General features: G+C 37.2%; 5 protein-coding genes and 1 non-coding gene across 8 annotated transcripts in view; 1 reads left to right on the top strand and 5 right to left on the bottom strand.

Moving 5' to 3' along the window:
* Positions 1-2783, bottom strand: part of LOC145598276 (uncharacterized) — a 20484-nt gene extending 17701 nt beyond the window's left edge. For both annotated transcript variants that reach the window (XM_081654605.1, XM_081654606.1), the window contains exons 1-4: positions 2161-2783; positions 1343-1767; positions 817-1016; positions 92-256 (exon numbers count right to left, since the gene is read on the bottom strand). In XM_081654605.1, coding sequence (XP_081510731.1) covers positions 92-256; positions 817-1016; positions 1343-1767; positions 2161-2566 — 1196 coding nt within the window. In that variant the 5' untranslated portion in view covers positions 2567-2783. The remainder of the gene's footprint in view (positions 1-91; positions 257-816; positions 1017-1342; positions 1768-2160) is intronic.
* Positions 2784-12472: 9689 nt separating this feature from the next.
* On the bottom strand, positions 12473-18416 carry LOC145597810 (NADH--cytochrome b5 reductase 1-like). Its single transcript, XM_081654057.1, has 9 exons — positions 18047-18416; positions 17814-17955; positions 17176-17266; positions 16977-17054; positions 16742-16822; positions 16535-16624; positions 14203-14268; positions 13028-13114; positions 12473-12894 (listed from the first exon to the last, which is right to left on the bottom strand). Exons 1-9 carry the CDS (start codon positions 18153-18155, stop codon positions 12802-12804), a joined length of 837 nt encoding a protein of 278 aa, XP_081510183.1. The 5' UTR covers positions 18156-18416; the 3' UTR covers positions 12473-12801.
* A 3147-nt stretch (positions 18417-21563) lies between these two features.
* Positions 21564-24473, bottom strand: LOC145599208 (putative lysophospholipase BODYGUARD 4). Its single transcript, XM_081655614.1, has 4 exons — positions 23973-24473; positions 22821-23158; positions 22206-22405; positions 21564-22078 (listed from the first exon to the last, which is right to left on the bottom strand). Exons 1-4 carry the CDS (start codon positions 24370-24372, stop codon positions 21760-21762), a joined length of 1257 nt encoding a protein of 418 aa, XP_081511740.1. The 5' UTR covers positions 24373-24473; the 3' UTR covers positions 21564-21759.
* Positions 24474-26214: 1741 nt separating this feature from the next.
* Positions 26215-32667, bottom strand: LOC145598016 (zinc finger protein VAR3, chloroplastic-like). Its single transcript, XM_081654303.1, has 5 exons — positions 32065-32667; positions 31852-31975; positions 28396-28667; positions 27912-28010; positions 26215-27794 (listed from the first exon to the last, which is right to left on the bottom strand). The coding sequence occupies exons 1-5, from the start codon at positions 32490-32492 to the stop codon at positions 26576-26578; spliced, it is 2142 nt and encodes a 713-aa protein (XP_081510429.1). The 5' UTR covers positions 32493-32667; the 3' UTR covers positions 26215-26575.
* Positions 32668-51642: 18975 nt separating this feature from the next.
* LOC145599862 (small nucleolar RNA R71) lies at positions 51643-51748 on the top strand. Its single transcript, XR_014104117.1, has one exon. It is a non-coding gene; the product is annotated as a small nucleolar RNA R71 (small nucleolar RNA).
* Positions 51749-55171: 3423 nt separating this feature from the next.
* On the bottom strand, positions 55172-63372 carry LOC145597872 (uncharacterized). 2 transcript variants are annotated; one of them, XM_081654130.1, is made up of 4 exons: positions 63235-63372; positions 61073-62342; positions 59771-60457; positions 55172-55867 (listed from the first exon to the last, which is right to left on the bottom strand). In XM_081654130.1, the coding sequence occupies exons 2-4, from the start codon at positions 62207-62209 to the stop codon at positions 55283-55285; spliced, it is 2409 nt and encodes an 802-aa protein (XP_081510256.1). In that variant the 5' UTR covers positions 62210-62342; positions 63235-63372; the 3' UTR covers positions 55172-55282. The 2 variants fall into 2 exon arrangements, with proteins under 2 accessions (XP_081510256.1, XP_081510257.1); XM_081654131.1 differs by having other exon boundaries at positions 61073-62280.
* Between the last annotated feature and the right edge of the window lie 8294 nt (positions 63373-71666).

Genomic DNA, 71666 nt, shown 5'->3' with positions numbered 1-71666 from the left:
ACCAAACATGCCTAAAATAACAAACAAACTCTTTAAACATATATATGTATACATAGGCTCCCACCAGCCGAAAGCTAACTGAGATGCTCACCTTGCCTCACACTCTTCTCTAGAGCGACGTGGGAACATAGAAGCCAATTGATTCCAGTCCACCTTTCCTACAAAGTCTTGGATAATTTCCGGAGTAATTTCAAGTTTTTTTATTGATGAAATCATGCCATCCACTCCATTGTCAAAGCCAGATTCCTCAATAGCACTGGGACAGAAAGCACATTGTACATCATTAGTAAGAGCTATGATACACCGGTTACACACTATCCCATAGAAGAATAGGGAGTACAATTGCACAATAGAATGAGACTATAAATTCAGTTTGATGTGTCATTCAAATATATGATGAAATAAAAGAGACAGAAAGGAGCAGAAAAGTAGTTGTTCCAACACACACTTGCTTTTTCATTTAAAACATGCAACCAAAAGTGATACGGCATTAGCCTATAAGCACAGTGATTTTGTTCTTCATTTTCTTTTCATATGTAGGGAAAAAAGGTATTAGCTCCAGCAGTGTGAACATACAAGATAGAAAGAATTAGAAACAATCCACAAACAAAGGTAGCAAAGTTTGCAAATCAGTATGTAAGGAAATATAGACAGCAAGAAAATAATACGATATGGGGCACAATGTTCATCAGGATAATTAAAGATGGAAAACTATCTTAATATTTTATATGAGTCGATCAAATCATTTGTTCAATGAAACGAAAAAAAGGTTTTTGAGAATGTTACGAGTCCACATGTAACAAGAGAACTACAAACCTTATTGCATTAGCAGATTTGTTGAACAAACTTTTCTGGAACTGGTTACTAATTTCCTTATTAAGAAGTTGTTTTTCATCCTTTGACCATTTCTCCCGATGAAATGACAGCGGAAAATTCTCCATAGCAGCCTTGTACAAAGCAACATGGGAGTTCTCCAATGGGCCATATAACATAGCAGAAATATTTTTCTCGGAACCCTGTGAAATAACTCAGTCAATGGAAAACAAACAATGCAGAAAATTTGATATATACATGTAGTTTTTGTGATTCAAAAAATTGTCTTAGTAAAGTAATTCAAGGGTTCAAGTGTGAAGCAATAATTAGAAAATCTGAATCATATATCAGTTTTATAACAGCTACCTGTTACAAGTAATTGAGTTGATAAGTTCACTCCTCCCGTCCAAACCCAACAAATTATAATGACTCGCCACTTTTTGAAGATTGGGTGAATATAATTGACATAGTAAAGAGCTTTCATTTAATTAAATAGATCCAAAATTGCTGTGTGGAAAAAAAGACAAACCTTTGTATTAGCTCTCTGCTTTGGAGCTGAGATTAGCTGGACACGAGCATCCTGCTTTTGAGACAATGCTCGACCAATTTTTTTCTTGCACTGCACCTGGAAGTCTCGAAGTGTTTTCAGGCGCTTTTTAATGTCATTGATTTCTTCCATCCTAGCTTCAATATGAAGCATCTTGCTTCGTATAAATTTCTGAGAGGACCTGTTTTTCTTTATTGCTTCCATAAATGTTTGTGCGGACATGGGGAAGCTGGAGGTGCAGCTAGAAGTCTCCACATTCTGAAAATTCTCAGCAGCATCCCAACAAGTGTCTTGTCCAAAATTACCTTGATGTACATCCAAGAATTCACTTCCCAAAGACGTGCCAACGGCATCACTTTTGTGGAATGATTTGTCAACAGAGTTATCATCCTTGCTTGCCATTGCATCTGAAATATTGATCATCCATACAATCAATCAACAATACTCCGGTGAAAATCAACACCAAATACAGTTCATAATAACTAGAAAGTACATCCCGATATCTCAAATTCGTAAAATTAAATATGTACACAGCTCATTCACAACAGCAAAGATTCAAGGCAATCAAGCAATACTGTCAAATGAACAACTAGCTAAATTTAAAACAGAATCCCAAGTGAGAACAGCTTAAACCAATATTGTCAATTTCACCTCTACAACTCTAGTCAACAATGTCACAATGTCGAAAAAATGGCATTAGCAAATAATACAAGAACATCAAACCAAAACAACAACAATGCAAGTATGCAAGCAACAAAAACTCAACATAAGTTCGATACAGAAGTTAAAAGGGCACAAACCATCTTCACCAGCAGCATCCCCACCACCAGCACTGGCGCCACAATACCGCGAAAAGCGCTTCTGAATAGCACGGAGGGTTTCGAAATCATCTTCATCATCATCAGACAAAGCAGGAGGTAAACTCATAATGGGTTTCAAAGACAATGGTTGAGAAATATCATCCCCACACCCATACTGCTCCTTTATACTACGAACCAACTCCAAGTCGTCGTCGTCGTCGTCGTCATCATTGTCGTCGGAAAATTCATCGTTATCAGCGGTAGCGCCACCGTCTGCGGCGGAGCTAGTAGAAGGCGGTGGCTGCGGCGGCATACACGCCATCGAAAGCGCTCGAATTTCATCATGCAAGAAATCATCATCGCCGTCACTGTCGGACAATTCTTCCTCAAAATCATATTTGCCCATGAATTTTGCTGGAAAATCAGGAGCTTTGAAACCTTGGATTGTAATTTCAATCAGAAATCAAAATCAATTGAGCCCTAATTATAACCCTAGAATTCAAGTAGAATCAACCTTAACTTCCGCAAATGAAACCACAGCAACATTGTAAGATTTAGAAATTCAAGAAGTTCGACAGTGAGGGTTTCGTGGGGGTAGCCGTCGTTTGCAATTGTATTTTGTATTGGTAAAAAAGTAGTGCCAGGGTTCCAGAATTTGAATTTCAAGGTATTTATTGATTAATTGGGTAGAAATTCCGCAATTTATATGAAGTACTATATATAAAGGAAAAATTGATATTTACTACCAGCGAAATCACCTTGAGTTACATTTGCTACCCGTTTAAAATTTTATTTTATATTACTACCACCCAAATCCCAAAAAAATATATATTACTACCACTTAACATAATCCGTTAAGTATCCGTTAAGTGGAACCCAATATTTCATTAGATAATAATTTAATTCATTAAAATAGGACCCAACACCATTTTCTCTCTCCTGGTACAACAATGGCGGCCGAGAATTTGCTTGGTTTTATGAGTACCAAATTCAGAAATGGCAGCCACCATTATCATCTAACAATTTAACAAAAACCCCAACTCACATTGAAAAATTGAAGACTCAAAACCACGAATTCAGAAAAAATTGCTCAAATTTCACGAAGATTTAAGATACCCAGATGAGAATTGAAGCAAATTTAACATTTTCAACCCAGAAATCAGCTATTTTTTCCGCCAAAAAAATGTGGGAAATCATCCAAAACTCTGCTGGAATCTTAAATTCAGAGAATAACCCAGCTGCAATCTTAAATTCGATACTTGTTGAGTAAATTTTGGGTAGTATTAATTTAAAATTAAATCTAAACCATAATGAGCTAGGGCGAGGAGCGATTGAGAGGTTTAAAGATAGGGGAGGGGTTTTTCTGGGTTTTGTGTGAGAAGGTGGTGCGCCGGCCACGGGAAGAGATCTGTGGCGTCGACAAGGTTAGGGGTAGTCGGAAGGGGGGACATGGAGAAGGTAGGGTTCGCCGGCATCGGGGGAATGTATGGGCGGCGGCAAGGGGAGTGGGGAGGGTGGCAGAAGGAATGGGGAGGTGTTTGGGAATTTATTTATTTTTTTAAGTTTATTTTTTAATAAATTAAATTATTATTTAATGAAATATTGGGTTCACTTAACGGAACCTTAACGGATTCTGTTAAGTGGTAGTAATATATATTTTTTTGGGTTTTGGGTGGTAGTAATGTTAAATAAAATTTTAAACGGGTAGCAAATGTGACACAAGTTGTTTTTGCTGGTAGCAAATGTCAATTTTTCCTATATATAATGGTATTTTCCGTAATACTCCCTCATTTTTTTTTTATATGCATCAGTTTGTCCGGTATATTTGCCAAGATGTTATTTTTGACCATTAATATCTTTAATTGTGTATTAGTAAAATTGTAACAAAATTGTTTTATGAAACTAGACATTATGACAAATCTAATGATATATTATATAATAACATTTATATATTTTTTAGAGGTGAAAATTTTAAGTCAACCATTATATGTGAATAGTGCAATTGTCAAAGTGATGCACATAAAAAAAACGAAGAGAGTATAATTTAAGAAAGAAAAATGGCTTTAAATAATCTCAACTATTTATGGTGCGTGCAAAATAATACAAACTTAACTTTTGCTATCAGCAGTACAATCTTTTGTACTACTTCCTCCGTTTTCTTTAAGATGCAACACACACTTTTTCACGGTATTTAAGAATTGTGGGGTTCACATGATATAATACACTTTAAAATGGGATGAGTGGTTGTTAGGAGTGTAATTTAGTGGGCCATGTGCTTTAAATAAGGGAAATAATATAGTTTTTTCCCTAAAGTAACTTTCTTTTTATAGTGTATTGCAAGTATTGTGACATTTCCTTTTTAGGGAAGTGTTGCAAGTAAAAGAAAACGGAGGAAGTATATGAAAATGGTATGCTGGCCACCAAAAAAGACATTTTGAGAATTTGTTAATTATTGGAGGTAAAAATTTGTTAATTAATTTGACCGTTTATCTAATTTAGTATATCTCTTAAAGTGTGTGACGTGTCAAATAGTGTATTATTGTAACAAAAAATGGAGTATTAATTAATTTACGTCAATGTCTTTTGGTTGAAAAGACATAACTCTTGACAGACTCTATTTTATGTACATCCTTCATTTTCTATTAATAGAGATGATTTTCTAATTTGAATGGAAGATAATCAAGAAAAGCATCATTAAACTTGCTTCCTTTAAGAAATAAATTTCTACAGTATTTTCTTTTGGTTTTTACAAACACTTGTTCATAAAACGTACTTCTTGTAGATTAATTTAGGAAAACAACCTAAATCAATTGGTCTCTTAATTGTATTTCAATAGTTTTATTGTGATAACTCGATTTTTTCCTAAAGGGGTGATAATAAATTGTTAGGAAAGCGAGATTAAGTTATGTATCTAGAAGAAATATTCGGTCTCTCTTGTTTTATCCTCCATTTTGTTCTGACACCCTCACCTCTCTCCCCTTCTTTTTTTTCCCATTTTTTTTATCCAAACACACCATAAGTTTATGAATATATGACTGCTCTATTGTACGCTTGGGCTTTTGAATGTCAGCCCAAGTTGCTAAAGTTGTTTGGTGTTAATATTGTATATTTGTATTGTTGCTACCTCATATTTAATTAACTAGAAGAAGCTCGTGTGATGTAATCTTCCGTATTTATAAATATATTATAAATATTTTTATTTTATTTATAATATTTATGTGTGTTTTTCCGGGATTTAAGTTTTAAAGTTCCAAATTATTTTTTGGGTTGATAATTGATTTTGTTCTAAAAAGATTTTTAATTGTCCATTCTACAATTTATGACATACATATTAAACAAAGCTAGTCCATTTCATTTATCTAATCGGCCCATTATTTTTTTTATGAGGCCCAATACTTCTAATTACCTTACAACCCTCTCTCCTATAAATACCCCATACATCCCTAAAATTTTTCCCACACAAAAGGTTAGTATTATGTACTTACTCTTTTATTTTATTTTTCTTTTCTTTTTCCTTTCTTTTATTATTATTTTTTTTCCTTTTCTTTTCCTTTTTTTTTTTTCCTTTCTTTTTTCCCCTTATTCCTCCTTCCTACGTGAGAACTTTCTCACTGCTCCACCAACTGCTGCCACGCCGCCGCCCGCCACCGCCGCCGGCGACCCAACGTCGGCCCAGCCGTGGCCCACCTGGCTGCCCCCTTTCCTCCTCCTTTGTTTTATTCTTAGTTTTGCTTAGAATTGATTTAATTGTTTTGGGTTTTGATTTTGTAGTATAAAGATTATAGTTTTAGTATCAAAATCATGTTTTTGATGTTGTAAATTAATAATTTCAGATTTTAATTGTGTTATATATTTTCAGATTTTATAATTTATAAACCTAGGGTTTTAATTTAATCAAATTGGGATTTTAGGTTCTAATGAGCAATTACTTTGGGGCTTTTGTTTCTATTGTATTTATTTTGATTAATTAACCATAAAAACATGTTTTTAATGAAGTTTTAAGGACTTTTAATCTAAATTATATTGCTGGAAATTTGGTTAAGTATTAATTTATTGTTGTTGGTTGTTTTCTAGGAATTGATTATTCCTTAGGAGACTTTTAAGTGATTAAAAGTGGCGCAAAGGATTGTTTACACAAGGTACGTACATGTCTACTTCGTTGCAAGTAGTGTCATGTTTAGGTACCAAAAAGGAATGAACTTAGTTTCATGATTAGAGAACACTTGGATGTAAATTGTTTGGTTATATATTTAATTAATTCATGTATTTATGTTTATGAGGCATGTTTGGTGAATTAATTAATAAATTTATATGATAATTATTGAGAGTTATAACCATTTTTTTTTTGAATGAAATTATAATTCATCAATTTGTGCCCATGAAATATTGGTAATTTATCGAAAAACTAACAAATTTATCCTAAAATTCTATCCAAATTTGATTGAAAATAGAATTCTAAACTAACTTTTTTATCCTACTAAGTCTATCTATATCCATCCATCGTCGCGTGACACTTGACAAAAAATTGAAACACCAAGGGTCGCTATTTCGCATCCCACTAAAAGTTTAGCTTTATATATTAGTTACTCTCTCCGTGTTTTTTTAAGTGGTACACTTTGACCGGCACATAGTTTTACGCAATTTAATTGACTTAAATAAAATAAGAGGTAAGTGGGGTAGTTGGAGTATTGAAAAATTGTAAAAGAAAAATAGTGGGGTTAATAATTTATTGAAAAATAATGAATGTGAGAGAAGAGATATAATAAAAAAAAATAGTAGTGGATTTAGGTGGGGATTTATGAGATGAGAGAGATATAATATTTTTAATGTAGCTTTTTGCCAAAAAAGGAAGTGTAACATTTATTAAAACACGACCGGATTTGGTAAGTGTAACATTTTAAAAAAAAAAAAAAACACGGAGAGAGTACTAGTTTTGTGCCTCGTGCGATGCCCAAATTGTTTATCAAATTTAAAATAAAACATTTTATCTAAAACATATATTACCTCTATTAACGGTTATTTGCAACATTTACTAAAAAGGGCTGCTAACCATTATTAGCAACATTTCCAAGTCTTTCCATTTCTAGAAACATTTTTTAAATGAAATTACAAAAAACACCATTACTTATAACTTTATAACATCAATTACATACCTAAAACATAATTGATTAAAAGGTAATCTAATCTAATTAAACTTATTTTATCTTTCAATAATCATCAATCCATATTCATCTCTTCATCATCTTCCCCATTATCTTTCTCTCTCCTCCTTCATCATCTTCTTCCTCTTACTCTCCATAATCTAATATCTCCATCTTTATCCTCTTTAACATTAACTTTCTCTCTCCTCCTTCAACCACTTTTCATCATGAATTGAAGAAGAAGACACTCAATTTCAGATCTGGAAAAATGGTCTCGGTTTTGCGGGTTTGGGATCTGGGTTTGTGGGTTGTGGGTTCGTGCGTCTCGTCTGGGTCTTGGTGCGAGGGTGTCGGTGATTTTGGTGGTTGGTGGGGGTGATTTTCGTGGTTGGGTTCGCGGGTGGGCCGAGTTTGCTGAGTTCGTGGGGTAGGCTTTGGTGGTAGTCGAAGGGTTTTAGTGGTTCTTCGTTGATTTTGGTGGTTCGTAGGGGTGGATTTAGTGGTTCGTCGAAGGGTTTCAGTCAGGGTGGTTTTTGGTGGGTCATTAAAGGGTTTCGATGGGGGTAGTTTTGATGGTTCGGCGAAGAGTTTTAGGGGTTTGTCAGTGGTTCTGCTGGGTTTGTGGTTGGATTCCGGTGGTTTTGGCGGTGTTTTTGGGTTCTGGGTTTCGATGCTTTGGTGGTGCCGGTGGTTGGTGGTTCCGGTGGTTGGAGGTTCTGGGTTTTGGGGTAATTAATTAATTTATTTTTATTTTTATTTTTTTATTTTTTTTGTAAAGTAAGATTAATACTACTACTTAAGGTCTTAAGCAAATACCCTTATTTTTCAATAATCATGCTTAAAAACTTTTGCCTAGGAGTCCGCGTAGACCCCTTTGTTGCAAATAAATGTTAACGGAGGTAGTATGTTATATGAATTTTCTACTTATTGATTAATAATCACTTGATCATACTTATCCGTTTAAAGATATTAATAATGTACAACCAAAAAGACCAGTTGTAGGGAATATTTCAAGCACTATAACTCCAAGCCTGAACCCCACTGTGATCATACACTAAAGTATGGTGGCGTCCAAAGGGAAAGAAAAGAGAGCAAAAGAGTCGCCAACAAGTTTTAGGAACTTGTAAACCAATCACGAGGTGAAGGTTACACCCCTAAACGATCCAGAAGATCGTCAACTCCATAAGGTCTTTAACCAAACAGGGTTCGAGGATGAGGGTACGAATCCAATCTACAAAAGAAAGGACCCACCCTATAAAATAGGCCTCTAATTTATTCTACTCGTAATCATGTGCGCTTTCTGACTAACATGCAAACATTAGGTTTAGCCCTAACCCTGTTTAATCTATGTTGGTTGAACATTAATGCACAAATAATTCTATCATTGGAGATCACTTGAGTAAAAATCATATTAGCCTAAACCAAACTATTAATTATCTTATTAAGTGTGATTTCAAGTACAAATTCCCTTTAAACATGAATAAAAGGTGTGATCAAGCAATAACAATAATATATCAAGCAACATTATAATTATCAATAATAATAATCAAAATCATGTTAATAATAAAGCTTAAATATAATAGCAAGATCCTAGGCATGATACTAACAAGATTAATAACAAACCCTAGCATGTCACTAAGCAATAAATATTACAGCTTTAAACCTAACATGGTACTAACATGCTATTAGAAATAAAAAAAGGCACTCTAAACATGATACTAGAAAGCAATAAAAACATCCTAACATGATACTAGGAATATTAAAACAATATAAGCATGCTTTCTACATTGCAATTAAAATAAAGAGAGTAATAAGATTACATACTTTGAAGCCTCGTAGCTCTCTCTAATAACAAAATACACGCGTTAGTAAACTTCAATAAAAATAATAAAGAATTAAAGAATTAAATTAGAATCAAATTAAATAAATTTAAACTAGATTTGGACCAAACCCTCAGAAAATATTAACCTTGCATGTCTAGGGTGAAGACAACTTCGAACTTGGCTAGATGTTTCTAAATCTTGTGTATGTGGAATTGTATTTGCGAAAAGGTTGGTTTAGAAAGAGAGAAAAAAATCAAGTAAGCCTTGATGAGAGTTAATGAATAAAAACGGAGGTCGAGGACCCTATTTATAAGGAAAAAAGTCCGGAAATTGACAGAATTTGATAAGGAATAAAACTACACGTTGTCGCCAAAAATACACTCTGTCGCCTCGCGACAGGGTTTGCGACAGCCTGGCTTTCACGCGCTTTCCACGCGGAATCCGATCTTTAACCAAATTTGATCTACGGAATCCGTACAGAAGCTAAAAACGTATAATTAAAAATTATAATAAAATAATAATATTTTATTCCAAAAAAAATCCATCTTAAAAATAATTATTAATCATAACTCTATTAGAATTTTAAAAGAACCTTCTAGATTCTTCTAGAAAATTATAATTAATCCTAATAATTTTAGGATAATAATTAACATTGGGCCCTCCTCTAGATCATTGGGCCGTATGTAAATAATGAACCGGGCCCAGTTTAGTATTTTGGCCATAACTTTCTCAATATTCATCGGAATTGGGCTTATAATTTATCGTTGGAAAGGTCTTTTCGAGCCCTATCCAATTACACTATTATTGGACCCTTATCATGGACCAAACTAAACTGAATTGACTATTTTTAATAAAATAGAGTTGTTTTCAAAAACAGAGAGAAGAGAATTTTTAATAAATCTAAACCGCAACACTTGACTTTCCACACTTTCACCTCAAGCCAATTTCGAGGTTTTGGTGGAATTTATGGTATGTTCTGTTTTTTTTTTTTCTATTTTTTATTTGTTTTTTAAAGTTTTTTTTTTTTAAATTTTATGGTGATGTGTGGATGAATTGGTTTGTTACAGGCCGATTTGTTTTTGGTGGGGGTTTTTGTGGGGGTCGTGGTGGGCGAAGTGGGCTGGGATCTGGTGGTGGTGCTGCGGTGCGTGGTCTACTGCAAGGGTGTGGTGCGCGGTCTGGAAATGGTGCGCGGTCTGGTGGTGGTGGTGGTGGTGCGCGTGGACGGTGGTGGTGGTGGTGCGTGGACGGTGATGGTGCACGTGGACGTTTTGGTGGAATTTATGGTATGTTCCTTTTTTTTATATTTTATTTGTTTTTTAAAGTTTTTATTTTTTTATTTTATGGTGATGGGTGGATGAATTGGTTTGTTACAGGCCGATTTGGTTTTGGTGGGGGTTTTTGGTGGGGGTCGTGGTGGGCGAAGTGGGCTGGGATCTGGTGGATGGTGGTGGTGCTGCGGTGCGTGGTCTACTGCAAGGGTGTGGTGCGCGGTCTGGTACTGGTGCGCGGTCTGGTGGTGGTGGTGGTGCGCGTGGACGGTGGTGGTCGTGGTGCGTGGACGGTGATGGTGCACGTGGACGGTGGTGGAACAAGAGCTTTTCGTATTTTTTTTAGATAACTTGTATTAATTTTATTACTTGTATAAATTTTAAATTTTTGTAATTTTTTTTTTTTTTTTTGATGAAAATGTAATACTTACATCAATTAATTAATAAAAATATTATTGTTTTTATATATTTTTGTTTGTATATCAATTTCAGTAAAAAAAAATAAAGAAAAAATTAAAAAAAAAATAAATAAATAATTTTTTATAGCCCTAATGGGCAGCGATTTGGCGCCAAAACCGCTGCCCATTCTCTTCAAATGGCAAGCGGTTCTGAACCGCTTGCCATTTAAATGGACAATGGCAAGCCCCCAACAGCGAGCGGTTCAAAACCGCTTGCCATTAGGGGGTTTGAACTGCTTGCCATTTAGTTTATTCTACTACTAGTGTGAAAGACATTCATCACTGAGTTTGGTTTTGGGGAGACAAAAATGGGTGTCTACACCAGCCGACTAAAGCTTTAATCTCTTTTAATTTAATTTGAATATACAGTGAAAGGCTGGTTGCATGTTATATCTTAAGAGAACGGTCATATATAATTACATACGTATTTGATATTGTATTTTTTTTTTCCTTCTACAAGCTAGAGAACGCCATCTTTGAAGGTAACATTACGTCGTCATCTTCAACATTTCTTGGTGACAATCCTCCACAATATCTCGGGAACATCGTTGAAAATAACCGTACGTCGTCATCTTCAGGGTTGTGGTGACTGCCACGGCAGTGCGTCGCCGCTATATATAGACAATTTCCTCTTTAATTTTTTATCCTACTTTTTTATCATAATTTTACAAAACAAATATATTTAAATAAATCTTATGTGTCATAAGGCGAAAATTTGGGACGCCAAGTGTCGCTGTCTCGTGGCCTTGCTAAAAGTTTAGCTTTATATATTAGTTATATGATATGGTAATAGATTAAAGACTTGATGTTGAAGTATTTATTTTAATCATGATTGTTTTGAAGACTTGTATTATCTCAATTACTTATTATGTGCAACTTTTGAGAATTATTGTGAGATTTGCGATTTGTAAAATTTGCACGCAATAATTAGCAAAGGTAGTATTAATATTAAGGCATGTTAAATCTTAATTTTATAACTGGCTAACTACATTTTTATTTATGTATTTTGAACAAAAAATTAATGTATTTTAAATTTTGGATCAGATTCAAATAATCGAATTTCAATTCAAATTGGATTAAGAGATAAATTAGGATTAGATCGAATTAGAAAATTAAAAAATTGAGAGAAATTAGGATTAGATCGAATTAGAAAATTAAAAAATTGAATTATATTTTGAATCGGATCAAATTTGGCCTAAATCCAAACCTAAAGCCGAATGAATCCCCTAACATGCCAATAATAGTAAAAATTATTAAAGCCAGATCAACTAATTGTTGGATTATTGGACATGAAAAAAAACAAGAGAAATGCCCACTAAGTCCCTATTATCTTCAACTTATATTTGCTAAAATCACATTAATTTTACTGAAATTAAATTATTTTAACAGAACTTGAATTAATTTTACTAAACATAAATTATTTTCACTGGTTAAACTTATTTTTACAGATTCTCTATTATAAATGTTTTTGAAAATTACTTCTTTTTACTAATTTAATAAATTACTTTTACTAATCAAAATTGTTTTTGCCGAACTAAAATTATTTTAACTAAACTGAAATTATTTTTACTGAATATTACGAAATATTATCTTAAGGTGAAGAGAAAAGGCCTAAGACGTCATGAAAATGCATACGTTGTTATATTAGGCAAACTTATAACCCTCTTTTGCTAATTCCTTGTTAAAACAATTATCCAAATGTTAATCAAGCAAAACAGTGAAACCGGAACTTTATGAGTCGAACACTCGAACGAATGTCTAATCCTAACACCAATGTGAACAAGCATCTTAAGTTTTCTGGTATCAAAATAAACCCCCGCAGAAATCACATCCCACTTAAGGTGTTCAGCAAGTCATGGACTCATGGTAGCCAATGAATCGAAGAGTACACCACTGCATAAACCAATATCATGTTTTCTATGAAGCTCGATATTACTGGATCAGGAGATCAGAACTGAAACTGCATGTCAGAAGAATAGCCTAGTTCCTCTAGGTGAGCAGCCATAGCTTTGTTCATAGGCGGAGGGCCACATCTCAATATCTGTAAAATTTGTAATATGGGTTCATTGGAAGAATAGATGGTCAAGATGGATATAAAAGTTTGTACACTAGTTGCAGTCATTCAGTAATACATGGGATTATAGGTTCAGAAGGGAGTAAGCTATCAGACATACCCGTATATCTGATGAAGGTGCAGGGCAGTGTTCTTGGATCATTTCCTTGCTTACAAATCCAACACCACCTTTCCATCCTTCAGGAGGCTGCATAGAGGAAACAGTAATCCCAAAACAAAAGTCCAAATGATTTAGTTTAGGTGAGAGGAGATGCAAAACATATTGCTGGAGAGGAGGATATTACAGATGGTACAGACTACAGAGTATATATTATTTGGAGACATAATTAGGGCTTCATTCCTAAAAAGATGATGTTTAAGGGCCAAATATAAACAAAATGCAAAAAGACATTATTTGCACTATAATTGTATTCATCAACAAGAAAATTGGCGATATTAACAGCACGTTTTACCACCAACAATTTCCAGTCTACTCCCTCTTTTATGTGGAGGGATTTCCCGAGGGAAATGGAAATTTGATAAGCAGGTCACCCCTCCCATTTCAGCCAAAAGAAGTTGTTACATTACCATTACCAGAGCAGTCTCAAGCTATTTTCAGATCTCATAAACCCCCCTTATGTATTCATGATACCTATGACATGCTTGGATTTTAAAACCAGTATATGATAAAATACTCAATAAAGTTAGTCATCATTGCATTCATTAATTAAGAGGGTTAATCCCACTATACATCATAAACAACTTTAGCAAATATGTGAATATAATTATGTTTGGATGGTATTAATTGAAATCTTCTATAGTATATGACTTGTATAAAATATGTTTGGCTAATGTAGCATAAATATCCAGCCATCCAGGCCCAATTTTGTGTCCTCTAGATAGAATGATTATACAATTGAGGTTTTCTGGTGACTGAAGCATGTGAGAATAAGATGGCGCAACTTATTGGTAGGGCAGGTCAGCAGTTCCTCAGAAGGTATAACAAGAAAAAAAAACCTACGCTTACAAGTTAGAATACGATGATATGCATATAACAATTAAAAATTCATGCAGAGACCTTTCTAAATTAAATCAGGATCATTCCAGATGTAGGAAATATTAAAACCTCAAAAAGGTTACACACAGTATCATAGCCCCTTCCATCCCATCCCTCAACCTCCAAAATATAGAAATAAAATGGAAGAATACCAATTTCAAGTCGAATATAATAACACTATTCCGATGTTGTAAAACGAACAAGGGACAAATAGTATGAGAATTGGAGATGCTACGAACCTGATTAAGGACATAGTAAATACTAAAGCGGTCAGGATAATTCTCCGCTAGCCCATCCAACTCCTCCTGCACAATTCAGGAATTTAAAAAAGAGCTGTCAACATCAATCAATGTCAATGATTCTTATATATCATCTAAAGTATGGCAACACATAGAGAAACCTCCATAATTAAGTCTTACAGCATTGATATTATCAGTACAAATGATTATAATTGAAGTTAGAAATTACGTGTAACAACGTTAAACTGGAAGAGAATTGTAGTTTCCTAAAGTTGTTTCTACGTCACGCAGACGAGGTGTAGCATATTTGACAAAGCTACAGATCAGAAGAACCAGTGAAGTACTTGGATTGAGACAATGAAGGATAAGAGGACTCCGTCCAGATTTACAGGGACTAGGCGGTCAAACAAAATACAAATTCAACACTAAATTGGAATTCAACTTCTGAAAATAGGAAAACAAATTAAAAACCCATCAGATGATTTATCTCAAATACCCTGTTAACTGTTAAGAAAAGGAGGGAGTTAGATCTTTTTTAATTTTTATTTTTATTTTTGTTATCCTTTGTATCAGCTGCCAAAATACTACAATATTTGGACATCAAGTTCATACATGAATGTATTATTTGAATATAGTATTCATATACACTAGTCAGCTCTAGGCTGATTTTGAAGACATCAAGCTTTAGGCACCTTTTCCTCAAATGTTGAGTGACAACCAAAGAAATTTCTACCAACCACAAAGCCACTAACACATCACATAAGATTCAAGTCATTCAGCAATAACTCAAATCATTTAACATTAAAGTATTAGATAAATGCCACAATGGGGAAAGGTAAGAGAAACTCAATCTTGCTCCCATTCCTCTTAAATACAATACAGAGTGGATTTACCAGGAACTGATAGCTGGCAACAGGCCATATGAGTCAAATGAAACCACCTACTGTATCACATCATCACAGACATCCCGATGTCATTTCTTCCAATGTCATTGCTCTACTTTTGGAAGTTAAAATCTGGATCTCAAATTCCTTCAAATGATTTCACTATTGGACATGATAGAAGAGTTGGATCACTTTTTTGCCTTACCCAGACAATTTTCCTTGGATTCCATACTCAGTCAGGTGAACACCAGGCGAATGTCTTTGCTATGTTCAGAGAGCCACTGTTTCATCCAAACCCACTTAATTTCTACAGATAATAATTTCTCATGGAAGGATTAAACGATTGCCCACCCAGCTTAGCTAATCAATCTTAATTGACCATGGCATAATTGGATAAATGTGTATAATTTCTCATGGAATGATTAAACGATTGCCCACCCAGCTTAGCTAACCAATCTTAATTGACCATGGCATAATTGGATAAATGTTTATAGAAATATACTTAGCTACTTAGCTCTGTTTTAGCAATAAGAGGTAATAGTACAACAATCTAGTTCAATTTTACCTGGCTTCTGATTACCAGAAAGCTACTGGATAGCTGCAATGTAGTTCACTGATTAGTTTTTTGAACAGGCCCTCAACTAGAGTTCTGGAGTGCCACATTGCCAGATCCAGAGCATAATATGCAGGCAGCAGGGGAGGGGAAGGGGGGAGGGTAGCAAGTTGGGTGACATTGATCTAGTTAGTGAGTTCCAAAAGGTGGTTTGGATGAGCTTCAGCAAATTGGATGATACAGTTATGGAATATGATGCCCTTATTCTAATCCATAATGGAACAATCTCCTTAATAGCTAAACGTGTGGAAATTATTGTCTTAAAATATACACCCTAAGCTTTTCTTAGTAATATGGACATGGAAATATCTACAACCAAATCCAGAACAGTTATACACAATCTGCAAATCCTTTATCCTCCCTACATGGTACATGGTACAGCCATAGAGTGGCTTACTTTGGACCAGTTCACCAAAACTAGGTAGTGAGTTAAGTTCCCCATATCCTCTCTGCATACCAAAACATACAACATTGCAGGAAACAATATTCCATTGCTACAACATTTTTTTAGCAAACACTGACAATAACGACCCACAAATAAGATAATTAAGAAGATGAAACACTGCAGATCCATAGTACATAAGAGAAAAGAAAATACTTTGGTAACACAAAACATCAAATTAATTTGCCAGAAAAAGGCTTGAGCACATTGACATTGCATTAAAAAACAAAAAATACAAGACAAACCAAATTGACAGAAAACAGGACAGTTGCTCTGGTAAGGAATAGCATACAAATTACTAGGAAGAAGAGGTAATGCAAAATATTTAGCTTCAAAACAACGCTTACATAATTCAAATTTATATACTAGTAAATATGAAAGTAACATCAATACCTTCAAAAGAATATCCTCATAAGTCACGTTGGCATATATTAGCTGCACTTTAGTTTTATCTTTTGGGTTCTCCAATATGGCTCTAGCTACCTGATTCATACATAACAAAGGAATCAATGTGTTTGTTGTCAAAACATATAAATATTCCATATAAACAACGAAGACTGAAGAACGAGTAATTTGAAAAAGGTGAGTATAAATAGTTACTTGAAACATTGGAGTGATGCCAGAACCTCCAGCAAGCATCCCAAAAGCTCTGACTTCACCAGGCTGGTATCTGAAGCGCCCCTATAAACTCAATGAAAAAGAGTTATGAAGTTGAGTCTTGGTGTTATTGCATTCAATGGTAGACTCAAAATAAAGCCCAACAGGCACTCTATGTAAAATGACAATCAGTTAATCAAGAGTCAAACAATTCCTGTCATTGAAAATCACAACATACCTTAGGTCCCTTAACAGCAAGATAATCACCAACACGCATCTCCCGAAAATGGTGTGACATTCTTCCTTGAGGATACATCTAAATAGAATAAAACCAAACGCGACATCAACTCCAAGATTGCAAGAACAAAGCTGCAATATCATATAACAAAGTACCGAAAATGGGGAGTGAAACGAACTCATAAAAATTTCAGACTTGCCTTGATGACTAACTCAAAGCGCCCAACATCAGAGTCTAATGTAGTTGGAGTGTATGGCTTAATGACCTCCTCTCCTTGACTATCCTTTCCCCTAATATCAACATATTGGAAAACAATTATAAGTAAATTACTAAGACTAAATTTTCTAATCATAATAAATAATGTTAGCAGAAGCACATCATTTTATTGTGTGTTTAGAGAGCCAAAAGGGCAAGTGATGAGAATCAATCCGACGATCACTTGGAACCGGGAGAAGCTTTAATAACAACTTGAGCTATCCCTCACTCTCAGCACAAGCAGATCATAATCATACATTAATATCGTTCTATAATAAATTCCTTAATTTTCCAAACACGGATAATTAAACCAGCCATAAATAAATCAACCTAGTATAAAGATGTAATCTTAGCAGTAAAATATCAGCAATATCTACTGAGTTTCATAAAAAAAAAATACAAATTAGTACAACAGCACCAAAAATAATCATGATAGTACCAAAGATTGAAAGTCAAACCTATCACAAATGAATCAACCCAATAAAATATTTGTTTAAATTATCAACAAAAACTTCTGAAATTCACCAAAAATACAATTTATAAATATCCCACTACAAAAGCATAATGTATAAAATTCAATACCGGCAACTGATGTGTTGACCAATGGGAAGACCCAAGACAGAAGTAGGAGAAGGAAGCGCAAATGTAAATTTAGCCACATTATGACTGATTTGGGTGCGTTTGACAAACTTAAATTCCTTGAAATTCTCAGGATCCAAGCAAACTACAATGAACAAAATCAATCAAATTTGATCATTTTTCATGAAAAAAAAACCCTCAAATTACAAAGAATCTGATCAAAATGAAAAACCCACCTCTAGATTTCTTCTTAGAAGAGAATAAGCAAGAAGCTGAAGCAGCTACAACAACAACTGCCACACCAATGGCTACCATTTTCATCTCAGGAGATTCCAAGAAATCCATTGTTTTTTAATTTTTTTTGGAAGGGGATGTTTTGTTACACAAAAATGGCAAAGGGGTTTTGATTTTTGAAGGAAAAGAATGGTGTTAGGTATGATTAATGATACTATGGGCGAAATTAGGTGAGCTGATAATGGGGATGTCAACTATGTATGATTGAAACAATGTGTTTGGGAGAGTTATGGGGGGTTAGATCTCATTCTCTCCCACCACTGTCCACTACTCGTCTCACCTACCACGGGGTTCGCGAGCAACAATGCTAAGTTCTCAACCACTCAGTCATTTGAATCGGGTTTGCTTCGGGTCAATTAGAGGGTGATAAATTAAACGTTTCATTCTTGTTTTTTAGTGTTTAGAGAGCCATAAGGGTGGGGTGAGAATTGATCCCAGGATTGACTAGAACCAGGAGGTAAACTCTAACCACTTGAGTTTTCCCTCACCCTCACGTTCCATTCTTGTTGATATAATACGGAGTACTACCCTCACGTTTCATTCTCGTTGATATAATAACACGGAGTATTCCGTATTGTTATTCGTAGTACTTAGATACCAAAGTTACTTTTATTGATAAATCAATTAACTAGTTTGTGCCTACCAAGCATAGCTTGGTCTAATGGTCAAGTTTGCATCTCACAACCAAAAGGCTCTGGGATCAAATCTCACCAGAGACACTTTATGGGTGGGGATTCCCTTACCCGTTAAAAAAATTGCACCAAACCTAAAGATCTCGCAAACTGTTGGATCGAATTAAACTGGTAATAAAGTATTGGATCAAATTGGTTGTCAGTTAACATCAGGTCGGGTTCAGGTTGGGTAATCGGACACTTGTATCACCCCATTGTTCGGGTACAGGTCAGGTTCATATCATTATCAATTCATGTCGGGTTCTCGGGTCGGGTCAGTTTTTGACAGCTCTAATTTGTATATAATGCATTGCTAAAAAGATGTGGAAGTCTAAATAAACTAGAACAATGTACTTTTTGTCAATTATGAGACATGGACAAAATATATGGTGCATGGGTGTCGGTTTTGAGTTCGATTTAGTATTTTACTAATATCTCTTTCACTTTAAATTGAAATTAGGCTAATGATATTTCAAGAACTATTTAATCATATAGGTTATTTTAGAAAATCTAAAAGCTTTCTGTATCATGTGAGCTAGATTTTGGGCTAAGGGATGGGAAATTTTAAGAATTGGCTAAGGTTTATGGAAAATGGCTTGGAAATTAGCCTTTTTTTATAGGAAAAATTGACAGAAATAATTTTAACTTTGTCCGGTTCGCTTGAAAAAAACCCAACTATCTATTATTTTTAAATGATCCCAACTTTATACTCCATTAATTTTAAATGGTCCCTAGTGACTTGAAACCGGCTAAACAGGTTAAAATTTGTTACTTGGGATTATTTGCACATGTGTCACCACCTTATTGTTATAAAATATAAATAAAAAATTATTAAAAAAAAAAAAGAAAACCAGAAAATTAAAATAAAAAATTATTATAATAGAAAAAAAATAACCGGCAGCCCAGCAAATCAACCACCCTTTCCACCAACCCCAGCCACCCCTCCCCCACCAGCTAACCCCAACCCCGTAGAACCCCACCATCCCGACGACCCTACCCACGATAACTCCAGCCACCAGCCCGCTAAAAACTACAAGCCCCCACTTTTTTTTTTTTTTTTTTTTTGATTGAACTATTTGGCTGGTAATCGAGGCAATTCTCGACTCTCGAACTATTTGGCTGATAATTGAGGCAATTCACGACTCAATTCGCCAGTCCTCATTCATCTCTTTTCCTATGCAAGTTTTCTTATTCGATTTTGACGCGAATTGAAGGTATAATATTCAATGCAATTACATAGAACTTCATCCTCTATTTAAATCGCATTTGAGGAGGAGAAGGGAGGGGATGGGCAAAATCAGTGAGAGAAAGGGAGGGGTGGCCAGAATCGGGGAAGGTAATGGTGAAGGTGGCTGAAATCGAGAAAGAGAATGGTGGAGCTATTGCTTGCCGTAAAGGGGTTACCGATGCCGGAGGTGGCAGGGGCTGCCGCCTGTACTGTTAAGGCTGGGTTTGCTTTTTTTTTTTTGGGGTTTGATTTTATTTTATTTTTTTTAATTTTTTTAATTTTTTTAAAAAAAACTTTAGACCAATCCTAAGCTTACATGTGTGTGATAACTTGTTATAACAAATTAGATGACTGGTTGGGACCATTGAAAGCAAATTCATATCAAAGTTCGGATTATTAAATAATAATCGAAAGATGGGATTATTTTGGGTGAATGAGACAAAGCTGGGATTATTCTTGTCAATTTTTTTAATGAAATTTGCTAAGGTATATTGAAATGGGCCAATTTAATTGTTCATAAAATCACAAAATTGATATAGTAAACTTCAATCACTGGATGCTAAATTAGGGAAACACCATTTAGGTAATAACAATACACAATTTTTTTTCCCATGTACTAGGAACTTTTACATTCTTCCTCTCCCCATCAAAAAAAGAAAGAAAGAAAAAAAAAAGGGAAGTTCTACATAATACCCCTGAGGTATTGACTATTCCACGCTGTGCCCCTCCCTTTGAAAAGTTCCACGCTATAACCTTAAGGTTCCAAAAGTGATTAAGTTGTACCCTTGCCGTTATCTTTCCGTTTGCCGTTAGTGGGGCCCACTCTAGACCTATTTAATTTTTTTTCTCAATTTTCGCGCTAAAAAATGTCCCATTAAAGGTTTTATGGGTCATTTTAGCCCTAAAGAATCCAAATTGAGCTCGGATTTTGCAAAAAAATAATGTAAAAGCCTCGTTTTGTGAATTCGAATTCCCATAGTTAAATGTACAATTCATAAAACGGGGCTTTTATGTTATTTTTTTATTTTTTTTTTTGCAAATCCGAGCTCAATTTGGATCCTTTAAGCCTAAAATGACCCCTAAATCCTTTAATGAGACAATTTTTAGCACGAAAAACGAGAAGAAAAAATAAATTGGTGTTAAGTGGACCCCACTAACGGCAACATGTAACGGAGGAATAACGACAGGGATACAGCTTAATCACTTTTAGTACCTTGAGGTTACAGCGTGGAACTTTTCAAAGGGAGGGGTACAACGTGGAATAGTCAATACCTCAAAGATATTATGTAGAATTTCCCAAAAAAAAACATTCTTCCTCTCAATAGTTATCAACTTATCATTATTCAAAACAGATACCGTGTCCGTTTGGTTTGATTTAGCAAGTATAGCAACTAATAAATTCAAGTCTCTCAATAGTTATCAACTTATCATTATTCAAAACAGATACCGTGTCCATTTTGTTTGATTTAGCAAGAATAGCAACTGATAAATTGAAGGAAGTGCCACACTTCAATATATAAACTTACATTTCCAATTAAGAAAGTCATTCTGATGGGTTGATTGTACAAAGTTTCATTATTTATTACCACTTACTAGGGACTCCTAGTCAATCAAGCTCCTTACATAGGAAGTTTATTCCTACGTTCAATCAAAAAATGTTTTGTACATATCTACTTTTTAAGAAATTCAACTTCTAATTTTGTCAGATAAACACTTTATATTTTGACCAAAAACAGTGAATAGCTAGCTCAAATGATCAACGACATGACATCCAAACACTCTCTAGATCTTGTGTGAACTCCTTTGCATGCCGGAGTACAATAGTAGAATGATTAGTGTTGGGTATGATTCTAACATCTGCCTCGGGAACTTTCATTTTAATGTTGGAACTACATTCAATTGGTACCACCTGATCTTCATCGCCTTGAATGATTGTAACTTTCACCTTAGCATCGCGCAAGATACTTAAGTATTCTTCCATGTATTTTGAGCCTCCACAAATCACATTATGCATGGTATGCCAAGCTGAGTGATGAGTATGCCTTGTCAAGTCCATAATTGCGAAATGAAGGTCCCTAAAAAAAAGGCAAAAACTTGTAACATACTCCGTAGAACATATTCAGATTTTCTTAGCATTCTATGCAATACTGTACTTTATCTTCCTGTTATCAAAAATGAAAAGACATTACCAGAAACTAGTACCTTCTCCATGTGATTAGCCTTAGAAGAAATTCCCAAATCTTGTGATTTCGACATAGTATGAAACACACAGTTCGACCCAAGTGCTCATACCAGGACATAAATGATGAACCAAACAGTAATGGTGGCCACAACCTTTTCTCAGCAACTTTTCCGAGTGTAAACAAGCTTGCATCTTGCTTGTTGTCCGAAGGGAAGTAAGGCTACAAATCACGGTATAATAAACTCACATTATGAACATTATATGTAAAAATTTACAGGTATAATAATTCTAAAAAAAAAAAAAAAAAGAGATCAATTTGGTAGGTTAAATGCAAAACATATTTGAATTGACTTTGTACATCTCATTAAAGGTACTTCCTCTGACATTAACTTTATTAAAGATTAACTAGGAATTCAAATTGCATTGTCATGGTAAATAATGATTTTGTGATAAGTTGCTCATATAATAAATTTCATGATCATTATTAACACCTAAACATAACATAGACAGGTTGCATATTCATATACATACGAGGCTACAGAAAATCGTTTCAAAATAATAGGCCACATGTAACGAGTCAAATGTAATCACGGATTCAATTCAATGCATAATCTTCTGCAATAAATAATACTTACTGGAGCTATCAAAGTAATAGATTTGACATGTTGAGGATACTTGGCAGCCAAAGCCAATGCAATAATGGATCCCATAGAGTGAGCAACTAAATGGAAGGAATTCAATCTATATGGAAAGATCACTGATTTCTCAATCATTTCCAAATGATCTCGTATTGTATATAAGCAATCTCTTGGTTTCGGACTTCTTCCAAATCCCAACAAATCGATAGCAAACAACCTGTAATTCTGTTTTGTATGTTCTGACAAATTACAGAAAACTGTTTCTGTCCAAAATGAGGATGAAGAGATGAAACCGTGCAAAAATATCACATTTTCGCTCAATTTGTTGTCTGAATCTTCAATATGCATTGTAAAAAAAATAACATTAATTAGAATGAAACCATTGGACCTTAAGTTTTCTATGCTTTAGACTCTAATAACGTCTATCTGTTTAACATTCTATATCTAAAAAAGTTTAATAATTGCCTAATATGCAATTACATTGGTTTTACTGTTTGTAAGTTTGATGAACGGTAGGTCTAATGAACCTAATCATCCTTCTCTCACGAGCCGACTTAATTAGAGTTCTTTGCAACCACAGCCTTAGTCTGTAACAGGACTAAGGGAAATCACACCTAACACCTCTACACAATTGTACGCGGCAAAATATTTTTTTTTAAACCAAAAATTTCTTGACTGCCAACTCTATGCAAACTTGGTATTAATAAGTTGGATTATATATTGGCGAGATTGAGACATTAAACAATTTCTTCTAGTAGGAAAACATTCAACATACGTAGTATTAAATATTTGTACAAAAACCATTAACCATATACGTTACATATCATAAACATTTATTTCGAGTATCAATTTGGAAATGCTATAAATTATTTGTCCAATAATCATATTGTAAGGTTAGTAATTATGCACAAATGCACAATCCCTCTAAAAAGTACTCCTACACTACAATGTAAGTTCACTCAAACTAGAATAGCTAAAAACACATAATCTATGGTTGTCTGAAATATAATTACAGCATACTCCGTCTTCCCAACTTCGTTGTCACATTACTAGTTTAAAATACATTGTAGATAGAGTATGTGAATCATTCTATATATCCACCAGAGTATTAATTCCAATTTCCAAACAAAGAATGTATTACGTACATACCTGGCTCATGGACTACAACATGAAGCCGAAGATCGTCGCCATTGTTAATCCAAGCAACACAAGACTCACACCCACAATCAGACCATCTATTAGCTACGAGTTTCGACGAATTTCTGTTCGAATTCTGCAGCATCATCCTCTTTGAGCTTAACAAACCCATATTTCTGAATAAGTTTGGCCTCTTATACAATGTCTCTGAAACTTCATTTTGCTCAAAGTAATTATTATTTTCTTGCTCTCTCCTAGAACAGTAGCAAGGAGTTGATGACGCAGTATTCTCAAACAACTCATCAAGGTATGAGTAAACTATGCATAAAACACAATCAAGTAAATCAAAGAATGTAAACACTATCAAGGTTAGAATGTTGTGTATTTTTTGGATTAGCTTCTCACCACCCATTACTAATTAATCTTTCTTTTTTTCCAGATTGTTTGTCGCATAAATTTAAATGTGACAACTAATTTCGCACGGAAATGAAGATTAGGAGGTTGAAAAGAGGTTTATACTTTATATACGGTGCATGAATAGTTTGAGGTCTAACAAGAATAGCAAAGATGATTCTGTTGACATCGGGAAGATGAAAGAGCGATCATCTTGCTGCCACGTTGCAGAAAGGTGGGCCTTTTGTCTCAACTTAAAAGTGCTCACTCTTATTACAGAAAATTGGGTAATGATAACGTCAAGTACGACGAATATTAGCTGGACGTCGACTACTATGGTAATAGTGCCTGTGTTTCAAAATAATGTCCCTGTTTATAAAAATCGATACAAGATTTGACTCATCTTTGACCGTATATTTTTAATTTTACATAGAAGATTCTCTACTTTTAAAAGTCAAAGATTCCAAACAGGAACATCTGTAGAACGGAGGGAGTAGCATTCTAGCAATGCGCCAATGCACAAGTTGAATCACTTTGTTTCCTCAAAAATAAAGATAAAAAAGTTGATTAGATTCCAAAGATATGGATATATACCTTACTCTTATAGTCTAATCCGAATCCAAAAGTAATTTTGTATGAGACAATTAATAAGGAGTATATTGTGATTGGTTAATTTTAACCTTATTTGTTGATGATATTAAGAGAGGAATTTATTCGTTAGTTTATTCGTTCATATGGTGACATTTTTGTAAATAATAGGGTGGCCAAATCTCTAAAAGAAGAAACAGGGAAACAGAAAATCAGATATTAAAATGGAAAAACCAGCTGATGACGAAGGAAGGAGCTCTGGGAAGTCGAGAAGTACGCTCGCCGGCAGAGGTGGCCGCCAGCGAGCTAGGATTAATGTCGAATTAAAATTTTGATGGGAAGGAGTTGTTGGCAGGTGGAGGTTGGCAGATGACGCTCAATTTAATCTAGAGGACAATCACTAAAATGGGCCTTTTTTGAGAATGCACTATTATTATTTTTGAACGCCTCAGAAGATTCATTTGTTCATGGAGAGTATAGAAGCAATGGCTAAAAGCCTAAAACTGATCAACGCTCTCATTTTTTAAGAAAGCTTTCAGGTAGCTGCAATACAGGAAATCGAACACTAGCAGGGACTGCACACTAGCAGCTTTCATTTGACAGTAGAGTCCTAATGTCTTATGGCTTCAGTGCACCAATCCATGCAGTATGAAATTCGAATCCATCGTATTCCAACATGTCAAAAACTTCAATTTAATCCATACATGTCAATGTCTATTTCAATGCACTTCAGGTATCCCACAAACAAGCAGTTATTAAAAGCTACACAAACGAAATATCCCAGATAAACTTCTGATGCACACAAGCCTGGATAAAACAAACGACAAGAATGCAAATCAAGATCACTCCCCTAATTGATATAATAATTGTGCATCTGGACGAACAAACCCAAAGCTTGCTTTGATGAACCCAACAGTCACGTTCCTGTGTGACATTACATTAACAGGTATTAGGAAAAAATGAAAACAATAAGTAAAATAAAAAATAACTTTAATAAGGAAAAAGAAAATGTAAAAAAAAGCCACCAAGTTGAAAGTATCAACACTTGATCAAGCAAAATCAACCCAGAAAAGCACCTGCGTAAACTCATCACATTGTACAATTTATGTGGCTATACGGAGCTTCTACTTGGAACAACAACTCAATTACAGGTGCGGTCATCAACAAAAGAGTGTAAGATAGTTTTTTCTTAATAAATTGCAGTTATCAGCAACAGAACACTTGGACAAGGAAATCTAACAATTAGAAATCATTGAAAGAATGCCAAACAAAATTTCTGAGATAATTGTAATATTTTCCCTTTTAATTAAATAGTATAAGGCCCCCTCTAATAACAGATTGGACCAAAATTTACAGACCAAAAACTAATTACTTTAGCCTAAACTGTAATTGGAATTCCAATGTGATTTACTTGAATTCCATAGATCACAAGCACCAGCTAGTTCAAAACTTCGTTTGCTAGCCTTGTGAATAATCTACTATCCCCACAGTTTGTGTAAAAAAATAAATAAATAAAAAAAGAGTTCAGCGGAATGCATCAGCCTATCAGAGCTTACAAATAGAAATACATACAGAGGTATCATCAAACTCGTGTATAAACACTAAACTCAGCAAGTCTTTGTTTTCATCCTCAATTAGTCTGTTTCCTTCTTTTCAGGGTCAGAGTTCACAACTGGTAGGTTCCTTCGGTACTGTGAAGATGTCAACCGTCTCTCCAAAGGTGTTTTCCTCTTGCTCACCACAAATCGATTCACTCCTTTCCTCATTGGCATTATAGAGGGGAAATCCTCATCAGGTATCTGGCTCAGCTCTGAGATGTCCTTTATCTGAGCAACACGCCGAAACCACCTCTCTGCCTTAGCTTCCTCAGACATATCCAGTGGATTTGGTTCCTTTACTGCTGATCCCTCCAAACTCCTTTCTCTCCAAGAGCCCCTGACATTTGCATTCTCACTTGTGCTCTGAGATTCAGAATAATTACTGGGAGTACTGATCGGCAAATTAATAGTTTTGGAGTTTTGGTCTACATAATTGGATACCTCAGAAGCTGGTTTGCAAAATTTATCTTCCGTTTCCTCTCCTGCCTTTACGGCATCTGATCTCACTGCACCAGTCTGTTCATTTATATGGGTTGACTCTGACCCTTTTGGTTTTTCCTTCGCAAAGTAATCAGGTGGAAAAGGGACAAATGGGACATAATTATTATTGCCCGCTTGCTCCATCGCCACACGTCTCTTGTACATCGGAGAAGTTAAAGAACGGTCTTTTTTCTTACTAACAACAAATCGATTCTCTCCTTTGCGCATTGGCATTATTTCTGGGAAATCATCATCAGATACAGCACTAGGCAGGTCTGTTACGTCATGTAGTTCAGCCACCTTCTTAAACCATCTTTCAGATTCATCAGTTTGTTCATTCTCATAATCTTTATTTCCCATCTGATTTGGAGACTTGTCACCAGAAAGTTCATCAAGACTTTGGCTGATTTTCATATCAATGCTATCCTGGTCACTAGCTGTCTGGAAACAACTATGACTGGGATTGTCAACAGTGCTCGAGGGTTTTGTGCTTGCAGCAGACCATGTAAACTTATTATCATCTGCCTTCATGGTCTCAGGCAAATCTTCATCTTCTAGAACACTGCCCATGTCAGATGATTTTTCCAACTGAGCTATCTTAGTGAACCATGATTGCATCTCTTCAGTCCCAGTTATAACTTCCTCAACATTGCCTATAGCAGAGGCAGTGTCAGCTCTCAAACGTGAAGTAGGGCTGAGGAATCGATTGACTCCTGGTTTTTTGCAATCACACCTTAAGCATACCACATTCCTACCAAAGTTAAAGAAGTCACATCTGGAGAAAGAAGAAAGGACAAAAAAAGGTGATTTTAATATGAACAGATGCCAAAATCAAATGGAAATAGGGCAAAGAAAGAAAAGAAAATTAGACTGAAAAGGTTGAGATGCTCACTGAGGGCACTCCCATTCCCCGCCAGTTAAAAGTTTTTTTGGCCGGTGCTCCTCACATTGAAGGCACAACGAGTTCTTAGCAAAGTTCATAAAACTGCACCTGCTCATTAGCAGAATAGAAGTTATTCATCATTTGCAAAGCTAAAAGTTCACAAAAGTACTGATCTCCTCCAAATCTTCCACCAAGAAAAGGCACTCATTTGGGAACAAGATTACAAATCATTGTCAGGACTTTAGAGAAAAAAAATAAACCATGTGGCAGAAAAAGATTATGAAAAGACATTATTTGCTGTTTCCAACTAATTTGTCAAACCAAGAAAATGTTTCAATTTTTAGAAAATATCTACTTCGAAACAGTCGAAGAGTTTAGTTTATCACTTATATATGACTTCCATATGAGAAAAGTACTTCACCTACACACCCTAGAGCATAAAATTGCAAACTATTCCAAGATAGAACTTGTACTCTAAATCATCATTACCTACCTTGGACATATCCAGTCTCCTTTCTTCATTTCGATATTATTTCCAGAAGAACTTGATGCTTGATTACATCTTTCAGAAGACTCTTTCTGTACTGTCACAATAGGCTCCGCAGAACTTTCTTTAAAGTTAACCAATTCACCGAACAATTTTCTGGCAGATGATTCAACTCTACTGCTTATCTCAATGTTTTCTGAAAAGCCAATAGCACTGTAGGCATAACTTAATAAAAGCTTCATGAGATCGACTGTGCTTGGTTTATCAGATTCTAATACCTATAAAACAAGAATTAAGCTAAAGTCAAACTACTAAACTAAATAAGAAACATCAAGGGTTAAAGAGATCTAATCCATAAGCATAAGTGCATAACCCATAGAAGTGGAAGAAGAGTATGAAACATATACAACAGAGTTCTGCATAAAACACAGGTGGAAAAGAAAAACCACTAAGATATGGTTACCAAAATAATATTAAGAAAAGTAAGAAAGTCATTATATAGGATGTCTTGCTTTTCCTCCCACAATATATGAACTCTTGTAAGACATTGCAACACATTATCTATAGATAGTTCTATAAAAATGTAATCTTTTGACAGACTAACATTGTTGTCACCCTTCAAACCTAAATTGAGAAGGACAAAAGGGGGATGTAAACAAAAGGAAGATTTAGCTATGAAAGATGTCAAGCTCTCTATTGGAAGAAGATTTAGCTATGAAAGTTCTAGTTCTCCTTACTGGCACTGGAATAACCAATATAGAAAAATCAAGGGAGTCCAACTGTCCAAGGGTACAGATGTCCTTAATATATCTTATAACCATGGCCCATGGGTATCTACTGAACGAATGCAGAATATTTATACACCCACTTTACTTTATGAAAGACAACGGAGCAAGGAAGATGTTGTGAGTTTACCTCGTCCTAGAATTCAGTCTTAATGACGCATTTTATTCTTTGGAAAATCCAGGCCACATTCATAACCTTGTCCAATCTAGGTGTGCACTTCCTGAACAAAGTCTGAGCAACTAGTGCAGAGTATGCAGGTTGTAGCCCCTGATATTGTTAAAACGTTAAATTAGGAACACACACACACACTAGTTATTCTCACCACTTGATTACATCTTATTGTATTATCCTTGTCTAAACCAATACTAAGACTGTGTTCGCCTTGTTTCCGCTTATTTAAAGAAACATAGATTAAGACAAGTTACAATAAGTTTAATTCGGGAGAAGTAAAAGTTTAATTCACAGCTAGAAAAAGTTTAATGATACAATCAGAGAAAATCAGTGAATAAAACGCACCTTTTGCCAATGCTTGAAAACTTCAAGAGTCATAATCATACAAACACTTGAATCAGGCTCGTAAATTCAGAGATGGAATTGACACAAATAGAGTATGAAAAAGTACTTGTATACTACTGGTTATGAATCATGGTCTTGCAATCATTATTCTAAATGACAAAAAACAAGTAGCCCACCTTAGCTAGAAGCAACTTAACCACCACATTCACACAAATAAACCCTCCAATGGTAATTTTTGATGAATCATTCCATGAGAAGTTGCTTCTGATTTCAATAGAAGGATAACGTCTACCCCAAATATCACATAACACAAAACATCAATAGAAAGTAACGAATAGAACCACAAAATTTTTTACCTTTCCATTCTATATTAATAAAACTATCTTTTAACATATAAGGGCTACTTGAGTATTAGGTAAAGTCCTTTGATGAACACTTTCGGCTCCAATAACCAACATTTAAGTTAAAAATACATAATATGTAAGACTTAGGGCCTGTTCTCATTGACTGAACTGAGCTGAACAACTTATTAGAGCTGAAGTGAACTGAACTAATATTTTATGAGAGAAGGAAATTAAGAACTGAGCTGAATTGAAAATAATCTGATGAGAATAGGGCCTTAGTTACCTTAGACGAAATTAAGATGTGATTCTCTAACATATAATTTATGATACTTCCTCTGTTTTCATTTAGCTGCATCAATTTTTTAATTGCGGACTCCAAGACAATTTTTGGAGTAGAGAGAGATAAAAGAAAAAATAAAGAGGGACCATGTAATAGGAGAGAGATAGAGAAAATTTATAAACTAAAAGGGAAAGTAATGCATCTAAGTTGAAACTCATTATGGTAATCCAACAGCTTGAAAGCCTTGAATGCTTAATTTTATTGCACCACTTAGGGAGGAAGGGGCCAATGACAAGGTCAATTGGCCTCATATCTAAGAGATACTTGGCTTTTCTCTTAGATACCTTGAGAGCAAGGGCTTTGGTCAGGCATGATTGTCAAACATTGATATGCTCCAGACATGGCTCATCATGACACAATTATAAGGTTCTAAAGTCATAACACAGACATAGAGACTAGAAATATATATTTAGTTTATTGTGGGTACATATAGATAAGATGAAAGCACACATTATCCCTTTATCGATTAACATTTAAGTGTCCATACAGATTTGTAAAGTAAAGTATTTAACATGCATGCTAGAACAAAAACGAAGAGAGCATCAGCTTCCATTTATTATACACTAAGATAAAGTTGATGTATATTTATCATTGAAATTTACTTCACTCCAGTGTTTGAAAAAGCGCGCCTAGGCGCTGAGGCGTTAGAGGTCATGCGCTTTTTATGGTCTGAGCGAGCCGACTTCAATGAGGCGCAGCTAAGGCGCGCGTAGGCGCAGCCTGAGGCACATAATGAGTTTTTTTCCAGATTTTTTTTGTTTCTTATTATATGCGCCTCACTTCAATGAGGCGCACTGAGGCGAGCCTTAGGCGCAAGGTACTCCAAAACGCCTTGGTGCGCCTTGAGCCTTTTTATACATTGCTTCAGTCCAAACATTACGTAAGGATGTCCCCCTCCAAAACACTTACATTTGACATATTACATAATACATATATATAATGTCATAGCCATAGAAACAACTAGGAAAACAAATTCAACTCTACTATTTAGCAACGCTACCATTCTGAATATGCACAAGCCATACTTGGAAAAATCACTAGTAACATTTCCCGGTTTTCTTTACCAAGGGCACTACCGTATTAGAAGAAAAAGAAAAAAAAAATGAGATCATAGCCATCCATCCTCTCCCATCCTCCAATGACATGCAAGAGCCTCACCTCTAGAATCGATCAAGTAACACGAGAATCATCACCATTTTACCCTATAATGTAGGTATTTAACTAACTACAGCACTTCGCTGAATTAGTTGAAAATGCATTGCACTAATCAGATGTTCGAAGTTCCCTCAAAAAAAAAAAAAAAATTAGATGTTCGAAGTCCAATTAGACCCTAATCAAATGTTCTTAACCTCATAATAATTCACAACAAAGCCAACAAAAAAATGCTCAATTTGCATAATCAATCTCACACAAGCTCTTATACAGTAAAGAAAAATCAAATTACATCTCAATAAATAATAAACCAAATAAACTTACATTTACATCATCAATGCCATTGTGACAGAAAGATTTCATCCTTGCCGCCGCCGCCGAAGCATCAGCAAACAAAAACGGCGAACCATTCTCAACAACCACCTCTACATCCTCCCTCGAAAGCGACCTTCACCAACAAACAAACAAACAACCAAAATGAGCATGAAATTAGCCATGAAAAAACACACAAAAAAAAAACCCAAAAAAAATACTAACCACAAAATATTCGGATTATCTCTAGCAAAAGCCAAACAAGAATTAGCAACCCTCAAGAAACCCTCATCAAATGGTTGAAACCCCACAAACTGATGAACATCAAAGGGTGCATTACAGTATTCCGACTGTGAAACCAAATCAACAAAACCCGAAAACTCAGGCCAAGGATGACGAAAACTACTAGTAGAATTCGAAAACCCAGTTGAATTGAAAGATGGGGTTTCATCCCAAAGAGAGTGAGGTTGTTGGGTGTGAAGTTTTTGGGAAGATTTTGGAGGAGAGAGAAAGGAGGGAGGAGGAGAGAGAAAGAGGAAAGAGCGGTGAGAAGCGAGGCGGCGGAGGTGGCGGAGGGAAGAAGGGTGGCGATGGTGGAGGAGTGGTAATGGTGATGATAAGAATGTGAAGAGACGTAAGGTGGCGCCACCCATTTGGCTCGCAATCAAGGTTACTGTCAATGGTTTATCTGCTCTATGCTTCCTACTTACTGCAGCAGCTCCATCATTTTGGGGTCTATTGTAAATCTATAACAAAATGGGTGCTTAATAATACAAACTCAATTATTTGCTACCACCTTTTGTAATATATGCGTAAAATGGTACAAATGGTACACCAGCTATTGGAGAACGTATCTTGAGAAATAGTTTGTCCATATTTATTATTATATTATATATTATTTTTATACTACATATTATTTTTATACTATTAATTATTAGTTTTTTTCCAAAATACGTAATTCCTACATTTTTATTTACACCCTCCGTTCCACAATGATGTTCTTGTTTGGAATCTTTGACTTTTTTAAGAAAGAGGGAATCTTCTAAATTTCTCTTAATCTATAAGAATAAATATAGTCATGTGGGATCTTGTTTGATTTGTCTTGGTGAGTAGATTATTAATGTCTAACTTTTATAATTTTTGGTAGTGTGAGATTAAATATTTGCGATCAAAGTTGGGTAAAAATTTGCATCGATTTACGAAACAGGAACATCATTCTAAAACGGAGGGAGTACAATAACACACTATTTTGACATGACACTTTAAGAGACATATAAAACTAGATAAACGGACAAATTAACAAAATTTTACCATCATTAAGAAGAAAGTGTTATGTTTAACAAATGAACAAGAAAGTGTTAAGTTGCTACGATTAAAACTTGTAGCATAATTTGTCCGCTTACATAGTCTAATCATTTTTTCATAGCTTAGCATGTCAAAAGGTGTGATGTAAGTATACAAAAAATATATATATATTATGTTGATTTTGGGTTTTGATACATTTTTTAAAACTAAATATATCAATATAATATGCATTTAAATACCCTATCTACTTTTGTTTGATAGTAAAAATAATTTATTTAGAATTAATTTACAAGCCTAATAAAGGAACGGAGCATTATTAATTTGATGAAATTATTAACATAAAGTGTATTTTGAAAACAATCTTTTTTATATTTAAAAATCATAATAAAAAAATATTATAATTAAGAATATGAACAGAATATTCCTTAAAATGTCTTCTTTGGTGGTTGGTGTACCATTTTGCACATACCTACCTTATAAAAAGTAGAAAATTGTTCTTATGAACAGTGCATGGACCATTTTGCCCTTTAAAAAGTTTATTTACCTTCTTATCCCTATTCATAAATGAGTTTTAAGCTTTATGCCTTTCTCCCTCCTTTTCATCTTCGTTAACCGTGAGTAGAAGAAAACCCAAACAGTAGGAGACAAAAAAGATGAACAACCAAGAGTCTCCAGTCCCCCGCTTGCCGAAAATGTCGCAGGGCTCACATCTCAGTGCCATTGAACGTCCGTCGTGTAATTATGAGAACTCCACTCTCCGGCAACCGATGAAGTAAGCACAACTTCCGAACAATATAATGCCTATGTCCAAAGACGATGAAGTCTTGGTTGTTCGTGATACCTCATGGTCGCTTCTTGGGAGGTCGATATTCAGGTATTTCTCGCTTTTCTTTCTAGATCTATCAATTTTTTCCTTTCATTTCGATGTCAAGTTCTAAAATTCTCTGTATTATTTTGATTATAATTGTTGATTCTTTGAACTTTGAGTTTTTGTAAATTTTTTGAAATTATAGATTAGGTATTTCGTGTTGTTGATTATTGATGAGTTAATTATGCTTTCAAAGCTTTTTAGAACCCTAATCACTGAAAACTTTGATCAATTATTAAGTTTATCTTTTGACCTCTCTTTTCTTTCTCCTCGGTTTTGTCTGGTTAATATCTTCTTGGTGAGTTTTGTTGATTATTGTTATTTTATTCAGAGAAATGAATAGTATGATGATTAAGTAGAGTATTTTTTATTAGAGAGGACATTTACCGAAGGAAGGTGGACAGTACAAGGAAGTATATATCTGATCTTTAATTTATTAAACATTTGCTGGAAGCTAAAAATGTAAGACTAATTAATGTCCACAAGGGTGTCCTTTCTAATGTTAAGGAAGTTGCTCGTTAGTCTCTTACATCTGGTAGTGGACAGAGAGGGTGCGAATTTCAGGCATAAGCTGGAATTGTTAGCCAAATCCATCACAAATCGTGTTTCTTTAGTTAGATATTGAAATAGTGGTGCACATAGGTTGCTAGATTACGAGTTCATTCCAAACGATACCATGGAGTGCTATCTTCATTGTAAGCTTATTGCCATTAGTTCTCTGCTTTTATATGTGTCTGCATTGTCTCTCTTTAAATGCACTCACTGCCAGCATAGTATAACACTCATTTTGGCTTTTATGCTTATAATTAGTGATTGACATTGATTAAACTGAAATTTTAAATGGTCTAATCATAGGTAAAGGGCAGCCCACCATGGAAAGGCCTGCAAGACTGAGGCTTGCCCTTGGAGCTGCAAAAGGATAAGCATATTTGCATGAGGATCTCAAGGGGCTAGCTTACATGGATGACAAGTTGGTTGATTGGGTATGCAATTTCTCCATACATTGAGTTGTTCATTGTATTCCTCTTGTTTTTAACTAATCAACCTAACAATTGATAAGATAAATCAGACAAGTAATATATTTTACCCTCACCTAATTAAAGCAAAATACTCTCTTAAAAGTTCTTTAATGATGTTCTCTACTTAGTAAAATGGTCTCTTATAAATAAATTTGACCAGTTAGACGAGTCTATCTACAAGAGCTAAAAACTGGAGGTTACTACATTTTCTCTTTAAAAACTCTATTGTATTACCCTAGGTTTATTCTTAATGTATTGTTACTAGATTTTCTCTAACAATATGTTTTGCTATATTCAAAATTCAAAGTTATAATTGAGCTGCACTAAAGCTAAAGATGATCATTGTGGAAAGCTTTTAATCTTTAGAATGGAGGTTATATTAAATTTATTGCACATCCTCTTAATTCTCAATACTAAATTTAAATAATTTCCAATAATTATTGCCATTCACAATTTATTGTAATTCTTTTCAAATTCTGTGCAATCATTTTCGGTCACAATTCAATTCAAATCAATTCTAATTAAAACCCACCCAACTCAAGAACTGCAGAGTTTATAACTGTATATTGCATTTACATCTTAAAACTGTTCTGTTCTCTATTAATCCCTTGAGGCTATCCTATTTCTTGTTTTAAAAAAAAAAAGAAGAAGTTAGTATTGTTCATTAAGATTTGTCACTGTAAATATTGCCTGCTCATTTAGTGTATTAGGTTAGTTTTTTCCATATCATTTCTTAACTTATTCTTCCTGTTTTCCATTGTATTTGTATTATTGTATATATATGTTGATGTATAGTTCAACCATGCCACTTCAGTTTCATATCACCGAATTAACATTGTGTAATAGTAGTAGCTTGTTAGATAAACTCCTGTGACTTTTCTCCTAAAAAATGTTTTTAGCATTACTGGACAGGGTAATTGGCCAGAATTTGAAGCAATAGCTACTGGCTTGGTGACTAAGCCAATGTACTTGGAGATTGCTCCAATGTCCCTGATTAGAATTTGGGTTCTAAAATGGCAGAGGAAAGCCATTTTAATTGCCTGAACGCAACTATAGCAGCAACATCAAGTGGCTTCTTACAAGAGCACTGACATAGACAACACCTTTTGGTTAGATTTTGATACCAATGTAATTTGTACGTACTAGCAAGATTAAACTACATTGATGGGCCATTGGTTGTAATTTTTGCTTTTGAAAATACACAAATCATCTTTGAACTATTTTCTGGTACTACCAATTGCAATTCATGCTGTTAATCAGCCCAAACCGTTTGGATAAATGCAATAGTTTAATGGTTATGTTTAAAAATTTCAAACCTCTAAATATTTTTGTTTTTGCATTACACATAATAACTATGGCCTAAATTCAAAAGGCTTCAACTAGAAAAACTTTGATTACAAAAACACAACTGTTGTACAGAGTACTTGGTTAGAACATAAAATTGTTGGACTTTTAATTTATGTTTTTCCGTAAGCAAGTATTGTTGGATGTATCACTTATGAAAAGTCATTTATTGTGCGCCAACTTTGTGTAAGTAATTCATAATCACTAATGCGCCAATTTAAACACAAGTCAAGATAACTTCATCGTAACGGCTAGCCACTTCGCGCGCAACGCGCGCGTCGGCTGCCCTAGTATAGTACAAAAGTTTATATTGTTGATAGCAAATAGTTAAAGTTGTACTTCCTTTGTTTTTTATTACTTGACCTATTGTAAATAGGCACAAGTTTTAAGGTAGAGTAGGAAAAAAAGTGAAAGACCAAATTACCCCTCTACTCCTACCCTTCCCCTCTTTCTCCTCCACCCACACATATAGATATATGGTACATCTCACAGCACAGTTGTGGAGCCATCACTTCACCGCAGCCGCACCACACCACCACTTCACCGCAGCCGCACCACACCACCACTTCACCGCACACATTCCCCTTCACTGCCCCACTTAGCCACAACTTCACCGCAGCCGCACCACACCACCACTTCACCACACACACTCCCCTTCGCCGCCCCGTGGAGCCACCACCACCATACCCTTTTTAATTTATTTTTTTTTAAAAAAAAATAGACAACCACCATCACATACATGAGCAATTTATATACGAAATTGAAAGATTGAAGACTGAAATTAGTACCACCACCGAAGTAAAGACAAGAAAGGAGTGAGAAATAAAATACCCATACTCCAACCACCCACACCCAAGCAATTTTTACCTAATTGAGACCCAAAACCGTATCTACAAAGGTTGAACTTGGTTGTATTTGTTTTAGATAATTTGGCGGCTAGATTGGACCACCGTAGCCTCGATTTTGGACATTAGGTAAACTTTGACGGTGGTGGAAACGACACGGAGGTGAAGAGAGAGAGTGTGATGGGAGAAGGGTAGAGACCATTGGCGGTGAAGAGGAAAGATAAGGGTGGTGAATGATGTTTTAAAAAAAATTGAGGTGGTGGTTGTGGTGGCTGCCATGGATAAAGGGTAGGAAAGAGGAAGATTTGGGGTGGTGGTAATCAATGAACTAGGGTTGACTGAGGTGATGAGAGAGGAAGTAGGAAAGGTAAGAGGGTGTAGTGTCATATTATGTTGAGTCATGAGGGTAAATAAGTAAAAGTGTAGTGTTATATTTGCCATAAAAGGAAACCGGTCAAGTAAAAAGAAACTTCCTAAAAAGGAATACAGGTCAAGTAATAAAGAACGGAGGAAGTATTAATTTACACACACCGTAAATAGTTGGTATTATTTTGAACCAATTTTCCAATCTATAATATAATTGTAGAGTTTCTTTTTTTTTTCCAACTTTCATTCACAGCACTCCAAATTCCCATCCTTGCAATTCTAGCCCTTTTATTTTTTATGTTTTTTTTTTTAAAAAAAAACCAATAACCACCATTTTAATTTATAACTAGTGAGTGGCCCCGGGCGTTACCCCGGGGTTGCTACTGTTGTAGACATACAATCGATAATTTTTTTGAAAGGCTTTTCAAAATTGCAATTGTCATTGTCAAACCAAAATTGAGTTATTATTTGAATATAGTTTTTTTTATTTTTTAATTGAACCTTGTGGTTTGAACTTATATGACTTTTTTTTTCCATACTAATAACATAATTGATATTGGGCTTAGATGGTTATAATAGGCACATGTGTTATAAGAGGTTGAGGTTTCGAATCTCCTTATCCTTATGTTTAAAACGTGGCGTAACAAAATAGAAACTACGTGGCACATCGACGTTTTTAGGAATGCCTTTTAATATATTAGTATAAATAGATTACTACCCATATCACTTAAAAATAAAAAAAATAAAACAATAACCACCATTATAACTCATAACTACCCATATCACTTTTTTTTTAAAAAAACCCAATAACTACCCTTTAATAAATATCACTTTACCATTTTTTTTCTCTTAAATATATATACTACAGATATCCCGTGCATGAGCACGGGTACACTCTAGTCTTTTATATAATTTAAGAGTCGTTTTGCAACAGTAAACCACATTACTCCAATACCCTAACTCTCAATTCTCATTCCCTCTCTCTAATTTTTTTTATTTATTTATTTAATTTTTTTTGGAGAATAACTTCCAAATAACTCCCACAACTCTAAATAATTAACTCAAAAAAAAAAAAAAAACACAACTTTCTTTCACAAAAAAAATATATATAACTTCCACTTATAATAATTTTTCCCTTTTTTTTCCCCTAAAACCTACATTCTTATCATCATATTCATCACCATTAGCATGGGTACATTCTAATTTGTAATCAAAATACAGTACAAGTATACAACCTTAATTAAGGGCCTAAGGGGCAGTAAGAATCTAACTCCACATCCTTTTCATATTATTTACAACAATTTGACGTACAATAAAGAGGAATATTTTCTAACTCCACACTCTACCACATCAGCTTCATTTTCACTACTCCTTCCATTCCCTTTTATTTTTTACTTTTGAGATTATGCGCGATTATTAATAAATAAACGAGCGATTTTATCAATATAATTTTTACACGAAGATTAGAGTAGGGTTAAGTATCATTTGTAAAAAGTATAATGAATAATTTATGCGTTTACATTACATAAACCCGACCTCAAAACACGTGCCACAAGGCTGTGTTGCAAGTAAAAAGAAACGGGGAAGTATGTCACATAATTGAAAACTGACAACAGAAAAGTAGAAACACCTTTTTCTTGTTTCTTGTTTTTGGTTTTTAGTTTTAAAAAAAAAAACATGAAACTGAAAACCAAAAATGATGCCAAACAAGCCCTGAATTTTGGGTTTTTGCTTACATTTTGTAAATTTTTTTTGGACAAATTACGTATAGACACGTGTCATGGTGACTTGTTATAACAGGTTGTTGACATAATGTTGACCAGTTGAGTTTGTTAAAGGCAAACACATACGGGGGTGTTTGGTTCGCAAACTGGTATGGGGTTGGAATGAGTAATTAAACCATAGCGGTATGGGTTTGGAACTTGATTCTTAGGGGGTGTTTGGTTCAAGCATATTAGGTATAAGGTATGGGTTTGGAATGACCAAAACCCATATCTTGTGTTTGTTTCTTGAAATTTCATTTTTCAAACCCATACCTCAAACCCCCAAGGTATGGGTTTTTGAAACCCAAGGGGGGAGGTGGGTATGGCTCATACCCATACCTTTAGGTTTGAAATTAAAAGGAAAACTATCATTTCTAGATAAAAACCAAACACATGAATAAGTATCAAGTTCCAACCCCATACCACCCAGGTTTCATTCCTCATTCCAAACCCATACCATTGTTTGAACCAAACGCCCCCTTAATACCATATGTTTGGTATGATTATGGAATGCAATTTTTTTTTTCTTTTATTTGATACCTAAAAGTATGGAAATGAGTCAAATCCACCTCCTCCCCAAGGTTTCTAAACCCCATATCTTTGGGGTTTGAGGTATGTATTTGAAACTTTAAATTATTAAACAAACATAAGGTATGGGTTTAAATCATTTTGAACTCATACCTTATACCTTAATTAAGTGAACCAAACACCCCAACATAGTTGAAATTATTAGATGATAAACCTTAGTTGGGACTTGATGGGCGTTAGAACGGTCGCTCATTCCACACTCAATCAAACACATTTATTAACAAACACCTTACAAACCAAGCATAATGACAAGTAAGAGTTCGGTCCACAAGGAACGGGATATGGTTGCTAAAGATCTTAACACTTAAGCTAATTCGAAGTCAATGGTGAATTGGGTTTCGTCAAGTAGACAAACAAACTATGGTTCTAAATCAATGGATTAAAGACACTAGGGAATGAGATCCACTCAACCAAGGCAATTAGGCAAACGGGAGTAAAATAGACAAGCTATAGCAAGGACTATATGTAAAATGAACCTCATGCAATAAGAAAACAACTCACACTACTAAACTTAGATTCCTCATTAGTCTAGCAATAGATGATACATAATCAAATTACAATAAGTAATGACATACTCAATTTACACTTCCATGTCAAATTAGGCACATCATGCTATCAAGCTCCTAAGTCAAGGGTAGCTAATCCTATCATGAAGAACTAACAAGCAATCTCATATAATCAATTTAATTGCAATACAAACATCAATGTTTCTCCCATATTTGCATAACTAACCCAAAAGGTTGAGCTTCACCCAACCCCTAGCAAGAAGACTACTCACAACTCATATTTATCAACATGCAATCAACAATTAGGGTTCTAACTACTTCAATAATTGGGGGAAAGTGGTTAACGATTGAAATAACTATCATCCAATAACAAATTACCAAGAACTTAAGAAGATTTAAATGACATGCAAAAGCAAATGAAATCAGAAATTAAGTAGAAAAAGGTTGGAGAAATTACTAATTGAAGCTTGAAATTGAATAACAATGGAGGAACTTGTCTTCTACAATGATTGAGATTGAGAATTCCAAACTAATAATTGAAATCTAACTAATGATTTGAGAGTATTTATGTTTCTACAACTACAAACTAAGAGGAAGCTCTGGAAAACTTGGATTGCTGCACAATTGAGCAAAAGGGGGTATTTATATGACCCTCAAATAAAAAAGACGGAGAAAACAAGAGTCGGGTACGGCTACAGGGGCGCACGGACGTGCAGCCTTAGTGGCACGGACGTGCCACCCTAAGCACGGCCGTGCAGAATCGGGCAGTAGCTCCAACTTAGGCCAAGTGAGATGCACGACCGTGCATCTTCTGGCACGGACGTGCTGACTGACTTGCACGGACGTGCTTAAGCCTTGCACGTCCGTGCCAAATCAGGCAGTGGCTTGACTTGGCTGGGACACTCGTGCACGGTCGTGTAGGACATGGCACGGCCGTGCAGGGTCTTCTAAGCCCTTTTCTTCACATTCTCTTCAGTTTTGCTCCTTTGTCACGGCTTCTAAACTTGGTTTGTTATCCATATGCTTCAAATCATCGGTTTTTGGACCTGAAAACTCAACAAAAACACTAAAAACCCGTGAAGCAAGGGATACACAAAAATTGAATGAAAATAGGATAGAAAGTGAACCAAAATGCTAATATTTCAAGTAAACAAGGTTCAAAAATCACCATAAAATCGTATCAAATAACAAGTTATCAAATCCCCCCAAGCTAAGTTTTTGCTAGTCCTCGAGCAAAACAAACATGTCAAATCAAGAAGGAAGATTACTTGCTAATGATCAAACCAAGGAGAGAAAACACAAACACAAATCCGCATGGCAAGAACCATAAACACTTTTAGCACAAGTGAAAGCAATTTAAACCCCTAAGTCGCCTAAGAGGACAAGTTTTTATCTCGTGAGGGTTTCCCTTGAGCTTAACCCACAACTCACACAAACCACACCAACTAACATAGCACATTGTTGCTCTCAAAGTGGTCAAAACACACAAAACCAATATTTTTATTGCCCAAGTCAACTCATCGGGATACAAAACACAAGCAAGACAAGTGAGCAACTTTCAAGAATTACCATTCATACAAATGTGCACCTAAGTTGGGGGTAGAGAGGCGAACTAAGCAAGGTTGCACTAGGATACTTCGTTATACCTTTTACTAGTTCATTAGAGCACGTCTAGATATTCCAAAGTTGCAAAGCCCTTTTTCGGTTATAAAATCTCAAAATGCAAGTCCACCTCCCAAAATGCACTCCCAAGCCCTTTCAACTACACTCTAATTCGGGAATTTACACAAGAAACTTCAAAATAGAAGCGTGTGGGAGGCATCCACAAATTGACCTCTAGAATAGAAAAAGTGAAAATTTTGAGGATTTTGGAGGAGTTTTATTTATTTTTTTACTTCTCCACTCTTTTCCTATTTTTTTTTTCATTCATTGCCCTCGCCTCTTTTAACTTTGAGCGGCTCTTTCTTTTATTCGAAACATGTGGCTTATTATGCCACTTATTACACAAGATATACATAGAACTAATTCCCTAGCAGAGTTTCGTTTCGGGGAGGAAGGGAGACACACCAAGGGCACAAGGGACCGCAATTTGATTCAAACATATCCTACTTTGGGCAAATTAGACAATATCCTATGCTAGACGTGCAATTGAGCATTCATCGGTTTTCATTTCATATACACTAGTGCAATCGAGATTAATAAGCCTCTAAATGACCCCAACTCTTGCACACACCCTTCTAAAAGAACTTTACTCATCACTCAAGAGTCAAGCAAGCAAATCGTATAAGCATCGTCATTTGAGTCTCATCCAAGGGCTATTTTTCGGTTTTTTTTTTTTTTTTTTTTTTTTTTTTTTTAGATGGCGAGTTAGGAGAACTAAACTAAGAATAAAAAAAAATAGAACACAACTATACAAATAAATGAAGAGAGGAGAGAAGAAAAGTATTCACACATTAAGAGATTTGGATTTAGGGCGTTGGATTTCAAAGGGAGCAAATTTGGATGTTAAGGGGTTTGGATGTTAGGGGAAGGAACAAACAACATGCAAGGTAATCACCAATCAAGCACAAACAAGAACCAATCAACAAAACCAAAGAGAAAGACTCCCCCCCAAGCTATCATAAACATTGTCCCCAATGTTAAAACAATAAAAGCACAAGAAAGGGGAAAAAGAGACTAACTCATTGGTTTGGTCCTCCTTGGGAGCTTGAGCCCCCGGGGTACCAATGCCGGTAGGCATTTCGGAACTCACCCAATTCCGACCGTAGTCCTTCGAAGCTTGTCCTCATGTTGTCGTAGGAGGACCTCATATCTTCGTGAGACTTTCTCATAGTCTCGAACTCGGTGGTCATCCGGTTGAACCCTTGGTTCATCAAATGCATTTGCTGCTCGAAAGTGAGGGGTGGGTTGCCCTCACCCATGCCTTGACCTTGGTACCCTTGTTGGTGATCGAATTGTTGTTGTTGTTGGAATTGTTGTTGTGGAGGTTGTTGTGGAGGTTGCTGCTGCTCTCCTTGCTCTTGCTCCTCTTCATCGTCTTCATCGCCGGGAGCCCAATCGTGGTCTCTCTCGAAGATCCAGTTGGTCTCGTCGTAGATGAAGGTCCGCTCCGGGTCGGGGAGGTAGGCGTAGGACCGGCCACTGACGTGCCACAGGTAGGGGTGTGGCCCCTCGACGTCCTCCACCCACCTCATTGTCCTAAGCGACTGCATATCGATCCGCGTCGCTCCTGGGCAAACCTGCTGATCTGCAAAATCAAGATTAAGAGCAGCAGCAATAATAGTGATCATACCACCTATGGTGATGTTACCGGACCCGGTGGCAACATCCTCTAGGTGGTCTACAAACCAGGACCCTACATCTAGGGCCGAACTACCCATACTCAAGTGCCATAGGAAGTGAAGCTCCCTAGTGGACACTACCCCCGAACTGTCACCTCTAGCGAACGTCGTGTTCGCTATGGTGCGCTGTGACAACCTAAATGCGGGGTGGATAATGGTCGTGGCCTTATCGGTCCTGGGGTTGTAGTTAAAGAGGCCGGTGATCTTCCTCCAAAACTCACCTGCGTTATAGCTACGGGGTGGCCTATCCTTTGCCCCAATGGTTCCGTTCGTAGGCCACCCGAACGCTTGGTTCACCCTATTGATGGTCATGGTATGGGTGGTGTTCATGAGTTGGAAGGTGATACGGCGGGGGTTCCTAGTTGTGTCCCGTTGGACTTGGAGGGTGGAGAGGAATTCAAGAGTTAATCTCTTGTAGGTCAAGGCATGTAAGTCTAGCCAACTACCTAGGCCACATCCCTCGAATAACATTCTAATGTCCTCCCCCACCCCTAGGGACTCGGCTACCTCCTCACTGTAGAATTTGGTCGGTCTAATTCTCCTCCTACTATTTCTTAGAAAATTGTTTGCGAAGGTTTCGTCATTGAAAATTATGCCCATTGTATCCACTTGTGGTGGACCAACGGGAGGAGGAGGAGAAGGGTTGCGGTACCTAGAGTCCGTGTTTCTAGGTCGATTTCTTCTAGACATGGTCGGATTTATGCAATGCAATCAAACAAACCGCAACCAAATAATCAACACAATAAACACACAATAGGCACTAAGTCCACTTATACATAACCAAAGTTCAAATAAGGCCAACAAATATTATACAATCAAGCCAAGCTCTAAGTCTCCCACCTAAAACAAGCAAATCACCAAGCCACTAAGACTTAATCCAATCACAACCACAACAATTCTAATATCAAAATTATGCACTAGAATCAACAAATCCAACACAACAATTTACTCAAACAAGCATGCTTTGTCATGTATGAAAATCAATTCCTCAACCTCACTTACAAAAATTCAATTTTTCAAAACACACCTAAATTCATTCAAACTCTATAATACTTGGCAATTATCAATTATCAATCACTCATAACCAATTTCAACAAACTTTCCTAAGCAATTTCATGCAAAAATCCAAGAATTCAAGCATAAAAATAGTTGAAGGGAGGAACGATTATACCGAGCTTATCGTGGGTGTAAAACCCGCAAATGAACCTTTCTAACCTTCCCTTTGCTTCCTTGAACTTACTCCTTCAACCAATTGCTCCAAATTTATCTCCCAAAGAAAACCCCCAAATCAATTTTCAGGGTTAGGGTTTGAGTAGTTTGGGTGATTTTTGGGGTTAAATGTGATAGAAGGAGGTAGTAATTTGTGAAAAAGGTGAAAAGGAGTGAAGATTTTTGTAAAAAGAGTTGAATTTGGGTGAAAATTTGGGTGAGAATGAGGATTTGAGTGGGTTTTGAAAGAGGAGAAGAGGAGTTCTAGAGAGAGATAGAAGGAGAATCGTGAGATTGAAAAAGTGAAAGTGAGGAAATTTTTTTTTTTTTTAAGTAAAACCCGTGGCTATTACAACCAAAATCGACGCTGCACGGACGTGCCAAATTTGGCACGGACGTGCAGTTTCGATCAGTTTTAATTTCACCTTCTGCCTGATTTGGCACGGACGTGCTGAATTTGGCACGTCCGTGCCAAATTTCGAAGCACTTTGGGCACTTACTGCCTGATTCTGCACGGACGTGCGATGTTCTGCACGTCCGTGCAGACCTGATGCTACATTTTTTTTTCTTTTTTTCTTCCCCCCTTTTTTTTTTATTTTTATTTTTTTCTCTTCTTCTTTTTTTTTTTTTTTTTTTTTTTTTTTAATTCTAGTAACTGATAATAATAAGGAAATTTTGACTTTTACCACCAAAAAATTTGGACTTATTGTTTTTTACCACCTACTCTTTTAAAAGTTGTATTTTACCACCAAATAAACTCAAAAAATTGTTTTTTACCACCTACCGTTTAGAAAACCGTTAAATCTAACGGAATTTTTTTGAATTCTTCGATTTTCGTGCCTAAAATATGTTTTTCATAGGTTTAGGGGGGCATTTTTCCCTATGGCTCCAATTTGAGGTCAAAATTGATAAAAATTGATCGAAAATACCTCGTTTTGCGTGTTTAAAAATACATCGAATTGCGTGAACACGCAAAACGAGGTATTTCGGATCATTTTTTATCAATTTTGACCTCAAATTGGACCCAGAGGGCCAAAATGCCCCCCTAAACTTATAAAGAACATATTTTGGGCACGAAAATCGAATAATTTTTTTTAACACCGTTAGATTTAACGGTTTTCTTAACTGTAGGTGGTGAAAACAATTTTTAGAACTTTATTTGGTGGTAAAATACAACTTTTAAAAGAGTAGGTGGTAAAAAACAATTTGTGCAAATTTTTTGGTGGTAAAAGTCAAAATTTCCTAATAATAATAATAATAAAATTATTAATTTCACCATTATTATTATTATTATTAATAAAATTGTCTACTACTTCACTTTCACAAATACCTTTTCTTACTTTTCTTTTCATCAACACCTACAAAAGACATTGAGAGAAAAGTTAGTAATAGTAAGAGTGATGGAAATTAAGTAATAGCTTATTGAGAGAGAGAGAGTTGAGAAACTCGGGTTGCCTCCCGGAAGCGCTCTTTTAACGTCACTAGCTTGACGACCTCCACACTTAGGAGATAAGATTACATTGAGTTGATTCTAAAAACACCCACATGAGAACCCTCGTAGTAAAGCTTGAGGCGATGCCCATTCACCTTGAAAGATCTCTTGCCGTCCATATCCCAAACTTCCACGGCTCCATGAGGAAACACTTCCTTGACGACAAAAGGTCCACTCCACCTTGATAAAAGTTTCCCGGGAAACAATTTCATCCTAGAGTTGTAGAGGAGTACCTTATCGCCCTTTTGAAATGCTTTCTTTTCAATGTTCCGGTCGTGGCAATCCTTAGTGCGATTCTTATAGTTGCTAGCACACTCATAGGCTTCCAACCTTAGCTCTTCAAGCTCATGCAAATCAAGCCATCTTTGCTCTCCCGCGCTAGCCAAGTCAAAATTAATCTTCTTGATCGCCCATTGGGTTCGGTGCTCAAGCTCCACCGGTAGATGACAAGATTTTCCATACACTAGCCGGTATGGAGTTGTGCCTATTGGGGTCTTGTACGCCGTCCTATATGCCCATAGAGCGTCGTCAAGCTTTTCCGACCAATCCTTCCTATTCTTAGCAACCGTCTTCTCGAGGATTAGCTTTATTTGACGGTTAGACACTTCCGCTTGTCCACTTGTTTGTGGATGATAGGTAAGGCCGAATCTTTGGTAGACCCCGTGCTTTCTTAGCATCTTTTGAAAAGCACTATGAATAAAATGTGAACCATTGTCACTCACCACCGCCCTTGGAATACCGAATCTTGGAAATATGACTTTTTTGAACATCTTCATGACAACCTTGTGGTCATTGGTTGGGGAGGCAATGGCTTCCACCCATTTTGATACATAGTCGACCGCCACAAGGATGTATTGATTTCCATGAGAATTTGGGAATGGCCCCATGAAATCCATACCCCAAACATCAAATACCTCAAGCTCAAGAATCGGTTGTTGGGGCATCTCATTGCGCTTGGATATGTTGCCGGTTCGTTGACACCGGTCACAAGTCTTCACAAATCCCCAAGCGTCCTTGAAAATGTGAGGCCACCACAACCCGCTATGCAAGATTTTCAATGCAGTTTTGTTGGCTCCCATATGCCCTCCACATGGATCGGAATGGCACATCTTGAGCACTTCTTGCACTTGTTCATCCGGGACACACCTACGTAGCAAACCATCTACTCCTCGTTTGTAGAGAATGGGATCATCCCATACATAATGTCTTGCTTCTCTTTTTAGCTTCTTCCTTTGATTCTTGGAGAAATCGGGTGGGCATTCTCCACAAGCCAAGTAGTTCACCAAGTCGGCGAACCAAGGAAGCTCCTTTTCATTCAAAATGTAAAGCACATCATCTCTCAATTCATCACATATAGGGATTTCATCTTCGCTAACTTGCACGTTCTCTAGTCGGGAAAGATGGTCCGCAACCACATTCTCGGCCCCCTTTTTATCACGGATTTCAACATCAAATTGTTGGAGAGATAAGACCCACCGAAGAAGACGTGGTTTGGATTCTTTCTTTGCAATAAGGTACCTAATGGCTGCGTGATCGGTATAAACAATAGTTTTGGAACCAATGAGGTAGTTCCAAAACTTCTCAAAAGCATGAACCACGGCAAGAAACTCTTTCTCCGTTGTGGTGTAGTTCCGTTGAGCTTCATTCAAGGTCTTAGACATGTAGTAAATCACGTGAATCTTCTTCTCTACCCTTTGCCCCAATACTCCTCCAATCGCAACATCACTTGCATCGCACATAAGTTCAAATGGCAAATCCTATCTTGGCCCTTGCACAATTGGAGTTGAGATTAAGGCCTCCTTTAATTTGTTGAAAGCTTGGAGACACTTTTCATCAAAAATAAAGATGACATCCTTTTGAAGAAGAGCATTTAGGGGTCTAGCAATTTGTGAGAAATCCTTGATGAATCTTCTATAGAACCCGGCATGCCCCAAAAATGACCTTACTCCTCTCACATTGATTGGTGGCGGTAGCTTCTCTATCACTTCAACTTTGGCCTTGTCGACCTCAATCCCCTTGCTTGAAATCTTGTGACCAAGGACAATTCCCTCTTCCACCATAAAGTGGCATTTTTCCCAATTCAAAACCAAATTGACCTTCTCACATCTTGCCAAGCACTTGCCCAAGTTGGACAAACAATCCTCGAATGAAAGGCCCCCTACCGAGAAGTCATCCATGAAAACTTCCATTTCGGCTTCAAGCATGTCCCCAAAAATACTCATCATGCATCTTTGGAAGGTTGCCGGTGCGTTGCAAAGCCCGAAGGGCATCCTCCTATATGCAAAAGTTCCATAAGGACAAGTAAAAGTTGTTTTCTCTTGGTCATCCGGGTTTATAGGGATTTGAAAGAAACCCGAATAACCATCAAGAAAGCAGTAATACTTGTGCTTGGTTAGTCTTTCAAGCATTTGGTCGATAAAAGGGAGAGGAAAATGATCCTTGTTGGTGGATGCATTTAGACGTCTATAGTCTATGCACATCCTCCAACCGGACACCGTTCTAGTTGAAATGAGATCACCATTCTCATTTTCAACTATGGTCATTCCTCCCTTTTTAGGGACCACATGAACGGGGGAAACCCATCTAGAACTCGAAATGGGGAAGATGATGCCGGCATCAAGGAGTTTGGTGATTTCTTTCTTCACCACCTCCCCCATTTGAGGATTGAGTTTCCTTTGCCTCTCAATGGAAGGCTTAGCACCCTCCTCAAGTGTTATGTGGTGCATACATAAAGCGGGACTAATACCTTTGAGGTTATCTATGGTATAGCCTAAAGCACCTTGGTGGTTTCTCAAAACACCACATAACATTTGAGTTTGGCACTCATTCAAAGAAGAATTCACAATAACCGGAAAAGTTGAATTGGGGCCCAAAAACTCATACCTTAGGTGTGATGGTAGAGGTTTCAACTCTACCATTGGAACACCCTTACCTTCTCTTGAGGTAGCTACTTCTAATGCATCATGTGTTGTGATTCCCATGCACACTTGCTCATCGCTTGATTCCGTACTTCCTTCAAGCATCTCCTCATACAATGCCATCTCTTTGCTTTGGTCACCTATCTTTTCCTTGTTCAAAAGGACATTCTCAAGGGCATCATTAGTAGTGAGCAAGTGCTCATGCATGGAAGTTACAATAGAATCAATAGTATCAATCATCATGCAATTATCAAGATTAGAGCTTGGATATTTCATGCTCTCATTCAAGTCAAATTCTATTACCTCATCTCCTACTTTTAGTGAAATTTTAGCACTTTTAACATCTATTAAAGCACCCGAAGTAGCAAGAAAAGGTCTTCCTAGAATTATTGGAATGTTAACATCTTCGTCCATCTCTAACACAACAAAATCCACCGGGATTACAAACTTTCCTACCCTTAGAGGAACATCCTCTACCTTACCCTTTGGGAATTTAATAGAGCGATCGGCCAATTGTAGGGTGATGTTGGTGGGTAGAAGTTCCCCTATCCCAAGTCTTTGGTATACCGAGTATGACATTAGGCTAACACTAGCTCCTAGGTCACACAAAGCATTATCAATTTGCATCTTGTATATCGCACATGGGATAGAAAAGTTACCGGGGTCTTTCAACTTGGGTGGCATCTTGTTCATGATAATAGCACTACGATTCTCGGTGAGATTCACCGTTTCAACCAATTCACACTTTCTCCTTCCACTCAAAATGTCTTTTAAAAACCTAGCATAATTAGGCATTTGCTTGATAGCATCGGTAAAAGGGATTGAAAGATGAATTTGCTTCAATGTCTCAAGAAACTTTCCAAATTGCACATCTAATTTGTTTCTAACAAATTTATGAGGATATGGTAGCTTTTGCAATTGTTTAGTTTCCCTCTCTTTTTCTCTTTTCTCTTGACTCTCTTTTTCAAAATCATTCTCTCTTTCACATTCTTTTTCTTTCTCACATTCTTTTTCTCTTTCACTCTCTTGATTTTTCTCTTTTTCTTGCTCACAATCACTCTCAAGGGGAGGCTCACTCATGTTCACTCTCTCATTGCTTTTCTTAGGAACACTCTCTTCCAACACCTTCCCACTCCTAGTAGATATGGCATTAACGGGCCTCTTAGGATCTAGTCCTTGGGGTGGAAGTTTGGAAGTGCTAGCCCCTTCCTTCAAAGCATTAGCCAATTGTGAAATTTGAGTTTCAAGCATTTTATTATGAGTCATTACTTCATTAAACTTCTTGTCACTCGTGGCCATGAAAGTGTTGAACATTTTGGTTTGACTTTCCATCATTTCCTCTAGATTAGACTTACTAGGTGGTGCTTGGGCATAATAGTTATCTTGGGGAGCTCTATTACCTCTCACATTTGAATTGGAAGCATTTTGATTAGAAAAACCTCTATTGTTATTGTTGTTCCAATTATTCCTATTATTAGAGTTCCCCCCTTGGTGATATTGGCCTTGATTCCCATAATTCCCTTGATTATTATGGTTATGGTTACCATAACCACCTTGTTGGTTGTAGTTACCTTGGGGATTTTGGTCCCTTTGGTTCCTATTACCCCATTGGTTTTGGTTATGGTAATCATAATCATTTCCTCTTTGATTATAAGCATTTCCCCCTTGTTCCCTTCGATTAGGTGGTAAATATCTTTGATTGTCATTCCTAGGTCTATTATCATAAGACAAGGCATTGACTTGTTCATTTTCATTATCATTACCCTCTTCATAATGGGATTGGGGTTGGGAATCATAATTACAAGAAGAGGTATCATGGTCATATGACCCACAATTTTCACAAAACAAACACCCATGTGGCATGTTATTAGATGTAGAAGGAGAAGAGTTAGAATTCATACCTCTCCCCTTAGATTGGGAGGGATGCTCTTGTTGTGAAGTGGAAGTCTCTAGCTTTGCCTTGATAGATGTCATTTCCTTGCCAAGATTGGCTATTTGAGATGTCAAATTATTGATGGCGTTGAGGTGATCGACGGAGTAGACCGCATTCCCTCCTTTGCTTAAAGACTCCCTCTCTCCTTCTTGCCAATCCATGTGGTGTCTCACCACATCCTCAATTATCTCGATGACTTGCTCCTCCGTTTTGTTCATAATCGGGCCACCCGCTCCCGCATCCAAGCTAGTCTTTCCTTGTGGGCTCAAGCCCCCATAGAAAATTTGAAGCACTTGATATGATGGAATGCCATGATGAGGGCACTCCCTTTGATATTCTTTGTATCGTTCCCATGCCTCATATATGGTTTCACTAGCCCTTTGACGGAAGCCTTGGATCAAAGCCCTTGCTTCGGCCGTCTTCTTTTGAGAATAGAATCTCCCTAAGAAGGCCGTGGTGACCTCGTCCCAAGTTCTCAAGGAGTTAGGCCTCACCTCCTTCTCAAGCCATTCAAGAGCCCTTCCTATCAAAGAAAAAGGAAATAGCTTTAGTCTCACAAACTCTTGAGTTACCCCATTTACCTTGATTGTGTTGCAATATTTCTCGAACTCGTTCAAGTGTGCAAGAGGGCTCTCATGTTTTGCTCCACTATATTGCCTCCTTTCAATCAAATTTATCATCGCGGGCCGAATCTCGAAGTCATTGGCTTGAGTGACGGGTGGAGCAATGCCGCTTGAAGCTCTATAAGCTCCCGGAGTTCCCAACTCCTTTAAAGGTCTTTGAGGTGGTGGTTCCACGTCACCCATTTGATCTCGATCCTCCTCGAAATTGGTCTCTCTAGTTGGGGGAGTATTGAACGGCCTAGAACCGGCTCTTTTTCTCCTTCTATAAGTTTGCTCAATCTCGGGATCGTAAGGTACCAAGATCCTGTTATGAGTTCTGTGCATACACTCTCAACAAACGCAATTAGTACCAAGGCTACAAGTGTAGCCAAAAAGAAACAATTCTTTTTGAAATTTTTATGGTTTATGGTGAACTAGACTCAAGTAATCAATTAGCAATCAACAACACCGTTCCCTGGCAACGGCGCCATTTTGATGGGCGTTAGAACGGTCGCTCATTCCACACTCAATCAAACACATTTATTAACAAACACCTTACAAACCAAGCATAATGACAAGTAAGAGTTCGGTCCACAAGGAACGGGATATGGTTGCTAAAGATCTTAACACTTAAGCTAATTCGAAGTCAATGGTGAATTGGGTTTCGTCAAGTAGACAAACAAACTATGGTTCTAAATCAATGGATTAAAGACACTAGGGAATGAGATCCACTCAACCAAGGCAATTAGGCAAACGGGAGTAAAATAGACAAGCTATAACAAGGACTATATGTAAAATGAACCTCATGCAATAAGAAAACAACTCACACTACTAAACTTAGATTCCTCATTAGTCTAGCAATAGATGATACATAATCAAATTACAATAAGTAATGACATACTCAATTTACACTTCCATGTCAAATTAGGCACATCATGCTATCAAGCTCCTAAGTCAAGGGTAGCTAATCCTATCATGAAGAACTAACAAGCAATCTCATATAATCAATTTAATTGCAATACAAACATCAATGTTTCTCCCATATTTGCATAACTAACCCAAAAGGTTGAGCTTCACCCAACCCCTAGCAAGAAGACTACTCACAACTCATATTTATCAACATGCAATCAACAATTAGGGTTCTAACTACTTCAATAATTGGGGGAAAGTGGTTAACGATTGAAATAACTATCATCCAATAACAAATTACCAAGAACTTAAGAAGATTTAAATGACATGCAAAAGCAAATGAAATCAGAAATTAAGTAGAAAAAGGTTGGAGAAATTACTAATTGAAGCTTGAAATTGAATAACAATGGAGGAACTTGTCTTCTACAATGATTGAGATTGAGAATTCCAAACTAATAATTGAAATCTAACTAATGATTTGAGAGTATTTATGTTTCTACAACTACAAACTAAGAGGAAGCTCTGGAAAACTTGGATTGCTGCACAATTGAGCAAAAGGGGGTATTTATATGACCCTCAAATAAAAAAGACGGAGAAAACAAGAGTCGGGTACGACTACAGGGGCGCACGGACGTGCCAAGAGTGGCACAGACGTGCAGCCTTAGTGGCACGGACGTGCCACCCTAAGCACGGCCGTGCAGAATCGGGCAGTAGCTCCAACTTAGGCCAAGTGAGATGCACGGCCGTGCATCTTCTGGCACGGACGTGCTGACTGACTTGCACGGACGTGCTTAAGCCTTGCACGTCCGTGCCAAATCAGGCAGTGGCTTGACTTGGCTGGGACACTCCTGCACGGTCGTGCAGGACATGGCACGGCCATGCAGGGTCTTCTAAGCCCTTTTCTTCACATTCTCTTCAGTTTTGCTCCTTTGTCACGGCTTCTAAACTTGGTTTGTTATCCATATGCTTCAAATCATCGGTTTTTGGACCTGAAAACTCAACAAAAACACTAAAAACCCGTGAAGCAAGGGATACACAAAAATTGAATGAAAATAGGATAGAAAGTGAACCAAAATGCTAATATTTCAAGTAAACAAGGTTCAAAAATCACCCTAAAATCGTATCAAATAACAAGTTATCAGGACTATTAATACTAAATCGCCAACAGTTAGAATTATTAAAGTGTATTTTTCCTCATTAAAATAGGTTTTAGTATTTAAACTCTTGTAAAATGTACAAAAGCGATGCTTTTATATTTATGTGTTTTTTTTTTTTTTTAATTTTCTCAACATAAGTTATTTTCACATCCGGGTTTTTTTTTCCTCGGATGTTTTGTTCATAATATTCCACGTTTTGGACGGAAGCTGCACCTTAACTATATAATCTAATATATATATTTAAAGGGAAGTTTTTTCCCGAGTTTTTAGAGCGTCACGTAGGATTTTTATTGTTAAAAAATTATTAGAGTGCCACATATGATTAATTATTTTAAAACGCTACAATAGGATTATGCCACCTAAAATTAGTTAACGTACCACGTAGGATTATAAATTATAGTTATATCTAATAAATAATTCAAGTATCACATAAGCATAATTGACCAATGAGATTTTAATGGTTACATTAATTAAATACGAAATATTATCTTTTGAGATTAAGAATTTTATCTAATATTTTAAAACAAATACGGAGAAAATGATATATTATGTATAACTAATAAAATAACAAATGTAATCACATAACTATGAAAAATATTTTTAAAAAAAAAAAAAAAAATCGACCCGTGCATCGCACGGGCTTCATCTAGTAAAATAATAAATGAATGTAAAGCGTGCCCATGCTTGTTAAGCTTAGCTTCAAGTTTATCTAGAAAGAGTAGAATCACTTTTAGAATCACGGTTCTGTACCAACAAGATCATCCGTTGTAGTCACCAGACTCACCCCTCACCAATTTTTCAAGTTCAGGAAGAACTCTGTATAGCATTGGTTCCTGCACATTAAGGGGAGCCTACAGTAGCTTCTGATCAAAGATGTCTTATAATGACCTTTCCGGTGGCACGAAAGCTTTAGTACCTTGCATTGTTCACACAGCTACACAATCTCAATGGCAGAAATTGTTCAGAAATCATCATCCTTGTGTTTTGAAAGACTATCCCACTCCTATTTATCAGTATTATCACAATGGCTAAAGTCTAGAAATCTCACAGAGAACCTCAAAATACCTCGTATTGATAGTCCATATATATAAGCTCAAAGCAGTAATGCGCAGAAGTTTTAATTGGAGTAAAATCATACAGTAGCATGATCCAAGAACAACCGAAGACTTCTAAAAAATGGATATATACCATCTCATAGCTGGAGGGAAAAATTTCCAATATTCCTTTGCAACTTGAATATCCTACAAAAATTACAAGCAACCAGGTCCATTTACAACATCAAGAGGGAAGTTGATTACAACTTGCGGCTAATTCTTCCAACTGCTTCCCATCAAGACTAGAAACAAACTCCATGGGGATAATCTGCTCAGTTAGACTTCCAAGTTCCGTAGTGTTAATATCATGTAACAACTGAAGTTGTTTTGCTTCAGAATCTGCAGCCTCGGCTTCCGCAAGAAGCACATTAGCTTCTTCCAGATCACCCAGCTCTAAAGCAGCTGATCTTTCACATGAAATAGCAGCAGAAATAAGATGTAGCCTCTGAAATCTGGCCACTGCTGCCTCTTTTTCCTTTGACGATACAAGTTCTTCTAACTCGTGCAATTTCCTGGTAGTCTCATGGATCCCCTCCTCAATTTTTCCCAGTTCTGACACAGATTGCTCCATCTTACTCTGCAGAATTTCCTTTTCAGCCACCAATGACTTGGCTTCAGAGGCTATACGCGCTGCTTCTTTGAAATTTCTGGCAGATGCAGCAACTTTCTTCTCTGATTCAAGCTCAGGTACCCTTTTGTCAATAAAAAACATTCTTTGTTTTATCGAAGCACACTCTTGCTGGATGTTTGATTTATTGGAGGATAATTCCTGCAGAGAGAGAAGTCACATATGTAAGCAAATTACAGCATTCTGGCCTTACTAGAGGAAAGGGAGCTAGCCACAGTTTTAGTGAATGTTTCACTTAGCATGACCCTCAGTTCCAGCACAAACATCTAAGAAACTCCAGACCCTCGCCAACCTCTCAACTCTGCCTAACCCCACAGTACATCATGACATAAATAAACAGAGAGGATCTAGGATATATCCAGCTATTTTTTTACGCTGGCACGGGAGGAAAGGGGGGCTGTTGAAGAGCTAATGCCATACTTGACTTGGTAATTTTTTTCTAATAAATTTTTATGTTCAATAAGGTGAGCACTGTTAACCTTGAAGATCCCATAATTCTTTGTGGAACAGGGTCTTTTGTATAAAGAACCCCGGTTATTCAGCATAGGCAAACTCGAATACTGGGAAACAAAGGAGATGTTTTTTATGTGCATTTAAGATAAACTCCAATGAAGATTTTGATTCCTGATTTAGTTCACAGCACGCACACACACACGATATAAGTAATTTATCTCTCCCACCCCAGCCGTTCGAAACATATGTCAGTCACTAGGGGTAACTCAGTTCTAAATAGCTGCGGACAGTAAAGCACTTCAGAAATACTCAGAAGAATCTAGCATTTTCGGTTAGAAAATCAAAATAATGGAACCTCAATGAATATAAAAACTCATCTTATGGAGTTGGGCAAAATAAGGATTGAAAAGGATGAACTATTAAGGAGCTAAGGTGCACTTCAACTCAAAAGCATAGTCATTAAATAGAGTATAACCACACTTTTACATTCATCTCTCCCCCTAATTTTGCCTACATGAGGCCACCACAAGTTCACAACACACGTGGTTTCCTCGTACACTAACAAAGAGCTCTTTTATCCAACAGGTAATATCATTTCTGATTTCCAGAGACACATTAAAGAAATTCCTATCGTTCATTAGTCCAGAGGTCATGCAACCTCCATCATGTACTAGACATATTTCCTTCAAATGCTAGCATGAAAACATGCCAAATTTTATCAGCCTCTGCAGAGATACCACTTCACTTGTAAAAGGAAGCCCCCCAGAAAAATCATAGCAATAACACATGAGAAATCAATTATAATCAACTAAACAACAATGGAACTAGGATCCACTGGCAGCAATCAAATGAAGATCGCAGAAAATAATACTTCCTCCATTCCCCTAATATTGCAATAATTACCATTTTAGGAAGTTTTCACAAATATTGCAACATTACTATGCATGCACATGATTTCTCTCTCTCCTTATCACATGGGTCCCTATCTTTATTTCTCTTTATCTCTCTCCTCATCTAAATTTCCGTGTCCCACCCCCCCCCCCCCCCCCCCTCTCCCTCCTCCCCCCCTCTCCTTGTTGCAATATTAGGGGAACAGAGGAAGTAATAAAGGTCATACAGTTTACATGGGACTGCCAAAATAATGGAAAATGATGGGACCATTAACAAACGGTAGAACAGCTTCCACTAACCACAGAATAGCAAGAAGGTATACAAAATTATCTTCTCTAGTCAACTTAAAGATATAATCAATCATCAAAGGACTTCCTTGGTACTACATTCACTAAAAAGGGAATAAACAATCAAATCAGACTAAAAGTATATTCAAGACATTCATAGTAGAAAGTTCAAACTATAACTCAATAATTGGATGCAAGAGCACCACAAATGGAAATCCAACTCCATTTAGTCCTAATTTTGAAAACATTGAAAATATGGGTGTCATGCTTATACAATAACTATCTACAACCTATCTCTCCAGCTCTCTATTTCTCAATCTTTGACCCAACTACAGTACAGAAACAAAGGCCCTATTTTTGTCCAATCTTCCAAAGGAAGCCACTAAAGAGTATAATAGGAAAGTAAAATGCCATCTAGCACACCACTCACATGTTTTCAAAAGAAATAAACACACAACGTGAGACACATAACTAGCCAATATCTGCTTGTGATATTGTGTAAAAGGCACTATAACCTTTCCCTAAAGGGATTTCAAAAGCTAAATAAATTGATGAAGCACACTACACAAGGTGAGACTCACAAGTGGCCAATATCTGCCAGTAATACTGTGTGCTTGGACACTGACATTTTCCGAACCTAAAGGTATTTCAATATTTATATTAAATAATGAAACATAGTTAAGTCACTTACAACCCCCCCCCCCCCTTCCCGACCACCCCCACCAAACACAACTTCCCAAAGAATGTGTCGGACACACACAGTTTTAAAAAAATAATTATAAATAAATAAATAAAAACTGCACATACAATCTGATACTTGCCCAAAAGAAGCAGCGACAATTCTAATTTCAACTTTCAAATGGGAAGCCATATAAACTAATTCATCCATCAATGCATAATTTGACCTTTAAAATCTACTTTTAAACATTAGTAAATATCTTTAAAAGCTGATATTTAGAAATGTACAATAAGACATACTACCTCCATTCCTGAAAGTACTTTATGCCTTTTGTTTTAATCCGTTCCTAACAGTTCTTTACACTTTTACTTTATTCCAGTTTCGGCAACAAGTTTCACTCACTCTCTCATACTTTTTCCAACATTTTCTTACACCTACCTGTTTACACCGTCTCTCTTACTATTTCTACCTTTTACTTACATCCACCCACCTTTTTACACTCTCCCCCTACTTTATCCACCTTTTTCCTTACACCAACTCACCACATCAACACTCTCTCACCAATCTAAAGGGGAATATAATCAAGAGATTATAGAGCACCACATAGAAAAATAGAGGATTTTAGTCCATGAAAAAACAGATTTACAATTTCTTTAGAATTAAAAAATTCAATCGCCACATAAGCAAAAGTAACAAATTAAATTTAAAAGCCTAAACTTAAATGTCACGTAAGTATAAAAAACTACAGAATACAATTTGAGAGATTAAATCAAATAAAAAATAAATTATATCTTATATTTTAAAAAAATTTTATCTACTTTTAAATATTCGAGGAATGAAAATCACAAAAATATAATTAATTTTAAAAAAATCAAATTATATCCTTTTCAAACTTACAAAATAAAATTTCAAAATTTCACTTGACATCATATTTTCTCAATTTATAAAAACTTAAATAAAAATAAAATAAAATAAAATAAAAAAAAATCAATAGGAATTTTATTGAAAAATTTATGTTAAAAAATTCACCATACATCGAATGGGCTTCATCTAGTTACATTATTTTGTTTGCAAATAGTAATTGTAAAGAACTTTTGGAAACAGAGGTAGTAGTATAACAATCTACATGACGAATATTCTTTTCATCTAACGGTAAAAAAAAATTTCAAAATGCGATGAATAATAAAACATTTAAAGAGGAACAATTGAAAAATAAAATCAGATACCTAGTAGTATAAACTTGGAGAGACAGACAGAAAGGGGACCAGAGGAAGAACTAACTTACAAACTACATTTCGCTATACCGCGCTGACATCCTAAAGAAAATTGTTCATCTTAATTTGGAATAGTATGCTAAATGAATAGAAATTAGGCAACATAATATATACATCATCTTTCAAGACGTTAACCAAACAGCTTTTTCACCCTCCTAAAAAAGATACTAGGATGGCAAATAGCATTCAAAGGGCACTCTCCAAGGAAAAAAATAAAAAAAAAATACCTCTTAGAATGTCTATGCTGGGTGAGCAAAATGTGAAGAGCATAAGACTTTTGCTCACATATTTCAAACATTACTGAAACCAGTGGTACATTAATACTCTCCCTTACACACAGACCCAATGCTAAAGAAAACTGTGGTACACAAATACTCTACCTTTCACACGAAAATATGCAAAGATGCTAAAGAAATGTATACACCAAATAACAGAATAGAGGCTAGAGAGCAGAATTAACCTGAAGATCAACTCTTGCAACAGAAATATCCTGCTTGAGCATCTGAGTATCAGCCACAATTTTCTCCTCTGTTTGGGCAAGCCTTAATTTTTCTTCTCTAACTTTAAGAACTGATATCACCAAAGCTTTCCTGAGTCTAAGATTTTCTTGGTACATGTTGGCTTCATCTTCACAATCCATTGCAAGCTTCCTAAGTTCTTTCTCCCGGTTCTTTCCCTGAGTAAGAAGATAATCAATTTTTTCCTTCCTTTCAGATAAAATTTGACGTTCTGATTCCATTTGAGAGAGTACATTCTGCAAATTCTCAAACTTGGAATCAATTCCTGTTTGGAGATCCTTGAAACCAGCAGCTACTTCAGCTATCTTTTTGTCAGCTGCTTCAATTTCAGAATCGTTTTTAGCTATCTCTACCTCTTTTTCCTGCACCAAACGTAAAAGTTCCTCCAACTCTTGTGTCAAAACTTTTTTTTTCTCACAAAGGACTTTTTTTTCCTTAATATCATTTTCAACTAAATGCTCAATTGAGTCAGCCAATGCTGCACGAGCTTCATTTACTAACTGTGACTCAATTTCTAATTCCAACTTCTTTGTCTCCACAGCTTCAACAGACATAAACCATTCATCCATTTCCTTTGAAGAATCAACCTCGACATTTTCCAAAATCACATCGGCATTGCTCACTGCATCCTATCAGAAGGAAATAGCAATGGTTAAATTACAAGTATTATATCCAAATAAATACCTATTGCTCTAACATAGAGTGATAAATTCTAAAGATGTAAGAATTGTCAAACAAGTCAACCCAATATAAGAATAGTTTACAAATAACATATATAGGAGTATTAGCAGACTACCTGATCATATGCACAATTGCAAGTGAAATCACCTAAGATTTGATGGGCTATTATTCAATATAAGTGCAAGTGATTCATAGTTAATGAGCTAACTATCATTTCCTTGTTTACTTTTTGCTCTCATTAATTAAATAATTAATGCAACATATTACACTCCCCAATCCATTTGGACAAATTTGTTAAGGACTTAAGGCATACAGTTCACAATACTCATGCAAACTGTTTAAGAAAAAAGGCTCAAACTCAGATTCAATTATTGGCTATGGAATTACGGATCTAAGAGTCCAGAACACAGAAAATACATAGAATTGGTAGAAATGGTTATTAAAATGTCCAAATTAAGAACATGGAAACTTGTATCGAAATTAACAAAATTATATATAAATAATCTAGTGGATAAACTATATATATATATATATATATATATATCACTGAAAACAAAGCATACCACTGAAAATCGTTGTAGCAAAGAGACACATTCTTCCTCAGCAGCAATCTGATCCTTCAGTGCTTCCTCCATCTTTGAATCAATAGTATCACATTCAGCCTCGGCATCTTTTAGTGCATTTAGCATGTATTCTTTTTCCTTTTCAGCAGCTGCAAGGTTCTCACTGAGGCGTTCTGCCTTTTCAAAGTCTTCTGCCTCACAGGCTTCTTCAAGATTCTCTTCAATTTCCTTGAACCTTAAAGATGCCAGTTCAACATTCTCGGCTGCTTTTCTTCTCCTCCTCCTAGAATCCTTCCTTGCTGCAGAAATAGATAAAGCCTGGTCTCGAGCTTGTTTCAGCTTCTCAGACACTTGAGCCTTGACCAGTTCATATTTCACCTCCACAGTATCAAAATTTGCCTCTTCCTCTTCTTTTTCTTGCTTCTGGATGGTAGGCAGTTCTTTAGCATCCAGAGAAGAAGAAGCAATATTTCCCTCTCCAGTCAAATTGCAAGGCCTATCCGTATTAATTTGATTTGCTACGATATCTTCTGAACCAAGAGGAATACATTCAATTTCATGTTCCACTGGACAAGAATCAACTTCTAGCATTTTGCTAGGAAGGGAAGAGACAGAAGAAACTTCTAAATTTTCATCAGCTTTGGTATTCAAATTAGTATTGACAGACATGGTGGCAGTTGGCAAAGAGTTTTCATTGCCAGGAGATATTTCAGAAGAATTTTGCAAAGGCTCTAGATCATCAGTGTGTTGTAAATCCCTCCCATACCCAATCCTTAAACCAGCTCTTTTCTTCTTTCTAGATATTTGCCGAAACATAGTAGCAGCCGGAGCTGCTTGTGGCTCAGACTTCACTGTGCTTGTTGTCATTACAGAAGGATTAATTGATGGTGTCAACGTCTCAGTCACAATTGCTTCAACATGGGAAGGAGTGATGACAGTTAGATCAGAGAATAGGTTTTCATCAAGGGGTTGAGATGACAGTGAAGGCGCTGAAGATAAAGCTGATGTGTCACCACTTTTCATAGAAGAAAAACTCTCTGTATGAGAATTATCATCATGTTTATCAACTACTTGGGGAGTAAATAAAACCATTCCCTCAAACAGAGAGTCCATATCATCATTATTAGGACTCTCCATTGCATTCACACAGAATTCAATTCGTCACTGTACTCACTGAGGTCCTCAAATCACTGCTACACTTCAGCAATCTAATTATCAATATTCCACAAAGAAAAAACTGTTTGTTGGACAATGTTGAAAGCAATATAATCTGTAAAAGTAGCCCATAAATCAAAGTTAGAAACAAATTTGAAATCACAATTTTTTTTTTTGGAGTGATAAGCATGAGACCAGATTCCAACACTGCTGGATCTCACTATCTGATAGGGTGACGACATCCAATAAAACCAGTAACAAGGCAGGATAAGCATACCCTAATTCCATAAATAATAATAATAATAGGAGAAATTCAACTTACAAATGACCGCAAATTCTTCAAATCATACAAAAAATCAAGCACCTCGACCACGAAGTTAGCAAATACATACTAGAGGGGAAACAGTCATGACTTATAAAAATCAAATCTGCATAACAATAATTCCAATCATTTCTTTTAGAACTAAAATATTTGATAGACTTCTTATTGTTCAAAAAAACTAATTGGGTCCTAATGAATTGCCCTCTATTATTCACGTTAGATATCAAACCATTCTCAACCGAAAAATTCGATCGGAGTAGTGATCACTGCATAACAAAGGGAAATGGACATCACATAAATTTTTTTTTTTTAAAAAAAAAAAAAAAAAGAAAAAGCAACAGCATCATGAAGTTACTCGTAGATGATTAGTACCCACTAACAATTTTTGGGCAGCAATTTCAATAAGTTATCATAGTGAAACAACCATCAAAGCAAAACACAAACATTAAATTTAGATAAACAATGTACTCTTTTTCATGTGTTCATATCAATTGATGATAATATGAATTTCCAAACTTGATAAACAAAAAAAACCAACTCGAAAGATAATAAATCCTCCAACTTTCAATTGAGAACAAATTAATCCAGCCCAAGAATTAATCTCATTTTCCTATTAGATCAAATATTTCCAATTACAATTAAGATTAACAAAATCAATGGTAAATTAGAAAGGAAGAGGATGTACCTGGTGCAATTGCAAGATTTGAGTATTGATCTACAAACCCAGATGAATGGAAAAGTGGAAAATGAGTAAGAATGAGTTGGAGAGTTGAGCTTTAGGATTGAGGGAGTACAAGAATTACGGAAACAAAGTATATTAAGTTATCGGTAAGAATGACAATTAATCGGATTCGGATTTGACCCTATATACTAGATCATCTGCTTGTAAAAAAATTGTATAATAAATAATCTCAATTTTACTCTAATTTTTTTTTTTATAACTAGTTAACGACCCCCACGCGCGCGATGCGCGCACTCCATTTGGCGAATCGGAATAAATTTGCATAACTCATAAGGTAAATGTGTAATTAATTTGTTGTATTTTGACATAATATTTGTTGCATCAACAAATACAATGTTATTGTTATTTATGGATTAGTAATGTCGTAACATGAATTTTAATTATGGGCTGTTCTTTTTTATGGGAATGGATTGGTTTTTGTTGTTGTACCAAATTAACAAAAGATGATTTTATGGCCCATCTATTAAGATATTAATTTGTAAGTTGAATTAGGCCTCGCCTAACTTATCTTAAAATTTTATACATGTTCTAATTGATAATATACATATTTAAATTGATACATTTGTACTTGATATCTACTATTTGTTTGTAAATTTTATACATGTTTAAATTGATAAATTTATATTTGCAATTTATGAATTGTTTTAGCCGAATCTGATCATTGAGCATATAGATTTGGGTTAAATTGTGTTTTTGTATGGTCGATGCTCCAATTTTTCTCTTTTTCTTTCTCTCTCTATCTCATCATCTTTCCTTCATAACATCTCTCCCATTTTTTCTAACTTTTTTTTCACCCGACCTTTATCCCTTCTAGTCTACCCCTTATCTCTTTCGAACTGGTATCTCTATCTTTTGTCCTACCCTATTTCTTAGCCCTCTATGTCTCTCTCTTCAAACCCTTCTCTAACCTAGTTCCCTATCTCTCTCTCTCAATGATTCTCTCTATTTTGGCCCTTGTTTCTCTACCTCCTTTTCCCTTTCTCTCCTTCACCCCTTCCTCTCCTCCTCTATCTTAAGTAACCCCCAACCGACAAACCTCGGACTAAGTAATTCTTCAAGTAACCCCTGAATAAACCCTCAAGTAACCGCTGACCGAGTAACCCCTAACCGAACTCTTTAAGTAACCCTAACCGAATTACTCAAGTAACCCCTGATCGAACTCCTTAAATAACCCCTTACCTTGTAACTCGATTAACCCCTGACCGAGTAACTCGAGTAACCCATGACCAAGTAACTTCTCGAGTAACCCTTGACTGAGTAATTCGAGTAACCCCTGATTGAGTAATCCCTCAAATAACCCTTAATCAACTGAACATCTCGAGTAACCCCTATCTAAACCCCACAAGAAACCCATGACCGAGTAACTCGAGTAACCCCTAACTGCATAACTCGGATAACCCCTAACAAAATAGCTCGAGTAACTCCTGCCACACGGTGTAGCTTGCTGCACCAAAAATTTGTTGTGTGATAATATATGTTGTGACATAATTGAGATCAAATAAGCGAGAAAAGATAAAACAATAATCGAAAATTATAGGTCGCACTTACTCCCTCTCTCTTCCTCAAGCCTTCTCCTTTGCTCTTTATTAATATATCATATACTCTTTCTCTGTCCTTTTCTCTCAGTTCGTTCTCTATTTATCATTCTCTTTATTTCTCTTCCAACCCCCTTGCATTTCTCCTACCCCTATATTTTTTTGCCTCTCTCTATCTCATCCTCTTTCCTTCATAACCCATATCTCTATCTCTCCCATTTTTTCTAAATTTTTTTTTCTCCCGCATTTATCCTTTCTTCTAGCCTACCTCTTATCTCTTCTGAACTGGTATATTTATCATTCGGCCTGCCCTATCTCTTAGCCCCTCTTTGTCTCTCTCTTTTCACCCTTCGCTTTCCTAGTTCCCTTTCTCTCTCTGTCGATGATTCTCTCTATTTTGGCCCTTGTTTCTCTACTTCCTTTTTCCTTTCTCTCCTTATCCCCTTCCTCTCCTCCTCCATCTTAAGTAACCCTTGACCTACTGTAGGCGTTGTTCGAAGTGCGCCTACGTTAAAGCATGTTGTGAATATGCTTGGCACTCATAGGAAGTGGGAATTGACATAACGATTAGGGACAAGGAAAGTAGGGAGCCGCCAACAAGTTTTTAAGGAACTTGTAAACCATTCACGGATCATAAAAGGCAACCACGAAAAGGGACAACGAAAGGCAACAACGATTGACCCGTGAAGGTTACACCCCATTCATAATCCATGAGATTACTAACTCCATATGGTTCGGAACCACGAAAGGAGGATCGGAGATGATGGTACGAAGTGAGTCATGGAGTCACATTCGCCCGTATTGGCCTCTACTTGATTCTTATTATGAAAAGTATTCCTGCGAACTCAAAGGCATGCAAACAAAAATTCAATTCGTTCCAAACTATTATTATGCTAAATTGGTTGAATATTAATGCACACATAATTCTAAAATATTAGTTGTTTCGGGGTTTTTTGTGATTCCTCGGATACTGGTCGCGCTCTGCTGACAAAGACTCGGACACCTGCAAAACAACGAATATTTCGGTGATCGGAATATTCGCCTCCGACGCTCAAGTTAGTGAACGGAAACGGAAAAGGCTAGAGAGAGAAAGTAGAGAGAAGTTGGAGCGTTTTAGTGCTCTTGTATTAATGTCACATCAAAATCCCCCCTCCCATCATAAATGATTGGGGTATATATAGGGGTGGGAGCATGTGCCCCCTAGGGTTTATGCCCTAAAATCTCGTGACATGATTGGCTGCGCAATCAGAGGTCGCCACGTGTCGTGGGGGGCGCCGTTTTACGGCTTTCAAGGCTTTCTCGGGATTTGGGCCTGAGGTCATCAGAGCCCTTTTCTCTTTCTGATTGTAGCTTTAGGGTATTTAGATATGGCTGACAGGTGTCACCATAACAGGGGGACACGTGTCTCGCTCTCATAGGGCCACGTGTCACTATGAGATTGGGCCACGTACCTGGGATATTTTTACCCTAAACATTTGTCCCTCAGAGGGGGTGCCGCCTCCTCTGATCTTGCATTCTGGACGCCCTGGTACTCTGGGTTGGGTTTGTTCCCATCTGCCATGGACGTCCATACACTTTTGATTCAAGGCTCTTTTTGCTACGTGGACGTCCATATATTTTGCCCTGGACGTTCTCGTAGTCTGGAATGAGCTTGGCTTTTTGCTTATCTGGACGTCCATACTTTGTAATGGACGCTCTCGTACTCTGAGAGAGGCTTAACCTCTGAATTCATGTGGTCGTCCACTTATTTCAGGCTGGACGTCCTCATACTCTAGGAGGAGTTGATCTTCTAGCTACCCAGAACGGCCACAGAAATGAGACTGGACGTTCTGATACTCTGGGAGGAGCTTATCTCCTAATTAACCAGAACGGCCATAGAAATGAGACTGGACGTTCTGATACTCTGGGAGGAGCTTATCTCCTAACTACCCAGAACGGCCACATAAATGAGGCTGGACGTTCTGATACTCTGGGAGGAGCTTATCTCCTAATTACCCAGAACGGCCATAGAAATGAGACTGGGCGTTCTGATACTCTGGGAGGAGCTTATCTCCTAACTACCTAGAACGGCCACATATTTTCTTTGGGGCAATTCTGGGCTTCCATGATTTCAGACGTACTTCCTGGCTTTCTAATCATGCTTCGTACGTCCGAATTTCTGTTTTAGGCTAAACGTTTGAAAACTGGGCGGACGCTTTTCCTCTTAGATTTTCTCAAGTTTTGAAGACTAAGTGTTGAAGGTGTAAAATTCTTGATTTTCCACTTAACTCATTTCAATTCACTTTGACGTACCGTTAATTGTCCGTCTGGTCTTTTTTCACAAGTTAATAGAACCCTAACGTCGTCCTGGCCCTTTCTTCGAGTAATTTCTCAAGAAATTACCGTTTGAATGTTTAGGCGGGAAGAATGATTTTACCATTTTACCCCCATGAATTCATTCTATAAATATGGGAAGTGAATTCTCATTTTCACACTTTACCCAATTGTGAATTCTAGAGAGAAGGCAGAGCTTTCTAGTGAGAGAAAGTTACTTTTCCCTTAATCTTCAAGAGCGCCGCCGTGAGTTTGAGTTTTCCGTTGAGTTTTCCGGGCATATTTGAGTTTTCCGGTCAACCTTCAAGAGCTTCACCACCACCTTCAAAGTTTTCAGAACGTACAGAGGTAGGCCGTCTACATTTCCTCTTTTATTTTTTCCTTGTTTTATTTTTCTTTAACTTCAATTCTGGATCCATAATCGGCTTCGTCCGACTCTTCTCATGAGGCCGGCCGTTCGCCTGGGACTGAGGAATCTAGAGTGGACGGAGAAGAGTTGTCTCCTCCTTGGAGTGAGTCTATGTCTAATGTGTACATACTCACCCCCACTTATTCTTCTCTGTCCCAACAGGCAATGGCAAGAACCATGCGAACGCGTGAGCGTCATGCGGCCAGGAACCCAGACGGCAGTCTGGTTCATCCTAGGGTCCCCTATGACCCTAGTAACCCAAGCACTATGGTGGAGACTAACTCCACCACTTAGACAACGACCGCCTCCACTGGCTCCCATCACTTGGCCGTGGAGGTCACTTCTTCTTTCGAGGAACGCCTTCAAGCTGAAGGCGCCTCGTCCGCTCCTGCCCCGAAACTTAGGTTCCCTCATTTCGCCAGCTCGGTCATGGATGGGGCCGAGCTGGTAGCTTGCAAAGACAACCCTTCCAATCCTGGGGCGGACGCTTCTGGTTCGTCCGTCCCCACCTCTTCTCAACCTCGACCTCAACTGGGCGGGGCGGACAGACCCTTAACCGGAATCTCAATCCGAGAACCGTCCGTCCTGCCTATTCGCAGCGCCCCTCCTTCGGGAAATGAGGCGGTCGCTGCCAAGGATAAAGGCAAGCGTCCGATGGTCGAGGAGGACGTTCCTTCTTCAATGGGCGTTCCAAGCTCAAGGGGCCGAAGCTCGGCCGAAGCAGCAAATTTGGACAGAGTGCTGTCTTCGGAATTTGGGAGTGCCCCTTCTCACCAAGTGGAGGAAGAAGAAGTTGAGAAAGAGGTCGTGGGTGAGACGGCCGAAGGCGAGGCGACGGCCGAAGAAACTGTCGCCAACATAGATAACTTCAGGGACCCGTACGCCTGTACAGTTGGGGAGACAGCCCTGAAGTTTTTAAGGAAGGATTTTGAGAAGTACAAGGAGTCCCTCCTTTTCGGGGAGGGATTCGAAATTCAAGTCCCCAAGAAGGCCATTGCTGTGGCTACCTGGGATGAGGAGAAGCCGCGCAAACGGGCGTTTTGCGTCTACAGGGCCGCCTTGGATGTGGGGCTCCGCTTCCCTCTTCACCCATTCGTCCGGACTGTCCTGGACGAGTACGACATCGGCCTCTTCCAACTGACGCCAAACAGTTGGTTGAACATTTTTGGGTACTTAGTGACGTGCATCGCTAAGAAATTTACGCCAGACTTTGCGGTCTTTTGTGAGATGCACTCACTCACTCGGCTGGAAAAGGATGTGGATGGTTGGCTCATCTTGAGTGCCACCAGGAATTACATGGTCGTGGTCGACCGTGTCAGTAAGTGGAGGGACTGGAAGCACCGCTTCTACCGTGTCAAAACTCAGGACGCGGAGTTCAACCTCCGCATGAACAGGTGACGTCCAGAGCCTATTCAACTCGGACGCGGAGACCACAAGCCTGACAAGCCGCCCATCCACCCAAGCCACGAACACCAGCTCGAGTACTTCAAAGTCAATCGAGTCAAGCGGGGCAACAAAACTGAACGGGTTCCTAGCCATTGGGTTCCTCTTGCCAATTGGCTTAGGGACCCTATCTTCATGTCTGCGTACGGCCTGTACCAGAACATGCCCCAAGGTGGACACTTAGAAATATAAAACCTCTTTTGTACGCACGTAGAGTTTTTTAGAAAAATATTCTAACACTTTTGCTTTTTGTTTTTGCAGCGGAGGCGTACGCTATGCTTGACTCGGCCCAGAAAGCAGAGGTTGAGATGTCCGAGGTGGACTTGGCCAGATACAAGGCTCGTTTCAAGATGTACGAGCAAATCAAAGAGGTAAACACTTAGGTTATTTTTTGAACTTCTCATTCCTTACTGTGTCCGTTCTGCTATATTGGGAGGAACCCACTTCCTGAGTCTGCACGGACGCTTTATGTCCGTTCATGCATGCTGGAAGGGAGCTCCTTTCCCAAATCACACGGACGCCATCATGTACTTTGAATTTTAAAATTTTTTCTAACTTTGTATTTTTGCAGACCTCCTCTTCCTCCCCGAAGGCCAGGCGGAAGCAGCCGGCCACGTCTACTCCTGATGCGAACGCACCCAAAAGGAGAAAGACGGTTGCTTCCAAGCCGTCTTCTAAGGCCGCGGCAACGGCAAAGCCGCAGACTGTTACTACGCAGTCTAAAGGAGAACAACCCCGGCTGACACAAAGCGGGGCCTCCAAGCCCATGGAACCTGTTGCTGATCAGGTCCATGAAGAGTCCATCCCTTCGGACGGTGGGAATAAGTTAACCCCAGAAAAAATGACCGGTCGCTGGATTGGGACGATGCTGGTCAACCAGCCGTCCAGCGATGCTGAAGAGGGTCGTCCGGATGAGGGGGAGGCTCCTTTGCCGCCTCCTCCCACCAATCTTTCTCCTCCAAGCTTCTCCACTGGTTAGCCATCTTCTTTCTTACTTTTTAAAAGTCTTTATTTACTTGTGAATTTTAGCTAACTCTTCTTACACGGTCGTCCGTAGATATATCAGAGGAGATGCAGTTGAGGGTACCCGGCCAGTCACTGACTGGCGCGGACAAGAAGGCCATGCGCGAGGCCATGGTACGCGCGGTCCCCCAGGCGCAGCGTGACAAGCTGCGGGGGATCAATGAGGGCTTCCTCGGCCCCATGCTAAATTGTAGCGCCGAGGTATATTTCTGTCTCTTTATGCTTTTTCTTTCCAACACTTAGCAAATTTTTCTATATTTGACTAAGTTTCTTTTTCCTATCCGCAGCTCTTCCTTCGTCTGAACGCCTTCCTAGATTGGAAGGACAAGGAGAACGAACGGTTGAAGAATGCTTGGCTCGAAATCAGAAAAGCCGAGGATGCTGTAACTGGGATGGCCGCCGTCCAAAGGGTACACTTTGAGACCCAAATAACCGCGCTGTCCGACAAAGCGGCGCGGCAAATAGAGGACCTGGTCAAATTGGGTAAGGCACTCGAACAGGAGTCCTTGGCCAGGGAGGCCATGAGGGTTGAAAGGGACGAGGCCGTCCTGGAAAAGGAGAAGTGGAAGTTGGGCTTCGAGGCGTCCGAAGCCTTGAAAAGTGAGCTGAAGTTGGCCTAAGCTAACCTTAAGTCTGCTCTAGATGAAGCGGGCGCGCTGAAGGTCGAGGTGGAGACCTTAAAGAAGTCCATTGCGGACTATGAGGAGCAACTTAAAACTCCTCGGCCGATCAGCGTGGAAGAAGTCATCCGCATCGAGCAAAATGCTGAAGACAGGCTTAAGGCATACTTCTTTGATGCCTTCGACTTGATGGTGGACGAAGGTGAAGCCGCCTATTACGAGGAACGCTTCAAGAAGCGGCTTCAGTATGTCTGCCTTCGAGAAGATGCAAGGAAGGCCGGCATGCCTCCTCCAGAGCTAGTAGTTACTTCCCCCGAGTCCGGAGAGGACGGGGATGAGGAGGAGGAGGCGGACAACAAGGCAGCCCCGGGCAAGGACGCCAAGACAGCGGAGGAGCCTGCCAAAGATAACACGGCTAAGTAGAGCTCAGGTCCTCCAGCAGCCGTCTGCTCAGCTTTCCTTCTTTTTTCTGCTTTCTGTGTACTTAGCTTATTTTGTACTTCTCTCTTTTTCTTTATATTTTGAGGCCGCCTGTTCGAGCGGTTTTGTAAACATTTCGGCCGCCTTTGTGCGGTCTTATTAATGAAAATTTTGTCCGCCTTTTGAGCGGTTTTTACTTCTGTTTCATACTTAGCAATTTTTTTTGCAATTTTCTGCTTTTTGCAAGTTTTTCGTACGTCTCAATATTATGCCTTTTCGTACGCTCCTAGGGGTATGCCCCTTTATTCGGTGTTCGCCTAGTCCATTTTCTAAGTGGTTTGATTAACTTGGTAGTTTTTATGCCTTAAAAGGGTATGACGACTAGCAAGTTAATCAAATCATATTAATGATTGCCCTTGGACTAGGTGAAGCACCGAATCAATTTAATCGGCCGTTCGGCTATCATTGTACGAGTAGTCCGTTGAATCTATCGCTCGGACGCACCCTAGAAATCCTAAGTATTATCTCAACTTAGAGATTCCTTGATCGGCCGGGCCAAACGCCTAGGTATGCCTTTGCCCTATTTGTAAAGGACACTTGCTTTCTACACAA

This window comes from Chenopodium album, chromosome 20 (genome assembly GCF_948465745.1).
Source record: "Chenopodium album chromosome 20, dcCheAlbu1.1, whole genome shotgun sequence".
Lineage (NCBI taxonomy): Eukaryota > Viridiplantae > Streptophyta > Magnoliopsida > Caryophyllales > Amaranthaceae > Chenopodium > Chenopodium album.
The sequence above is the reverse complement of the archived record's forward strand: the minus strand, read 5'-3'. Positions and strand labels throughout refer to the sequence as shown.

Bases quoted from the DNA above. Each gene is read 5' to 3' on its own strand.
- LOC145597810 (XM_081654057.1), bottom strand. From the start codon at position 18,155: ATGGATTTCTTGGAATCTCCTGAGATGAAAATGGTAGCCATTGGTGTG. The intron at 16,625-16,741 runs GTAACTATTTAT...TGTATGAATCAG, and splicing joins GCATCACTCCAATGTTTCAA to GTAGCTAGAGCCATATTGGA. The intron at 12,895-13,027 runs GTATGTCTGATA...CAAATTTTACAG, and splicing joins CACCTTCATCAGATATACGG to ATATTGAGATGTGGCCCTCC.
- LOC145599208 (XM_081655614.1), bottom strand. From the start codon at position 24,372: ATGGGTGGTGAGAAGCTAATCCAAAAAATACACAACATTCTAACCTTG. The intron at 22,406-22,820 runs GTAAGTATTATT...CGTGATTTGTAG, and splicing joins CTATTACTTTGATAGCTCCA to CCTTACTTCCCTTCGGACAA. The intron at 22,079-22,205 runs GTACTAGTTTCT...CCTTTTTTTTAG, and splicing joins AGGCTAATCACATGGAGAAG to GGACCTTCATTTCGCAATTA.
- LOC145598016 (XM_081654303.1), bottom strand. From the start codon at position 32,492: ATGGGTGGCGCCACCTTACGTCTCTTCACATTCTTATCATCACCATTA. The intron at 31,976-32,064 runs GTTAGTATTTTT...TTGTTGGTGAAG, and splicing joins GATAATCCGAATATTTTGTG to GTCGCTTTCGAGGGAGGATG. The intron at 28,011-28,395 runs GTAGGTAATGAT...GCTAATGAGCAG, and splicing joins GGAGACTGGATATGTCCAAG to GTGCAGTTTTATGAACTTTG.
- LOC145597872 (XM_081654130.1), bottom strand. From the start codon at position 62,209: ATGGAGAGTCCTAATAATGATGATATGGACTCTCTGTTTGAGGGAATG. The intron at 60,458-61,072 runs GTATGCTTTGTT...TCCTTCTGATAG, and splicing joins TGCTACAACGATTTTCAGTG to GATGCAGTGAGCAATGCCGA. The intron at 55,868-59,770 runs GTTAATTCTGCT...CTCTCTCTGCAG, and splicing joins TTGCAAGAGTTGATCTTCAG to GAATTATCCTCCAATAAATC.